The sequence below is a fragment of the Populus alba genome, chromosome 11, assembly GCF_005239225.2.
Source record: "Populus alba chromosome 11, ASM523922v2, whole genome shotgun sequence".
Classification (NCBI taxonomy): Eukaryota; Viridiplantae; Streptophyta; class Magnoliopsida; order Malpighiales; family Salicaceae; genus Populus; species Populus alba.
Genome location: NC_133294.1, coordinates 17938238 through 18010326, shown reverse-complemented (window position 1 = coordinate 18010326; position 72089 = coordinate 17938238). Strand labels below are relative to the sequence as shown.

Genomic DNA, 72089 nt, shown 5'->3' with positions numbered 1-72089 from the left:
CGAGAAAACCGACAAAACCGAAGAAAAATTAACCGAAAAAACCGAACCGAAAGTAAAAACCGATTAAACCGATTTAAAAAACCATAAATGTTAACAGGTCCGGTTCGGTTTCGGTTTTGACCCAGAAACCGAGCCAAACCGAACCGGACCCATTAAACCATTAAAAAAAAAAGTACTATAAATAGTTAAGTTAACCTAATTGGCCTCTCTCTCTAACCCTAACATATTCTCATCTCAGTTCTTTTACAATCATAAAGCCGTCTTCATCTTCCTTTCCATTTTCAACAAAAACCCAATCTTCTTCAATAATTAATTTACAATCTTCCTTTTCCAGAAACCTTCTTCATTGAAGCAACGACAGTAAGGTAAATGATTAAATTCCATCTTCTTTGATTCTTTGTTTCATGGGTTTGAATTTTAAAAATATTTTCTAAATTTCCAATTCTATTCCATTCTTTACAGATCAAAACTCGACCATTAAAGCAAACGTGCACTAGCTTTTGATCATTTGCCAGAGGTAAAATGAGCTACTGGTGATCAGTTTATTCTTGTTTTGAGGAGAAACACGGGATCTTGTTGTTAGCTTAAGATGGGGTGTCGAGTAATAGCGAGAGCTAGCTTGCCTTGTTCATTTTGTTGTGCAAGACTTGCTATTGCTTCTGTATTCTTGTTTCTCAAGTGCTTTTGTCATATTATTGGAAGACACTATAATTATTCTCTAGTCTTCCTGATTTTGTGGTGTTGATATGTTACTGTATTACTAATTTGTAATGAAATGATTCACTTTATGAGTTCATACTACCAGTAATCACATCTTAATTAATTTGTATTTTATAATATCATTTATTTACATATATTTAATCTAACATTTTAATTTTTGTTTTTGTAGAATTTGGTGAAAGTTTAAAAATCTCAACTGATTATTTGTAAGTTATATTGATGATATTGGTGCACTCTTGGAATATATTTGTTTTGGGTAATTAATTTACTTTGCCTTATTAATTCCTTTTAAAATTTTGCATTCCTAATTTTTTTAATTGTCAAACTATGATATGTTGCTAATTTGCTAGTGTTTTTTTTATAGCATTATCCTTGCTGGATCTTTTGGCTTTTGCTGTTGCTGGAAGTTTTGGATGCTGCTGTAGTGCTGGTGTCGGATATTTTCTTCAACTTATGCCGAATGTTTATGATAATTTATTACCAGTTGCTATTTGCTAATGTATCTATTTGCTAATGTAAATTTTTTTTAGTGTGAACACCTCTTTTAATTTGAGGTGTTCAAATTTGATCATGCATCTTGCATATTGCATTGAATTGAATTTTCATAGCATATTTCTTTGTATATTAAAAACAGTAAGATAAAACATATCAGATTTATTGTTACTATAAGCAATTAAGCATTTCAAAAAAAATTTCAATATTTTAATTTCATTAGAAAGCTTATAACAAAATTAATCAAATTATAACATTTTAAAGAGTTTTGATTAAAAAGCCTATAAATTTAGCCCAACAAGAAAATTTAACAGCCCAATTTAATTTAAGCCCATTAAAAAATAGTAAAAAAGCCCATTAATTTAATGATTAGATTTCCCGGTTTTTTAGCTGCAAAACCGGATTCAACCAAACCGAACCAGTTCAGTTTGAACTGGAATTCGGTTCGGTTCGGTTTGAAATTTTAAAAATATGAGGTACTCGGTTCGGTTGGTTTTTATGGTTGAAACCGAACCGAACCGAACCGTGAACACCCCTACTTCTACCTATTTAAGGAATTATTTTATTTTCTGAAGAGGGTTGGATAACGAATTAGTTAAAGGAGCTATTTGTCAATAATAATAATAATAATTTAACTTAAAATTTTAAGTTATTAGATAATATTTTAAAATATAATTATTTTATTTTTTTAATACATTTCTTCAAGTAAAAATCATTTAGATTTGAAATTTAGATAGACTTATACTATTTTATACTTAATTTTATATTATTTGATGAGATTTAAACTTATAATTATCTGATCATTAAAATTTAATATTAAAATAAAAAAACTTAAATTGTTAGATAAAATTTTAAAAATAATTTTATATTATTTTTTAATAAGTACAATGAGATTGTTTATATATAGAAAATAAAATACGAGAGCTAAAATAAAACACATAATGGAAATCTTACGAAGAAAACTAAAGGTAAATAAGAAATTGATATTATTCTACAAATAAAAAAATAACTAACACTTCATTTGTAACAATTAATCATTATCTCTCACATGGTATGCAATCTTTTGACCATATGATATATGTAAATTACAATATTAGCCATCTATATAAAATTTGATTGCAATATAAAAACCCATAAAAGAGTACGTGACAAGAAAAAAGAAAAACAAAAAAGATAAAGCCTTAAAACTAAAAATATATATATATTAGATAAACCGGAGAAGTATAAGAAATAAACTTTGGCTCTAGTATAAAGAAAAATATTAGATATGGAATTATTAAAAAAAAAAACCAAGAAGAAGAAGTGCTATCGCCGGTGATATCTCCACCGGCAACATATATAAATATAATAGTATAATACTCTTTTTTCGTGGCTGTTTCACTTTGGAGCAGGAATTCATAAATAAACACACAATAATTTATTAGCACTTGCAATTTGAAAGTACTAGATTTAATTCAATTATATGATAGAAAAAAAATTTATATTAAATGAATCAAAATTTTATTAAAAAAAAGTGATAATGATAACAAAAAAAAACACTTGTAAAAAAATAAAATAACAAAGCTGAATTTCAAGATAATTTAATTTTAAAAAATAAAAAAAAAATAACAAGATAAAGCATTTTATGTCAACCTGAGCTACCATATTAAATTCACAGCCTTGATCATGAAACCGGACCAATCTTATGAAAAAACAAATTGAAAAAAAAAAAAGAATGGTCAATTCCTAACTATCCAAATCTACAAGGCTAAAATAAAAAAAAATAAAAACAATAAAAAAACACTAACAAAAATAAATACTTGTAAAACTAAAAAAAGCTGCCAAACCTAGCAAATGAATGGGGTTTTTTTGGGTTGTTGTTAAATTTGTGGTATGACATTTATGATGAAAATAACTTTTTAATAATGGATATTAATTAATCAGTCATTGTAGTATTAAAAACAATTACATAGGATTTTTAAGTAGTATTCATCATCTTCAATTGAATAACTGTGAATAGTAGTTTATCCAATTCTCCTTACTGTTTCTATTTTCAAAGAGAGAAAAAATAAAAAAATATAGAATAAAGAGAAAAATCAAATATACATTTCTGAAATCAACAGAGATAATTAAATAATTTCGTTAAACAATAAATAGTAAGGTATAATAAAGTGTTTTCTTAAAAACAATTTAAGCAAATATCAGCAGAAGTCTTCTATTTATATGTTTCATGGAAATTAGTATCTGAAAATTAATTTCTAACTTTTTTCATGTTTTTTGAACTTTTAAAAAGTTAGACAATAAAAAATAGTTTTGAATCAACTTAAAAAATAAGAATGGTATAATAAAGTGTTTTTTTTTTTTTTAATTTAAGAAAATATCAATCAAAGTCTTCTATTTATATGTTTAGTGAAGGAAAATGATTTACTGAAAACTATTTTTAAAATGTTAAAAAATTAATCAATGAAAAATAATTTTAAATAAACTTAAAAAATAAACCTTTTTATTAGTAAGATTTTTTTTCTATTTTTAGTAAATATATATAATTTTTTTATAAAAATAATAATTTTTTTTTAAAAATATTTTCTAACAAACAACCAAGCATCAAACTACATCGTTGAATACTTGAGTTTAAATAATTATCTGGGAACACAATATAAACCATGTTCCATAAAAATTTAAATTTATTTTATTAAAAATTAAATTTTTTTATATATTTTGGATCGTTTTGATGCTCTAATCTTAAAAATAATTTTTTTAAAATAAAAAAATATATTATTTTAACGCATTTCAACATAAAAAATATTTTAAAAAATAACTACATCTACACTCCCAAACATACACTAAAAAATATCATGTTGTCTTGGAAAACCCAAAATGCTTAATTTACATAATATGCCAATGCCATGAAAAATTATGGAATGCACGCATGACTTTCTTTCCTGTTTTTTATATCCCACCGTCAAATATGTAGTCTAGATGCAAATAATTGTAAAAACTATTTTTTTTATAGGATATGAAAAATATATTATAAATTTGGAATATTTTAATGTAAGAATTAATGTAAATTTTTACATGATCACTTTGTACATCCGAAAATAATTTTTATATGAATATTTTAATATAAGTGTGGATATTTTGTTTAAAATTTAATTATAAAATTTTTAATTAAAGTTAATTAAAAATTATATAAAAAAACAGATATAAAATTCGTATGGTAATGTGGCTGCGAGTGAGGTTCATCCACATCCACAAATATAAACATTTGGTTAAGGAAAAAACGTAGTTTGATGCTGGTAGGACCTACCAAAAATTCAGGGTTTTGAAGAAGTAGAATTTTGCTACTTCTCGTGGAGAAGAACCACTGAACATTGGAGCATGGCTCCACTATTGCATTGTTCATTAATGTGAGCAGTATGAGTAAATTTTAATTCACTCGCACTATTCATGTGAACTTTTTTTTTTTTTTTCTAAAAAAACCAGTACAACTAATTGTTTTTTTTCTTTTAAAAAAACTAGTGCAGTGAATTTTAATTCACTCGCACTGTTGATGTGAACATTTTTTTCTCTCGAAAAACCAGTGTGGTTAATTGATTTTACTCACACTGTTCACGTGAACACGAACAATATATATATATATATATAATATATATATATATATATATATATTTTAAATTAGTTTAAGATGAATTAAATCTACTTGAATTGTAATCTCAATTTTATTCCTGATAATATTTTACCTAATTTTATTGTACGCTCAAAAAATCATGAAAACTATAATTCTTGTCGGATGAATTTTGTACATAATGGAATTGTAGATAGTTTAATGGAACAATATAATTTTTTTATATAAAGTATGATTTATTTCATGATGTAATAGCAATAGTTAAATCTACAATATTTAAATTAAAAATCATAAATATTAATATATATTTTTAAATATTATTTTATAACTTTAATTTCAAAAATATTCTTAACCAAACACACTAAACTATTTTTTATTCAATTTTAATTTTAATTATAGTTTTAACTAAATATATATTTTTCAAATCCAATCTTAATTAAAAATATTTTTTTAAAATTATAATGATAATAATTACACAATACCAAATACAAATATAGCATACAGCGTATCTGAAGCGATTAGACGTAAAAAAAGTCAAGAGAGACGTGGAACGGTGGAAGCAGTTTTTAACATTTTGAACTCTTCATATTTGTTTTTATTAACATTTTCTGTTTTTGAGAGACGTGGAAGCATGCCAACCATAATTTTTCCTTCCTTTATCGTACGACTCTCTCCTTTTTTAAACATAACAATGATGAATTTCCAGTCGTATAAGCTTAGGTTTAATTTTTTTTTTAACGATTTTATATTTGAATTCTGTAATTATTAATATAATAATTATTAAAAACTTATATCATCATTAATTTTAAAATTTATAAAATTAATTAAAATATATCTAAGCTGACTTAACATCTATATTAATAAAAAAATTCCAACAAATAAAATAAAAATATGTAAAATGTTATTGTATGTAATATCATGACCTTGTATAGTTGTAATAGGATAAAATTTAATTTTATTAGTTTTTTAATTTTTATTTTAAAATTAAATATCAAATATATATATTGACTCGTTATATTATATAATTTTATAATTTAATATGAGATTTTAACAACAATAATTATAGGATAAATTGGAGATTAACTAAAAAAAAGTTGAGTATAAATTATTTTTATTAAAACAACAACATTAGTTTTCTAGCTTAGATTGAGATTACTTGACTGAAATTCTGACCAAGTTTAATAAATTTGGTCAGATTAATATCTCATGTAATTTAACTAAATATTCGATGATAGGCTCTCAAACTTGGAGATTTTCAAATCAATTAGCAAGATAGAGCCGAGTTTAAAGATATAATTTAGAGTGCACGAAAGCACATAAAAAATCATTGCCGACTCATTTGTACATAATTAATTTTATATATAGCGACGGCAATTATCCTTTGTCTTGATAAATAAACCATCGAGCACCATCTTTATCTGGACATATAAAGAAAGGAAACCATGGCGTATACTTCTTCTTCATCATTCTCCCCAACCTCTTCTAGGAGCTCCTTCCTCCGCCCCTTCTCCCCTAAAGTACTCGAACATATTTCAACGCCTAGCACTGTTTCATGCAAAGCTACTAATGATCTCGATCCCAAAAAGCCCACCACCAGAAGAGATGTCCTCCTTGGTTTAGGAGGTCTTTATTATGCAAGCAGCACTCTTTCTGATGCATACGCCAATGATGCCAAGGCAGTCTCAGCTGTAGACAGAACCGGAAGAGGGAGAGGGGATCTTGGCCCTGGCAAGGCGGCGCCGGCAGCTGAAACAAAGAACATGGTATTGACAGCAATCAGCGCATTCCCTCTAGATTTAGATAAAGTGGTGAGTACTGAGGTTTCGAGGCCAAAGAAATCAAGAAGTAAAAAGGAGAAAGAAAATGAAGAGGAGGTTTTAGTGATAGAAGGGATTGATTTTGAGAGAGGTGAGTTTGTGAAGTTTGATGTGTATGTTAATGACGAGGGCGATCCATCACCCAGAGGACCGAACAAGGCTGGGTTTGCTGGGAGCTTCGTGAATGTGCCTCATACGAGCAGGACGAAAGGGAATAAGGCTAGTTTGACACTAGCCATTAATGAATTGTTGAACAATTTGGAGGCTGAAGATGATGATAGCGTGGTGGTGACTCTGGTCCCTAGGTCCGGCAAGAGCCCTGTTATTGGTGGCGTCAAAATTGAATATGTAAAAGAATGATCATCATCAAGATTGAGAATGTCCGTTTGTGTGTAAATATATGCTATGCATTTTATTTTTATTTTTTTTCCTTTTTTGGCTTCTTGAGTTTAGCAAGAAATGTTGTCTTTCTTATATAATGTGCTTTAATTTCATTTCTGCGTGTAGTAATCTTATGTTTAGCAAAGAAATGTTGTCTTCAAGATCTAAAAATATTTTGAAGGAAAGGGATTCTCTCTTCTTTCCTTTCTTCTTTTTTGGTGCAAATTCATTGCAATTCTGTGCAAAGAAGCTTATGACTTTGAATCTGTTCATCTTTTATGTAAAAAGCTTGAGATGCCTCGTATCAAACATGGGTTTAAAAAATAGATTCTGATCGAACTTTCACAATTTCCAACGGGTGTTTGAGAATACTGCGGTTATTTTTAAAGTATATTTTTTAAATATTTTAAATATTAATACATAAAAAATCAAATTTATTGGAGGTAGTCCAACTTCATAAATTAACATGAAAGCGACATTGATATTTTCCATATAAAGCTTCGGCAGCACCTCAACCACATCAAATCAAAAATAAGGAGATTGAACACGAGGCTTGTAGCCCAGCGGTAAGGGCTTCCTTGCCTCTGCATCTTGGGTTCAAGACTCAGCGTGTACGTCTATTACTCTAGAAGTGCCTTACATGTTCACTGGGTTTGTAGGATGTTCAGTGGATCGTGAGATTCACTGGGTTTGTAGGATGTTCAGTGGATCGTGGGATTAATCGTGGTGCACGCAAGCTGACCCGGACACCAATGTAAATAAATAAAAAAAAAGAGAGATTGAAACCGACTGAAAACAGGATTTTCCAGCAATAGCTCGAGCTTACCATTCAACTGTTAGGATTGTTGCAATTACTTACCAGCAATCATATAACAACTTTTCAGCCTATCCTAGAATAAAAGGATGTTATTGTTAAAATACTATAATGATAATTGCATCAATAATTAACAAATATATCAATCCATGTGACATTTAACAACCATCATTAATGAAGATGAGCCGGAGCTGATAGCACTATTAATACTTATAAATAGAGATATAAGTTAAAGGGCAAAAAAAGAGAGTTAAGAAAGTATATGAAGAGAATAAAAGAGAAGAGCTATAATGGCAGCAGCTGCAAGGACATCAATGTGAGTCGCGAGTAGATTTTGAGTGAAGTAATTAATTTTTTTTTTCATGTATTTGTATTGTATCTTTTTTTTATTTTCTAATAATATAAATCTTTTCCGTGAATGTAGGTGGTTTGTCGAACCATGTTAAATATTATATCAATATACTTAACTTTTAATGAGCAATTATCAATAGTACATTACCAGTTGAATTCCCAACATCAACACCATCAAATCTGCATAGCCAGGCGACCCTTTACATGCCTAGGCCCGAAGGCATCTTCAGAGCCAGGCGAGATCTGGTTCGGTAGATAATTTTCAGGGACTAAATCCTTTCAACTATTCCCATCAGGCTAAGCTATGTTGCTTGGATCCTGCAATTGACCTAATTGAGCTCACACCTGTACTCGTCTCATTGCTCATTCGGGCTTAAATTTGTTAAAATCACGCTTTGAGTCAATGATATTTATGGACTCTAATTTGAAGTGCAGAATTAGGCCCTCATATGGTAAAATTTCTTAGGCACTAGCAAGGGCTGTTTGCAGTCATCTGCCGATGGAAACTAGTACTCCAACCTTGAAATCCGAAGAACACCAAGATAATCAACCTCATATATATTTGAATTCCTAAATTATTTCTTACATTTATCTGATAGGATTATAGTACGGGGAGCCGATCTACTTGTCGACAAATAAGCTAAACGTCCGAGGGTCACCTAGATATATAATCACAATCAATTCATCTAAACAGAGTGGTTAGTTGAACTAGTGAAACTATTTTTTGGGGAAAAAAAGGGCATGTACTTTACTCAAAGAAACCAAAATGGTGAAACATGTATGTTTACTCTGCTTGTCTACAAGTTTTTTTTTTTTTTTTTTTTATCTTGGTATCTTTATATCTTTTTAAAAGGTTAAACAAGTTTTGCTTATGGTTCGTAGTTGCCTCTCCCAACAAGTATATTTTTTGGGGATCGAACTTGTATTCTCATCCTTATAAAAATATAGTAGTACCTTAACTATTAAACCAACACTTTATTAGTTCGCCCACCTATAAGTTAACTTGACAAATTTCTAACCTAAGTTTTAATTTAAAGTAATTTTAATATTGCTTTATTTAAATTCAAGTTATTTAATAGGTTGATGTATAATTAGATTGACTTTAAAAGGATTAAAAATAATATTTTTTTTTAAAATAAATTAATTAAACAATCTGTAAAATTGAGTTATCAATCCAATTACTTTGACTATTTATCCTGTTTAAACAAGATCCAACAACTATATGTGTATCCAAGGATTAATAGCAGCAGCGCCTATGGTGAGAAATCGGTCAGAAACACCCCGCCCCCCCAAGCAAAAGTGGGGAAAATGAAAGCATATAAATTTTATGAAATCAGTATGTCTATATGAGAAATACATGCTTTGTACACCCGGTCACTGGATGGATCATCTGCTACACATTTAAAACACCAAGTTCTACTGTACGCCTGACTGAGTGATTTGCAGGGACAGAGTTACGAATTTATGTTTTGGTTTCCCAGCGACACATGTGTAGAGGAGGTGTCTCCTACACCTCCCTCGAATTTACGAGTTAAAATTACAAGTTTATGCTACCGTTAGCCACCGTCCAAGGCCAGAAAACTGCAGATACCACAGACGATGACCATTGATCAATGGTTTACTAGCAGAATCAATGATGCAGGAGCAATATATCCCTGAAACGCTTCATGTGTCTCGTTTTGGACGCATTAAACGGTGAATGATTTGGTGTTTCTTACCAATAGTTACGGTGATTTTACTGGCAAGAGTAGAGGCCGGTAAACCAAGAAATCAGTAGAACTGAAGATTTTTCAACCATATTTTACAACCTGCAAGATTTCCCCTCTTCGTCAACATATATATATTTAGTGGAGCTTTGACAATATGTCTTCACTCCAACGCACTTGTATGGAGATAGCCTTATCAGTCAATATAAACAGCAACCTAGGCTAACTAGACTAGAAGGAGGTGCACATAATGACATATATTTTGTCTAAAAGTCTGCCAACTTGAAGAATTTATCACCCATTAGCAGCTAGCTAGTCTGAATTTCGTATTATTTTCCTGACGTGGAAGATAGTGAATTGTCGAGAGAGTTAGGATAGATTTTTATTTGAGAATAAGTAAAAAAATTTAATTTTTTATAAAAATATTTTCCATACATGAAAACATAACATCAAGTTAAGCATTTTCTTATTCTTCGGTTTGTACTCTTTGGTGGATTCAACAGAGTGACGAGTTATCTAAATTTCAATCTCTTTAAGGGTATGTATCACTAAGATTTATGAGTTTTCTATTTCTCTAAAATGTTGAACATCATCTATCCTTACACTTATCTATCCTCCACACTGTCATTCACATGAGCCTAATTTCATCGGCACCAGCTTCTTGGAATTTTCCGGTATCAATCAAAATATAATTGTTAGACAAGAGAGTCATTGATATTGTGTTTAAATTTGAGCATTTGGATGTATAAGATGAAAAGACAGTGATGTCTGAGATGGCGCTTCTTACATTTCTTGTCGGAAGTCGGGAAGCCAAAAAAACAATTGACAGAATTAAACAATGTTTGTTTGCTGCTGGAAAATAGTATTTTTTTTAAAATATAAATTTCAGGAAAATAAATTATTTTTTAATGTTTGGTAGTGTAATAAAAAATAAATAGAAAAATATTTTTTAGTATTTGGTTATATAATGAAAAATGAGTTAGAAAATAACTTATTAATATATTTTTTTTAAGTTTATTAAAATAATGAGGAGCAAATTTTACAAATAAAAAAGTTGAATGAGAATGAAATTGAAAAAAAAAAATAATTTCATAAATTATCTCAAATAAAATAAATAATAATCAAAATAATAGAGATCAAATCTAAAAAATAAAAAAAATAAAAGATGAAGAAATTAAAATAATAATAATTAAAATTTTATAAATTATTTTAAATAAAATAAGTAACAATTAAAAGAATGAGGATCAAATTTGATAGATAAAAAATTTTAATTAAAAAATTGATAAGGAAAAAGCAAATAACAATTATAAAAATAAAAACCAAAATTAATATAAAAATTAAATTCTAAGGGATGAAATTGAAAAACAAATATTCAAAACAAAATAAATATAACAATCAAAAGTTTGAGGACCAAATTTGAAATAAATCAGGAAATAATATGATATTTTTAAATTTTTCACAACTTTCAAAAAATGTTTTCCCCCCAAAATAAAAGAAAAACACTTTCCTGAAAACCAAGCTAAATTTTTCTTTAACTAGAAAGTGTTTTTTTGTTGACCGAAAAATATTTTTTGTTGACCAATTTTTTTAATAATAAATAAATATGTAAAAATTTAAAAATTAATTTCCTGAAGATCAATTTACAGACAATAAACACAGCCTTAACAATCAACTACATGGCCAAGATATAGCATGATCGGTAGCCAAGTTTTTCCAAAAATGAGGCTCTAAGTCCAAATTCCCTCAATCATCAATTGACTTATTATTTTTTTTTTTTCTGAAAAAAGAAGGAATCAATCGCTTAATAATATGAACTCCAAAATTACTTGTTACAAATGGGAGTAGCATAGCTATTTAGTGGGGTTTTTCTTTTCCTTTTCTATTTTTTTTTCTCTTTATATGAGTTTTAATTACTCATTGATCATGAGAATCAGTCTCTATTTCATGGGCCAATTCTCTTGTCAGCTTGTCAGCACGGTCATCATGTCCACCAGCAAAGCTATAAACCCGGAATGCGAATTGGAAAGCCCTCCAAAGCATTTTAGCACAGGCCTTTTTAGGTTCAGTTTTGGTTCTAGTTACTGCTTTCCCTGCTGCTTTTGCTTGCCTCCTCTCCTGAAGCAGAAGAAAATTATAAGAAAAATCTTCTTTTAAAGTGGAATAACCTTCTGAGATGATCATCAAGTTGTTTAAATTTAGCATCTAGTTTTGCATCAAGATGTTGATTCATAAGTGAACCTACCTTGAGTGCCAATTCCATGCAGTTTGAAGAAACATCCACCATTGACTCTTTGATTTGTACAAGGATATGGAAGTCGAAGTCGATGTTGTGACTACGAAATTTCTTGGATTCTTCATCTTTGGTCCTCTCCAAGGCATCCAGGTCTCCTTTGATCTGTATGTTATCAGTTCTTTTAGCTGTTTACCAAAATATTGCAATGAAGGTAGTTTTACAATGAGGTTCAGGACGCTGGCAAAGTTACCTTGTTGAAGTAGCATTCGGCCTTGTCAAGGAGTTGGCCTAGTGGAGGCTGTATCTTCCAATTTTGCAGTTCAGAGACAACTCCATTCAACTTCGAGCCTAGGGCAGCTGCAGTCCTTAATGCTTCCAGTTTCTTCTGAGGGAAACCTTCAAATCTTGCAAGCACCTGCGATGCGAGGAAATACAGGTCATGATGACATAGATATAGATAGGACAGGACATGCGGACATTGAAGAATAGTGAAAATAGCAAACTTTTTCTGCTATGTTTACCTGTGTTTCATCAGTTAAATTCTCAAGAATGGATTCAACATGCTTGTGGAACTTGATCAACTCAGTCAAGTCTTTTGTTTTGAAACTACTGATGGTAGCCTTCAGCGCTGTGACTGCCTTCGAATGCTTTTGAACATCTTCTTCAATTTGTTGGAAGTATGCTGATCTGATGCACAGAGAAAGAAACGCATTTGGTTCTCTTCATGACTTCTTCCTTGCCCTTCAAATAAAGTTCAAACCAAACAGATTGTTTTTCAATGTTAAGTTCTTCGTAAAGCATACCTCTTCGTAATCTCTGCTAGTGCATCAGCCATTCCCTGCTTTCCACCAGCACTGCTTGAAGCTGGACCCTTTCTTCCACTAGATGATTTAGTAACTTGATTTCCTCCTTCCACCTTCCCCTTAAGAGCCCGATACAGAGTACCCATCTGACTTGATCTCTTCAGTTTAGTCTGAGTTTTCTTGGGACGTAAGGATCTTGCTGCACCAGGTGGAGGAGGTGGCGGAGCAGCTCCATTTCCGAGTGGCATCGGTGGCGGCGGCGGCAATGGCATGGATCCTTTTGAAGACATCATGGGTGGTGGGGGAGGAGGTGGTGCAGTTCTTGCAGTTGATGTTTGAGGAGGTGGTGGCGGAGGCGGCGTCGGTGATGCTGTTCCGCTTCCTGATAACATAGTTGGTGGTGGGAGTGCCACTGCTGCGGTTCCAAATGCCATAGGTGGTGGCGGTGGAGGTGCTGCTGCTGCTGTTACGGTTTTTGACATAGTAGGAGGCGGCGGCGGCGGCGGAAGTGGTACACTTCCCACTGTAACAGTCGTTGGCTGCAGCACAATTGGTGGTAGTGGCGGTGGAGGTGGTGGCTGTGGGATTGCTACATCTGGTTGCAACTTCAGTGGTTGCGGAGTAGATGGTGGTTGTGGTGGTGTTGCTACCACGTCTACCATCATCGGTGAGGATATGGGTGGCTGTGCTGGTGGAACTGGTGATGCATTTTGTGACAATGCTGCTGATGGCTTTAACAATCCTGTGGCTTTAGTTGTCACTATAGTAATCTCAGATGCTGCAATCTGTGGCATTCGTGTTTTGGAGATGTAATCTCTGGGATCCTCAATGCCAGCAGCTTTTTTCACTTCAGAATTGCTGCTTGCTTCCATTTCAAACATCAGTTCCTCATCTGAATTGCTCGTTTGGTACAGAGGTTTGCTCTTTGCTTCCATTTCTGCCATTGTTTCATCATCCACGTAGTCTTTTCTGTTCAAACTGCTGCCGTCTTGAGTTTCCAGGTTTGAAGGCAAGTGGAACGAGAGGCGTTTTTTGTCCATGGGGTTCAATTTCCCAAGTGCCTGAGCTCTCAGAGACCGGAGACGAGGAGAAGAGCAATAAAAATTTACAAATTCTACAGTGGCAGGAGAACCCATAAACTGAGGAAGAACTGATGTAGGAGTCTCTGGAGAAGCACCACATGGGCTGTAGCTGTTGATGTCTGAATAGGACCTCGTCAAGATTTTGCTGAATGCGTTGGATTTTGAACAATCTTTATTTGGCTCATATTCATCCATGACATCAAACATTTCTCTTGGTATCTTAATCAGGCAGGTGAGTGTTGCCAAAGCAATTTCCACTACGAAATCAGGAAAAAAAATTGAACAGAAGTCATCACCTTAAGTTGTACAAGAGAAATTTAATGGAAACAATCAAGCTTCTCACACTGACTCTTTCTAAACCTCTTTCAATCTAGTTTCTGTTCCATTTTTCCTCACAAGATCCGAAAACATGGATAAAAAAACACGGATGACATACCTATTTGTTCTGAATTGATCCTGTGATCATTGTTATTGTACATGTTGTATGTAGCTTTGTCCATCCATTCTTGATTCATCATCCATGAATCCCCAATTGATTTCAAAGCCTCACAGAAGTAGATGAGAACCTGTTTGAGCATACATTTGGATGATCAGCTTTGAAATCTTATAAGAAGAGCATCCAACAACTGTCTAGGCCTAGCCATGATGAAACTAATTAGTAAACCTTATCGATAGATGCTCCTTTAACTTCCGACAGTTGACTACTGGGTATGATTTCAGGGTAAAACTTGTGCAGATCTTTCATTGTTCCCGTCACCAGCTGCAACAAGACAAATGATCTGAGATTCAAGGCATGTTTCTCAAATCCATCCTAACTGGTTTCAACAGATGATCCTGTGTTAAATATGATAGATACCTCGTTTATGCTCAGAGAGCCATCGAAAGTTGGGAGGTCAATGATGTCTCTGAAGGTAATTATTTTTTTCCTGAGCTCCATCATCAAAATGAAGTTTCCTGGAGATCCACGAGAACGTGAACGCTCCATCTTTGGTTCTTGTGATTCCTTCTTCTGACCCTTGACTAGGTGAGCGCTTTTCACCACCTGCAATATCACTCCTTTTCATGTCAATATTGCTAAGCCAATGCTGTTTCCAGATGTTCATTGTGTATATATCAATCATGTATCATATATATATATATATATATATATATATATATATATATATATATATATATATTGCAGCCTTTCCTATCTCATGAGAATTCATTAAAATCAAGTTGACATGAGCAAATAACTTGAAGAACTGCACAGCAGACAGTATGATTGAAAACCATTTAATATATATAATCATTAATTACGAAGGAAATCAACTACCATATCAAAGAATTTTAAATATAATTGTTTGATTGTATTTTTATATATACTTTTTAATTGGTTAATAGACAAGAATTCTCTTATTCGTAAGTTCTCAAACAATTTTTTACTTTCTAGCTAGTAGATTGTTTTTCATTGCTGCCTGCCTAACATTAGTTTCTTTAAATCTTTATTTATTTTCTCTTGTTATCATTTTTTTGTTTGTTCTTGGCATTTTTTTTCTATCATCACCGTACATCCCTTACAAAAAAGCTCTAATTCTATAATTTACTAGTCTTGTTTTTTGTTGTTCTATATATATATATATATATATATATATATATATATATATATATATTTCTGAGCTGGTTAATTGAATCATACATTCTATAAATGAAGTTTCTTATTTTTAGCAGTTCAAGCATTTGTATTGTGAAATGGAAAATGAATCAAGTTTTGAGGAACAGATTTATTGATCGGAAAAGTCATGGAATTTTGTTTCTGCTTTAATTTCTTTATTTGCTTTACAATCAAGCAGTTTCAGAAAGATGTGGCAGGAAATTTAGATGAATTTGAAGAAAAAGAAACCAGAGGAAACATAAGGCAGTGCCATGAAATGGCTTTCAGAGGAACATGAATCTCTCCGCCATGAAAGCATAAAACTGCGCAGAGTATAGTATTTTGACAGGATGAACATAAATTTAGCAGAGAACTCATTGTATTAGCTTGTGCCTAAAACGTTGTCTCACTTTGGGACAATTCCTTCTCTAAAACAAGAATCATATCTTCAAGATAACAAGTGAAAAACGTTAAAAAAAGGAAAAAATGAGGAAAACTCATGTACCTCAAATCTAGAAGTCTTGCCTCCAAAAAGCAAAGGCTTTAAACCACAGAAGATACCAGTTGACATAACTCTTAAGCTAGAACCAGAATTAACAGAAAGAAACCTATGCAGAATGAAAATGATGGTAAACCATAGATATTTGCTCAAACAAGAGATTGACAGCGGGGATATTTCAAGTTTCTGTCGTGAAGAACAGCAGAAACATTCAAAGTACAGGGGGAGCAATTCGAACATGAAACATTAACGTGCAGCCCATAAGAGTTAGACGGTAGGAGGGGATGAAAAAAACGAGAAAAACGAGAAAAATCCTTGCTTTGGAACTATTCTCAGAGAGAAAGCCAGGGCAAAATGGATCGAGTGGGTGACCCTTATATCATCAGCTACCCTCCCTCCTCCTCCTAAAATCTCTGTGCCACTCTTTTAGGTTACTGTCTGAGGATAATGGGGGATACGTTACTAAGACTAACTAGGAGAGGCCTAATTTTGGAGTTTGCCAACTAAGATTGTATATTCCTGTCTAAGTTTGTGATTTGTGTTAATCTCTTTGCAATTAATCATAATTATTTCTTCCTTCCAGACTTAGACTGTTTTAATAGAGTTTACTGGAAATAGAGAGGGGAAAAAGGAAAAACAAAACTCTAATTATTCTCCCTTGTAGCTCTTTCTAAACCCTCTGTGTACTTGTCTAACTATAGTAGTTTTATAGTATTTTATAAAATGTAAGAAAAAAATCATATAATTTTATTTTTTTATATGGCATTCCTAATATAATATTTCTGATTTTTCCCACTTAGTAGTCGAAAATCAAAACCGTGTGCCCAACATAGTGTTTGTTTAGGACAACATTTCAATTGGGATTTTTAAAAATCTTTATTTTTTTTAAATGTTTTAGGATCATTCTAATATACTAATTCTAAAAATATTTTTTTAAAAAATTATATATATTATTTTGATATATTTTCAAATAAAAAACACTTTAAAAATAAATTACAATTACTATTTCAGACACTATCTTAATATTAATTAATTAGAGGTCATTAGAACTAGTTTAAATTAATATTGAATAATTCCTAAATTAACATTTTGTTGGATTGATTTAGATAAATTTAAAGCAACACAAATTAATAAAAATAATAATAATAAAAGATTTCCAAACATTTTTAAACTATAAGATTAAGCTATAACAATTACATAATCTATTGTTGGCCCACAAACCCATTAATTTTGAATTTTTAGTATATCGATCCTCATACCATTTTATTTTTATTTTTTAATAGAGTGATTATGTAGCTAGCTTAATTTGAGCAATCTCATTACTTTCACTTTTACAAACCTCAAACCTGAGAAAGTGAGATTGCATAATGATAATACAAAAAAAAAAAAAAAAAAAAAAATTATAACACAAAAATTTCCAAGCAATTTCCAAGCATTTTCCGACCTCACCTTGATATTTATGTTGACATAAATTTCTATGTATTTTTACTGGGTTTTCAGAAGTCAACGCTAGACATTCCATGCACAAAATATTATTTTATGCACACAACTTTACCTATCTTTTATGTCAAGACACTTGCCATCATCAAATTATATTATTTTAGCAACCCTTGGTTGGGCTGCCTTAGTTTTCATAGCCCTCGAATGGGCTATAACTAGCCTAACTAGGGTTGGCTATTTTGGGCCTCTCCCCTACCAACCCTCTCTAGTCTTGGCCCAACTAACCCTTAATTTATACCCATTCGAAAGGAAAAAAAAAAAAAGATTTGACCCAACAAGACTCACCACCCTCTCTCGCCAAAAGACATCGTTTAAACTGTTTCAGGATAATCTTTTCATCAATAGTCATCCTTAAGCTTGACTCTGCTCTCCAGCCTTGACCACCATTTCCCTTAGTTCTTGTTCTTAAGCTTGATTTTTCACTAATTTTTCTAGTTTGATCATTTTTTCTATTAATGACTTACTCTAAACATCAACCTATCTACAAATAACAAGCATAATACACCAATCAATAACTATATTTTTTTAAAAATAGATATACCCATAATTGTTTCCTCCCCTGTGAGGTACGCTTATGTAAGTTTTGGTTTCAATAAATACCACAAGTCACAAAGAAAAAAGAAGAGGACTCGAGTTCACTTGACTTATAGTACTCACCTATTCAATATGTACTCATTTTCTTCTTTCATACACTTTCTCTTCACACATATTTCACTTACTAAGTTAACTATCGGTGGTCCCATGAATCCAATTAAAGAAAAAGACTCTTCATTTATTGATGGAAGCAGACAATTCTAACATGAGACTTGTTTTTCATATGAAAATTAATTGGACAAGGTCAAGACCAACCACCTCAGTCCGTGAAAAATCCAAATCTTGTGGAAGTTTTTTTTGCGAATTCATCTCTAATAAAGTCTATTTGAGGATTAATTTAAAGTTGCAGAGAACTGTTTGTAAGGGTCTGACAGGACCTGCAAACACCCTACTACTTGTATGTAACACACTCACACGTATGTATGTATGACTAGTTATGGGAGTAAGGGACTCGTGTTATTTGAATTAGTTATTTGTATTTGATTTTGCATGTGATATTATTTTATTTATTTATCTATGGTAATGCTATGTGAAACGGACCTCCATCTATATGTAATTTGCTTCCCGGACTAATTTCACAATGGTGCTTACCCATGTCTTGTTTTATCCTATAGAGATGGTGGTGGTGGTCGGTTCAGAAAATGCAGAGATGGTTGATGACAGTAATTATGGACATAATGATAATAATGCACAGGGTGATATAAGTGGCTGTAGAGGTGGAGGTGGGAGTGGTGGAACTGGAGATGTTGAGGACAATGGAGGCATTGAAATAAGGTGGAAATGGAGGTGGAGGTGGTGGGACTGGGGTGGCTCATGCAATAGCATATTTATGGAATTTCTACCTCCATATTTCACGTTATCTGGAACCTTAAGGGTTGTGCCTTAAAATAGATGGAAAAGTTCTTGAAGGCACAGTCAAAGGCATGCTGCACCCATATTTGGCAGTACCAACATTTGAGGACATGATTATCGCAATTTTGGCAGAAAACAGTTCTGGATTGTTACAATACTGGATAGTGACTGCAGGTTTCATGTCAGTAGTGAAGTTATTTTAGTACAGGAAGCATTGCTGGTGTGCTCATTCCTTTCATTTTGCCTGCCACTTTTAGGATGAGATTTGTGTTCTTGCGTATTTCTCAGTCCTCCCACAATGCTGGAAGCCTTGAGCTTGGATTGAATGGGACCAAATACAATTTGCGACAAATTAAACGCAAGTGTTACAGAAAATAGAAGTGCTACAGTAGATACCATGAAACCTGTTTGGCAATAATGATGCCTTACATTGCAAGATACAAATCACATACCTGTGACGTCGAAGACACAAGCTGGAGATTATTTCCATGCACAATAATGTGAAAGAATTTAAATAGGCGAAGTCTCAAGAATAGCACATGAGAACTATACATCATCGCTCATTATATGAATCTTAAAACTATATAAGCAACCCGAGGAGTTATTGCTTGCAAAGGAAAATCTCGAGAACATGGCAGAGTATCTGATTAAGTGGGACTGAGGCACTTTATGGCACATGTCTTGGGATCATTTCTTGTAGTTAGTAACCTATCTTGCATACTGTTAATCCCATCGAACTCAAGACCCAGTGAATCATTGATTTCAGTAACTGAGGATCTACACATTCACCATCTGAGCCTTCTTTCTTGAGTTGTCCTGATTTTGATGGTAACCTATCTTGTTTGTCTCTCGGGGGTCTAGGAATGATTTCTTTTGTCAGACTTGGGAGAACCTTTCACTGTTTTGCTCTCCAATGATACTCTCTTGGTTGCTGCCAGAGCACCGGCAGCTGCTGCAGTTCTTTCAGCAATCCTTTTTTGGCGTTGAATCACTAACTCTTCCATTTTCTTCCTAGTCTCTTCTTCCTGTTCACAAGCATGTTTTGTAAGTAGTTGAAAAGTTTGTGAAACATATTAAAGAACAGCTTGAATAAGCAACCTAATCAATACCTTCTCTTGCTTGCTCTTCTGAATTGCGGGCTTACTGGCAAGTGATGATTTCTTGCCTTTAGACGTCATCTCAGTTTTGCTCTTACCGAGGTATCCTTGCACAATTTTAGACCTCACTTCTGGAACTTTTCTCCCAATAATTCCATTTTTCTTGATGGCGGTCTTGTCACTGTTTGAAGGAAGCTTCTTCTCAATTTGATCTCCAGATTCAACATTCGGGCTTCTCTGAGCTTCCATGAATGATATGTCAATTCCCCGGTCTGTATCCCAGGACTCTCTTGTAGATTCAAATCCAGAATGCCGTTCAAGGACCGCACAAAGGTCATTCTGTTCATAGGCATCCAGTACTTCATGATTATGATCTGCAGTTCCATTTTCTGGCTGGGAAGATAAAGTTAGATCTGCGGCCATTCTTATGTCAGTTTTCCACTGTGAATCGTATGGGTCATCTGCAGTTGATCGAGCGTGAACCATGAAAGAATCATCAACAAGTATGTCTTTTCTTCTTGGCTTGGCATTTGAAGAATCACCCTCTAGTGACAGCATGCAATTGGCTGCATCCTGGCTTTCTGGTTTCCCTGAATGATTGATAACAAACCAATCATCTCCTTTTCCAGGCTTGATTATGGATGTCTCACTAGTACGAGATAAGATACTTCCAAGTCCACTAGATTCTTCAAATCTTCGTGAAATTAGCAGATCTTCATCTGTCGAGTCCCTTCTCTTCATGATTGGTCGAAAACCCTCTGCATTTTCAATATCTTCCGGCCTAACTCTATCCTCATGTTCCCCATCCCTCTGAGTCACAACAAATGAATCACCCGCAGCCATCCTTTTGTTCAGTACTTTCTCTGGTCCCAATTCCATAGCAGGATTGATCCCTGATGAAGTTCCATCTCCAGCACTTCTGATTATGAAATGCTCTTCCCGAACATCCACTGGCTGCAACTTTTCTACTCCATTAACCGTGCAAGCATCTTTAATCAGAAGGCTCTGGAAAGTATCCCAATTCTCGTTTGTACTTCCTACCTTGGATGTATTTGAAACAAGGCCATCATCAAAAACCTGGTTGGGAGAATCACTTGATTCATTTGACTTGTGGTTACTCTTGTTTGAACCTTTTCTTCTATGTGTACTGGAATTTGACTTGTGCAATTTCTCCAACGATCCAACTGCATCATCTACCTTCTGTTTGATGGTATCTTCATCAATGAAATCATCCTCATCCATAGAAGTTTCATCAGAAAAACTACCACTTCCTCCATTTCTTCTCTTGGGGGTGATGTAGTTAATGTTGCGGATAACCACGGTCTTAGAGGACTTCTTCCTGTGTTTTTTCTTGTAATGAACATCTGTAGAAGAGCGCTTTTTTTCCTGATCTGTATGGGAATCTGAATCATTCACATCAGAGTCACTGGACTCTGTTTCTCTCTCTTCTCCTGAATATTCATATCCTTTTTTGTTCATGGATTTATCCTTCTTTCCTGGACTAAGTTCTTTCACACTAGAAGGCCACTGCATATTTCTTGGATAATGAGGAGGAATAGGCTGCATGGTAGGGAAAGGATATCCTTGATATGGAGGAAATTGAGGAACAGGGCCTTGGAAATTGTACATATATGGCCACTGCATTGGCACTTGAACTTTGGCATTAGTTGATGGTATCTGGTCAGATGTCGCCATGCTTCCATCTGCAAATTAATGTATTTGACATCAGAGAACAGAAAATTGTTTATTGGAAAGTAGTATGGAGACTTTGTGCCTTATGCACAAGCAAGAAATAACAACAGAATAACCTAGCAAACACCAAGAAACAAGGGCAACAGAGACTATTTTGACTACATTTCCTGTAGTTAATGTACTGTGAAACTATCTACTTCAAATTAAGAGAAGGAATCAGATCATACTAATCTCAACTTTATTATTCCAAGATTAAAGTTTTTCAAAAATTTATAATCAGCGAGTACTAGTTGGAGCAATCTTTTGTTGCTTGGGCATCAACACAGGGGTCATGGGTGGTGCTTTTTACATCATACATGAATGGCATTAACTATACAATGAGTACTGCTAATTTCACCATACTCAGAAAGAGAAAACGCTTTACATTTTTGCCAAAAAAAGTGCAGGACCTCAGGTTCATGAAAGATTTGCACAGCAAGTAACAGGAGATTAACAACAATATTGAAAACTACACTAATGTGATGAATTGAACGTGTCCCTAGATATGCTTCGAGACAATGCATGATGAAGAAAGGAGTGAGCAAGGAAAGAATACACAATACCCTTTTTGCTGTCTGCTGTTGAATCAGATCTTGATGCATCTGAAGATCCTTTGGGCACAGAATCACCAGTGGATACCCCATTGTTTGCCAAGTTTAGCATGACATTCTGATTAAGGGAACTAATTTCATTTGCAAGTACAATCCCTGAAGTTCCCAAAAATGACAGTTCTGATGGAGGGCATGCCTCCATTGCTGCTAATTCTTCCATCCAAAGACCATCCCCATGCTTCTTTATACATAACTCCTTGAAATTGTTGCATGCTTCCCTGCATACAAACACCACTAGATTTCAAGGCTGCAGGATCTAATTCAGATAAATCTGCAATGGAGTTTATTACTCTAATGGAATGTAGATATTTGGCCGCAACAAAGGAAGAAATGGCCGCTTCAGCTGCCATCCCAAAGCTCAAATGGATTCATTTTTACTGTAAAAAATCTGGCCTTTTTTTTTTGTACTTAAATTAGCCAAATTAGAAACACAAGATGCAAATCCACTAATTAAAAAAGAACACACAGTAACTAAAGAAAGGATTTTGGCTTTATTTTCCATCAATTCTGGTCAGCAAATTCGTTCTCAAAACAATGAATAACAGTTATTGAATCTCCAAGTCATACCTTAACCGTGAAGCTCCAAAAACATCTGCAAAGGAGATGAGATCATTTATGTTGTCCACTTCAAATCCAGCAACAAGACCACGGGCATAAGCCATAGCTTGCTCTTTGCGAAGCAATGTTTTCCGGGCTTCCAGAAGCCGTTGAAATTGGATCCTTGATATCAAAACAAACGATCAATGAGTGACATTTCCAGAAAGAAAACACATACATAAACACAAAGTTTGCTGAAAAACGAAAAGAAGGATTACTTGGAGTTTTCCTCAGGCACAGCATGATCACTTTTCTCGAGTTCACCTTTTAGCTGAGAACAATTACCGGTGAACATAATTAAAGAATTGATGTGATTTTCTGCTAAGTATCTCAATTAATCAACAAATTTCATGGAAAAGTGATATACCTTGGAGGAATCACTTGACTTCCGCGTGATAGTATTGGCAGCTGGTCCAGTCCCTGATAAAACAAAGCTATTCAGTACAGAGTTGAAAAGTGATACAAATGATTAAAGTAAATCAATCCCAACACAGATCGAAACTATTTCCAATAATGATTTAGATCCTGACGATGATACCTTCCTCCAGTTGTCCAGCTACATTTGTGTTTGACAATTCATTGGCCTGAACGGAACTCTCCTCAATCTGCAGAATTTCTCTTTCTAGACTGACAAATCTCTCGAGCACTGCTGGTGTACTAACAAAGCGAACAAATCTAGACAAAAGAAAAGATAAATCGTCTTTCAGTGCACCACCATAAAACAGAAAAACAAAATAGCAATTGAACTCCTCGGTTCTCTGGTAATATCCTGGGTTTAGAGCTGGTAAAGTTTCAAATTTACACAAACATCATATAGCTCACACACAATCACATAGGCTAAATTCAGTGCCAAAATCAAATTTCAGTTTGTTTCAACTTTGAACATGGCCAACAAATGGCAAAGACCAAACCAAATCCATGGAAAAGCAATTTATTTGTTAGGAAGATTAACAAGAGATTAGGATTTGGGGATTCGTATGGAATCAGAACCGATAGTAAATTTAAAAACTTTGAGCACAATTCAAGAGTAACTCTGTATTTGTGTAGATAATAAATTCCAGTTCCATTCATTCAATGAAGAATCCACAACCTTTCACACTATTTACAGAAGTGGAAACAATAATATGCAACAACTATGATGAGATGAACAAATTTCACCCCTTGTTCAAATTCAAAAAAAAATCCATGATATCCAGCAATTCAATCAAATAGCTCAATAGAATTAAAGCCCGACATCCAAATTTCCCAGCAAGAAAAAACAGAGTAACACGTTAGATTCATTACCTCTCAAAAGTGCCTTTGGTGAACCAAGGAGCATTTTTGGTTGGTGGGCAAAGTTTGATGGAATACCCTCCTTTGGAAATCTGATCTTTAATAAATTCAAGGTGTGAAATGAATGGTTCAAATAACCCAGAAGCCAGCTTCTCATTCTTGCCTCCATAGAAGAGAACCAGATCACACCTGCACACACAACAACAACATCATACGAATAAAAAGAAGAAGAGATCTTTAGCCTCAAGGACAAAAACCTCGAAGTGAATTGAGATTAAAGAGAGTGAAAGTAAGTGTGATATTGATGTCGTACCTGGTTCGAGTTGGAGTGAGTTGAAAGAGGGCATAGTCAAGAAGAGTTGAAGAATTCATTGTGACCATGTGAGAAGCAAAGAGGGAAGTCAAAAGGACTCAAACATAATGCAGGTCTTGGATCAAAAGAAAGGTATTAGGGTAGAGAGGTTGCTTTCTTTGAATGAAATCTTGGTATAATATTCAGTCATGCATGTTGAGGCTAAGGAATAGTAATGTTGGTGAACGTGGGCATCACCCCTTGAAGATGCTTAGGTGAAGCTGAACTGGACATGATCATGTAAGAAGCGACAGCAAGAGATGATGAAGCTTTGCACATGCAGGAGCAAGGAGTAATTTTGGCTGTCTTTAGAAGGGACGACCCCACAAATAATGGGCATCCAGATTTGGTAAACGTCATTTGTTATGAGATTGGATTTGAGTGAAGGTATCATCAACAGGTTACAAATTGATTGATTTGTGATATTTTTTGCAGTGAACAATTACATGGATCATTATCGTCTCTTCAATTTATCTTTTTCTTTTTTTAATGGATAAGATTAATATTAATGTTAGTTCTTTGTGTTGCATTGTCATGGTCTTCTTGGCACACAAAGCTATAACGTTAAAAAATAAATATTTTTAGTTTTTAATATCTTTAGAGGATTTTTGAATAATTGAAAAATCTAATTAATGGCTGCTATTACAAAATCAATGTTCTATTTTTGTATGATTGAATTATTTAAGGTTTTTTTTTATTATTATTAATATGGTATCCGGATCAGCTTGCGCGTATCTCAATTAATCCTATAGGTTTGAAGTTAACGACTATGTAAGCCCTGAAATATTTAAGGTATTTTGATATAATTTGTTATGTATGTTTCTTTTTTAATTAATATGAAAATGGAAGATTACATAATTGGAATATTTTTTTCTGTACATTGATCATGAAGTTATTTTATTTTCTTTACTTTGACTCAATTCTTTTAAAAATAGAAGTTTATAAAGTGACAGCAATTTATATCCAATGAGAAAATCAACAAGAAAATCAAATTATTTATAGAATTGCTATTATATTCCAATTAATAGCTAAAATGCTTTCATTGCGTCAAATTAAATTATCATGATTACCATTTTATTTTAGACTTTTATCAAATACCTTATTGCCTAAAAACTTTCACAAATCATAAAACATAATGTAATAGCTATCCTCCTTCACAGCTGATAACGACTAGAAACGCGGTGTAAACAACATTCTATAAAAAATAATAATTTTTTTTTTATTTTGGATTATTTTAATGCACTAATTTTAAAAATAATTTTTAAAAAATAAAAAAAATATATTTTAATACATTTTAACATAAAAAACATTTTAAAAAATAACCATAACCATCATTCCAAAAAATTTCTTAGTATTCCTTTTATGTAAAAAGTGTTGGATGTAAAAGTAAATCAACATGGTTGAGATTGAATGGGTTCAGAAAGGAGGAGCATTGTTTTTAAAGTTTGCCATCCACTATCGATTTGCTTTCATTTCCTTAGAAAATGAACCTAATTCAGTCAAACCGAGCACCACTTATTTTATGCCTCCGGGCTCAGATCTGAAAGGTGAATAAGTTTTTAGAGAGAGAGATAGAGAGATATATATTATTTGAGTTTATGATATATTTACGTGTGAGAGTAGTTTAGTCTTTTTATTCAATAGCTTCTAATTAGGGTAATAAAGAATGCGAGAGCCCCTGTGGTCATTTGAAAATTTGTGGTGGCCTAGGAGGCAAACTTTGATTTTGATAAAAAATATGGAAACAAAGTGAAAAGTAGTCTAGCTATAGAATAGTTAGGGTAGTTTTCCTTAATTTTTTCCTCTTAAAAGATTGTCCTCTACATATGAATGAGAATAAATCAAAACTACTATAATATAGAAACACACTGAATGAATAATCATGAGTATTATATGTATTTTCCTATAATTAGTATGAAAATTATAGTCAAGAATCATAGTTATTAAATCCGGACCGGCCTGAACAAGTCGATCCGATGATTGAACCGATCCGTATAAGGTAAAAAGAATCGGAATAAAGCAAAAACTTGATAAAACCAGGTTGAACCTGTAACCTGGACAACCCTGCACAACCGATTGAGAGTTTTTTTTTTTTTTTTTTTTTCAAATGTGTTTTTCTCCTAGCTATAAACCTCTTTTTTATATATTTTTTAATTAGTTATTAGCTTATTTTCAAAGTTTATTGTATAAATACTAGAAGAATATTTTATTTTTTCAATGTGAGATTTGAAGCCTCTTAGTATATATATTTTATGTTCACAAGAAAAAAAAATTATTTTTTCAATATGGAATTTGAAGTCCTTTAGTATATATATTTTATGTTCACAAAGAAAAAAAAATTATGTTTTTTTAATATGAGATAATAAATATTTTTTATTTAAATACTTTAATTTACAAGGATAACATGCTATTATAGTATTTTTTTAATGTAGGATAAAAAATCTTTTGAAATAATTCTCTTAAACTTTATTATTTATAACATTATAACATATATTCACATGAATTGTTTTTTAATTTTTTCCTATGAAATATTAAAACTTCAAATATTTTTTTTAAAATTTTTCCGGGTTGATTTAGGTTGATCCCAGTCAACATGTGTAACCTAGAATTCGCTCCTTGACTAGGTCAACCCTTGAGTTGGATTGATAAATATGATTATAAAACAATTTTTATCCATGATAAGAGTATCCTTTAAATATACATTAATGAGAGGTAATTGAAATTACTATGATATAGATGCACACTAAATGAGAAAATCTAAGTATTTATGAATATGTTTTTCTTCAATTAGTATGAAAATTGAAGATTACATCATTGAATATATTTTCCCCTTGAAAGATCGATTATCCTCTAAATTTGAATGAGTAATTGAAATTACTTTAACGTAGATACACATTGGAAGAGCAATCCTAATTATTGTATATGTTTTTCTTCAATTAGTATAAAAATTAAAGACAACATAATGAATATATCTCATTTTTAAGTTGGGATTTAGTTTCCATCGAAGAAAAACTAATTCCTAAAAATCACTACATCAATCTTGAAAAAAGAAAGAAAAGCATGGCTATCCTCACATAATATTTTAATGGTAATTAAAGTTATAAAAAAGGTGAATAATTTTGAATTTCAAAGATTTTAAATTAAAAAACGTCACGAATAATTGATCTTAGTTGAAAATTTTAAAATTCATAAATTGTTATTAGAATATATTACAATATTCAATCACACACCATCAACTAGCAAATATAACCAAAATCTATTAAAAAAGTGCTATAAAGACACTAAATCATGGGCTGTACAATGTTATTGGACCCCATCTATCGCTACCTAATATTGTTTTATATATATATCTTGAGGCCAAAAACGTTGGGGTTATTCTGCGATTCCGTTTAAGACAAGAACGTTAAAACATTCAAATGTTTAACAATAATATATATATATATATATAAGATAGAGTTCTATCAACACATCAACGATGTCCGTGGCTGAAGAGATGCGAGAGAGAGTCTCATTCATTATATTGCACGTGAAATGGTGTAGATAAGAGGGATATTTTATCGATATACAAATAAATAATAATATTGCTTTGTCCTTTAACGGTGAAGAACGGCGGTCCAGTGAATTTAATGATTATAGCCTTGTTAAACAACGACCTTCATTAAGTTAAAAGATGCTAGGGAGGTTATATGTTATTAATATGATATTAAAATTTTGATAAATAAATGATTATAAAATTTAAATTTTATTATTTTTATTTTTATTAATAAAAATAAAACATAAAATAATATAAATATATGTAATTTTAAGTTTAAAGAGTTTTTATTTATGATGATGTATTATAGATAATATAATTATATTTTAAAGTCTCATTAAATATTTTAAATTATTAAGTTGTCATAGTTATTTGATAGTGTATCATAACCTTGTTGATCAAACAGTTACGAGTTTAATTCTCACTATTCTTATTTTTATTTGATAAAATTAAATATAAACAGTATGCGAGCTCGTGTAATTTTTTAAGCTCGAAAAAACTTTTATTCAAGAGCATGTATTATAAAATTATATAAATCATATTTTTAAATCTCATATAATAACTTAGGTTTTTTGATAAAATAATTCTTTTACAGGATAAATTCATAATGAAGTTTTATTTTTGTATTCAAGAGAAGGAAAACAAAACATTAATTTACATTTACCTCTTATATTCGTTCTAGATTATCGATCAGGTGAACCCTTTAGATTTTTTTTAGGAAACTTAAATTATAATTTGAATTATCTTTTTTTTTCCTCTTCTTTCGGGAGAATTATCAGAATCTCAACATCAATAATTTGTAGTAGTTGGATTCAAGCCAACCAAGAGACAGCTATTCTCACCTTAGCTGGAAATAGACCGCTGGTGGGGTTAGCCGACATTTTATTATGCTCAACCAAGCAAGCAAGCAAAGTATCGGCAGCTCACGTTTCAAGCAAAAAACCCTTGTTAAATGAGAAGAACCTTACCAAGCTGTCCGAATCAACTCAATATATTATTTTATTATTATTATTATTATTATTCATTTGAGTTGTTTGGGTTAGCTTAAACACATATCAACTAATCCCCATAAATTCTAAAATTAATAATTATATAAGTTTTCAACAGCCATTAATATTTATAACTATAAGATTTGAACTTGAGATTATAAAAAAAGTTAATCCTTTAATCTTAAACTCTTATTATTGGATCATTATTAAATAATTACTTTTTTTTAAAAAAAGGAAAAAGACACTACTTAATTGAATTGAGATGGGCACATCAAAATTAAATTATGTTGTCTTTCCATGGGATGAAGCGAGCATTTGCTCTAACAGTTATATTTACCTTATTATTATTATTGTAACTTTTTTAGAAAATAAATTCTTATTTAAAATATTTATTTAGTTATTGTTTCAAAATAAAAAAAAATAACGACAATAAACATGTCTTATTGTACTTTTTTTAAAGTATAAAAAATAACTTTATTTTTATATCTTCATCCTTATTTTTTTAATTAAATATATATATTTTTTATTATCTTTTGTATCCATTTATTTTATTATAAAACATTATCTGAACACATATTCTTGAGACACGGAGGCATATCAGTGATATTTCTGAGACATCCACTTTTTTTTGAGAGCATGAAAAGGCCCATAAAACATGGTCAAATTCTTATGATAACAAAGCTTGAAGCCGATTGGGACGTTAACCTTTAGTATAGGCCCAATTACAAACATAGCAAGCTTGCTCAGGGCAGAAAAATTAAAAATAAAATAAAATAAAAGGAAAGCACCGTTGCCTTCCATGGCTCCCTGCCTCCCTCCCATGTGTTTACTTGCATGTTCTTGTAAACTTGTAGTTTACGTGCAAATTACATGTATAATTTCCGCTAATGTAGAGTCTAATTGTCATCGGAAGAACTTTCGAAGATTTTACTACGAATGATGGATATAATAGAAGTAATTAAATACGTATAAACATCCCCATGCTTCTTTATACATAACTCCTTGAAATTGTTGCATGCTTCCCTGCATACAAACACCACTAGATTTCAAGGCTGCAGGATCTAATTCAGATAAATCTGCAATGGAGTTTATTACTCTAATGGAATGTAGATATTTGGCCGTAACAAAGGAAGAAATGGCCGCTTCAGCTGCCATCCCAAAGCTCAAATGGATTCATTTTTACTGTTAAAAATCTGGCCTTTTTTTTTTTTTGTACTTAAATTAGCCAAATTAGAAACACAAGATGCAAATCCACTAATTAAAAAAGAACACACAGTAACTAAAGAAAGGATTTTGGCTTTATTTTCCATCAATTCTGGTCAGCAAATTCGTTCTCAAAACAATGAATAACAGTTATTGAATCTCCAAGTCATACCTTAACCGTGAAGCTCCAAAAACATCTGCAAAGGAGATGAGATCATTTATGTTGTCCACTTCAATCCAGCAACAAGACCACGGGCATAAGCCATAGCTTGCTCTTTGCGAAGCAATGTTTTCCGGGCTTCCAGAAGCCGTTGAAATTGGATCCTTGATATCAAAACAAACGATCAATGAGTGACATTTCCAGAAAGAAAACACATACATAAACACAAAGTTTGCTGAAAAACGAAAAGAAGGATTACTTGGAGTTTTCTCTCAGGCACAGCATGATCACTTTTCTCGAGTTCACCTTTTTAGCTGAGAACAATTACCGGTGAACATAATTAAAGAATTGATGTGATTTTCTGCTAAGTATCTCAATTAATCAACAAATTTCATGGAAAAGTGATATACCTTGGAGGAATCACTTGACTTCCGCGTGATAGTATTGGCAGCTGGTCCAGTCCCTGATAAAACAAAGCTATTCAGTACAGAGTTGAAAAGTGATACAAATGATTAAAGTAAATCAATCCCAACACAGATCGAAACTATTTCCAATAATGATTTAGATCCTGACGATGATACCTTCCTCCAGTTGTCCAGCTACATTTGTGTTTGACAATTCATTGGCCTGAACGGAACTCTCCTCAATCTGCAGAATTTCTCTTTCTAGACTGACAAATCTCTCGAGCACTGCTGGTGTGCTAACAAAGCGAACAAATCTAGACAAAAGAAAAGATAAATCGTCTTTCAGTGCACCACCATAAAACAGAAAAATAAAATAGCAATTGAACTCCTCGGTTCTCTGGTAATATCCTGGGTTTAGAGCTGGTAAAGTTTCAAATTTACACAAACATCATATAGCTCACACACAATCACATAGGCTAAATTCAGTGCCAAAATCAAATTTCAGTTTGTTTCAACTTTGAACATGGCCAACAAATGGCAAAGACCAAACCAAATCCATGGAAAAGCAATTTATTTGTTAGGAAGATTAACAAGAGATTAGGATTTGGGATTCGTATGGAATCAGAACCGATAGTAAATTTAAAAACTTTGAGCACAATTCAAGAGTAACTCTGTATTTGTGTAGATAATAAATTCCAGTTCCATTCATTCAATGAAGAATCCACAACCTTTCACACTATTTACAGAAGTGGAAACAATAATATGCAACAACTATGATGAGATGAACAAATTTCACCCCTTGTTCAAATTCAAAAAAAAATCCATGATATCCAGCAATTCAATCAAATAGCTCAATAGAATTAAAGCCCGACATTCAAATTTCCCAGCAAGAAAAAACAGAGTAACACGTTAGATTCATTACCTCTCAAAAGTGCCTTTGGTGAACCAAGGAGCATTTTTGGTTGGTGGGCAAAGTTTGATGGAATACCCTCCTTTGGAAATCTGATCTTTAATAAATTCAAGGTGTGAAATGAATGGTTCAAATAACCCAGAAGCCAGCTTCTCATTCTTGCCTCCATAGAAGAGAACCAGATCACACCTGCACACACAACAACAACATCATACGAATAAAAAGAAGAAGAGATCTTTAGCCTCAAGGACAAAAAACCTCGAAGTGAATTGAGATTAAAGAGAGTGAAAGTAAGTGTGATATTGATGTCGTACCTGGTTCGAGTTGGAGTGAGTTGAAAGAGGGCATAGTCAAGAAGAGTTGAAGAATTCATTGTGACCATGTGAGAAGCAAAGAGGGAAGTCAAAAGGACTCAAACATAATGCAGGTCTTGGATCAAAAGAAAGGTATTAGGGTAGAGAGGTTGCTTTCTTTGAATGAAATCTTGGTATAATATTCAGTCATGCATGTTGAGGCTAAGGAATAGTAATGTTGGTGAACGTGGGCATCACCCTTTGAAGATGCTTAGGTGAAGCTGAACTGGACATGATCATGTAAGAAGCGACAGCAAGAGATGATGAAGCTTTGCACATGCAGGAGCAAGGAGTAATTTTGGCTGTCTTTAGAAGGGACGACCCCACAAATAATGGGCATCCAGATTTGGTAAACGTCATTTGTTATGAGATTGGATTTGAGTGAAGGTATCATCAACAGGTTACAAATTGATTGATTTGTGATATTTTTTGCAGTGAACAATTACATGGATCATTATCGTCTCTTCAATTTATCTTTTTCTTTTTTTAATGGATAAGATTAATATTAATGTTAGTTCTTTGTGTTGCATTGTCATGGTCTTCTTGGCACACAAAGCTATAACGTTAAAAAATAAATATTTTTAGTTTTTAATATCTTTAGAGGATTTTTGAATAATTGAAAAATCTAATTAATGGCTGCTATTACAAAATCAATGTTCTATTTTTGTATGATTGAATTATTTAAGGTTTTTTTTATTATTATTAACGTGGGTATCCGGATCAGCTTGCGCGTATCTCAATTAATCCTATAGGTTTTGAAGTTAACGACTATGTAAGCCCTGAAATATTTAAGGTATTTTGATATAATTTGTTATGTATGTTTCTTTTTTAATTAATATGAAAATGGAAGATTACATAATTGGAATATTGTTTTCTGTACATTGATCATGAAGTTATTTTATTTTCTTTACTTTGACTCAATTCTTTTAAAAATAGAAGTTTATAAAGTGACAGCAATTTATATCCAATGAGAAAATCAACAAGAAAATCAAATTATTTATAGAATTGCTATTATATTCCAATTAATAGCTAAAATGCTTTCATTGCGTCAAATTAAATTATCATGATTACCATTTTATTTTAGACTTTTATCAAATACCTTATTGCCTAAAAACTTTCACAAATCATAAAACATAATGTAATAGCTATCCTCCTTCACAGCTGATAACGACTGGAAACGCGGTGTAAACAACATTTTATAAAAAAATAATAATTTTTTTTTATTTTGATTATTTTGAATGCACTAATTTTAAAAATAATTTTTAAAAAAATAAAAAAAATATTATTTTAATACATTTTAACATGAAAAACATTTTAAAAAATAACCATAACCATCATTCCAAAAAGATTTCTTAGTATTCCTTTTATGTAAAAAGTGTTGGATGTAAAAGTAAATCACATGGTTGAGATTGAATGGGTTCAGAAAGGAGGAGCATTGTTTTTAAAGTTTGCCATCCACTATCGATTTGCTTTCATTTCCTTAGAAAATGAACCTAATTCAGTCAAACCGAGCACCACTATTTTATGCTACGGGCTCAGATCTGAAAGGTGATAAGTTTTTAGAGAGAGAGATAGAGAGATATATATTATTTGAGTTTATGATATATTTACGTGTGAGAGTAGTTTAGTCTTTTTATTCAATAGCTTCTAATTAGGGTAATAAAGAATGCGAGCCCCTGTGGTCATTTGAAAATTTGTGGTGGCCTAGGAGGCAAACTTTGATTTTGAAAAAAATATGGAAACAAAGTGAAAAAGTAGTCTAGCTATAGAATAGTTAGGGTAGTTTTCCTTAATTTTTTCCTCTTAAAAGATTGTCCTCTACATATGAATGAGAATAAATCAAAACTACTATAATATAGAAACACACTGAATGAATAATCATGAGTATTTATATGTATTTTCCTATAATTAGTATGAAAATTATAGTTAGAATCATAGTTATTAAATGTGGACCGGCCTGACAAGTCGAATCCGATGATTGAAACCAATCCGCATAAGGTAAAAAGATCGGAAATAAACAAAAACTTGATAAAACCCAGGTGACCTGTAACCTGGACAACCCTGCACAACTCGATTGAGAGCTTTTTTTTTTTTTTTTTTTTCAAATGTGTTTTTCTCCTAGGCTATAAACCCCTCTTTTTTATATTTTTTTAATTAGTTATTAGCTATTTTCAAAGTTTATTGTATAAATACTAGAAGAATATTTTATTTTTTCAATGTGAGATTTGAAGCCTCTTAGTATATATACTTTATGTTCACAAGAAAAAAAAATTATTTTTTCAATATGGATTTGAAGTCCTTTAGTATATATATTTATGTTCACAAGAAAAAAAAATTATGTTTTTTAATATGAGATAATAAATATTTTTTATTTAAATACTTTAATTTACAAGGATAACATGCTATTATAGTATTTTTTTTAATGTAGGATAAAAAATCTTTTGAAATAATCTCTTTTAAACTTTATTATTTATAACATGTATAACATATATTCACATGAATTGTTTTTTAATTTTTTCTATGAAATATTAAAACTTCAAATATTTTTTTAAAATTTTTCCGGTTGATTTAGGTGATCCGAGTCAACATGTGTAATCTAGAATTCGGCTCCTTGACTAGTCAACCCTTGAGTTGGATTTGATAAATATGATTATAAAACAATTTTATCCATGATAAGAGTATCCTTTAAATATACATTAATGAGAGTTAATTGAAATTACTATGATATAGATGCACACTAAATGAGAAAATCTAAGTATTTATGAATATGTTTTTCTTCAATTAGTATGAAAATTGAAGATTACATCATTGGAATATATTTTTCCCCTTGAAAGATCGATTATCCTCTAAATTTGAATGAGTTAATTGAAATTACTTTAACGTAGATACACATTGGAAGAGCAATCCTAATTATTGTATATGTTTTTCTTCAATTAGTATAAAAATTAAAGACAACATAATTGGAATATATCTCATTTTTAATTGGGATTTAGTTCCATGAAGAAAAACTAATCCAAAAAATACTTCAATCTTGAAAAGAAAAAAGCATGGCTAATCCTCAATTTATATTTAATGGTAATTAAAGTTATAAAAAGTGAATTTTGAATTTCAAAGATTTAATATTAAAAAACTCACATAATTGATTAGTTGAAAATTTTAAAATTCAAAATTGTTAGATTATTACAATATTCAATCACCATCAACTAGCAATAACAAATCTATTAAAAAGTGCTATAAAGACACTAAAATCATGGCTGTACAATGTTATTGGACCCCATCTATCGCTACCTAATATTGTTTATATATATATATCTTGAGCCAAAAACGTTGGGGTTATTCTGCGATTCCGTTTAAGACAAGAACGTTAAAACATTTCAAATGTTTAACAATAATATATATATATATATATATATAAGATAGAGTTCTATCAACAACATCAACGGATGTCCGTGGCTGAAGAGATGCGAGAGAGAGGTCTCATTCATTATATTGCACGTGAAATGGTGTAGATAAGAGGGATATTTTATCGATAATACAAATAAATAATAATATTGCTTTGTCTTTTAACGGTGAAGAACAGGCGGTCCAGTGAATTTATGATTATAGGCCTGTTAAACAACGACCTCATAAGTAAAAGATGCTAGGGAGGTTATATGTTATTTAATATGATATTAAAATTTTGATAAATAAATGATTATAAATTTAAATTTTATTATTATTTTTATTTTTATTAATAAAATTAAACATAAAATAATATAAATATATGTAAATTTTAAGTTTAAAGAGTTTTTATTTATGATGATGTATTATAGAATAATATAAAATTATATTTTAAAGTCTCATTAAATATTTTAAATTATTAAGTTGTCATAGTTATTTGATAGTGTATCATAACCTTGTTGATCAAACAGTTACGAGTTTAATTCTCACTATTCTTATTTTATTTGATAAAAATTAAATATAAAACAGTATGCGAGCTCGTGTAATTTTAAGCTCGAAAAACTTTTATTCAAGAGCATGTATTATAAAATTATATAAATCATATTTTTAAATCTCATATAATAACTTAGGTTTTTTGATAAAATAATTCTTTTACAGGATAAATTCATAATGAAGTTTTATTTTTGTATTCAAGAGAAGGAAAACAAAACATTAATTTACATTTACCTCTTATATTCGTTCTAGATTATCGATCAGGTGAACCCTTTAGATTTTGTTTAGGAAACTTAAATTATAATTTGAATTATCTTTTTTTTTCCTCTTCTTTCGGGAGAATTATCAGAATCTCAACATCAATAATTTGTAGTAGTTGGATTCAAGCCAACCAAGAGACAGCTATTCTCACCTTAGCTGGAAATAGACCGCTGGTGGGGTTAGCCGACATTTTATTATGCTCAACCAAGCAAGCAAGCAAAGTATCGGCAGCTCACGTTTCAAGCAAAAACCCTTGTTAAATGAGAAGAACCTTACCAAGCTGTCCGAATCAACTCAATATATTATTTTATTATTATTATTATTATTATTCATTTGAGTTGTTTGGGTTAGCTTAAACACATATCAACTAATCCCCATAAATTCTAAAATTAATAATTATATAAGTTTTTAACGACCATTAATATTTACAACTATAAGATTTGAACTTGAGATTATAAAAAAAATTAATCCTGTAATCTTAAACTCTTATTATTGGATCACCTATTAAATAATTAATTTTTTTTTTTAAAAAAGGAAAAAGACACTACTTAATTGAATTGAGATGGGCACATCAAAATTAAATTATGTTGTCTTTCCATTGGATGAAGCGAGCATTTGCTCTACAGTTATATTTACCTTATTATTATTATTGTAAACTTTTTTAGAAAATAAATTCTTATTTAAAATATTATTTAGTTATTGTTTCAAAAATAAAAAAAAAATAACGACAATAAACATGTCTTATTGTACTTTTTTTTAAAGTATAAAAAATAACTTTATTTTATATCTTCATCCTTATTTTTTTAATTAAATATATATATTTTTTTTATTATCTTTTGTATCCATTTATTTTATTATAAAACATTATCTGAACACATATTCTTGAGACACGGAGGCATATCAGTGATATTTCTGAGACATCCACTTTTTTTTTGAGAGCATGAAAAGGCCCATAAAACATGGTCAAATTCTTATGATAACAAAGCTTGAAGCCGATTGGGACATTAACCTTTAGTATAGGCCCAATTACAAACATAGCAAGCTTGCTCAGGGCAGAAAAATTAAAAATAAAATAAAATAAAATAAAAGGAAAGCACCGTTGCCTTCCATGGCTCCCTGCCTCCCTCCCATGTGTTTACTTGCATGTTCTTGTAAACTTGTAGTTTACGTGCAAATTACATGTATAATTTCCGCTAATGTAGAGTCTAATTGTCATCGGAAGAACTTTCGAAGATTTTACTACGAATGATGGATGTAATAGAAGTAATTAAATACCTATAAACATATAATGGAAATAGCTTGTAATGTAAAATAACACATGGTTGTTGACCGTGGCGGAGGGGAAAGAAGGGGCAATTAAAATCTTTAATTTTTTTTTAAATAAATTTTTTTATTAAAATATTAATATAATTATTTTACAGGTATATTTTTTCTTATTAGCTACTAATTAATCCCAGCTCTTCTTTTTTTTTTTTCACTATTTTTCTTGTCTCTCTCCCTTTTATAAAATCTCTTTAAATCTTATACTATTAATTAGTTAAGTAAGTTCTTATACTTTATGCTTTAGAGAAGTTTTCTTTATCTTTTCTATTTGTTTCATTATCTAATTTTAGTTTTATTTTTTTATAATTAGTTATTAAATGTTAGGGTTTATAATAATTTATGAGTTTGTTTAATTAATATGTGTATGGGTGATATTATATGATAATGGATATGAATTGAAATGAGTTTTGATGAATTAATAAGTATTTTGCTATGAATTTCACATAAAAAATAATGATGATGAATTTACTAGTAATTAAAATTAAAGGACATGGCAACTCAAAAAATCAGAGACATAATAGATAAATTAAAAAGAAAACATTTAATCCACTTGTATAAAACAACAAATCAGCAAGACCAACATCAATTTGTGACAACCCTTTTAAACTATGATTTTAGATGCTATGTACCATATATCAGCATAGAATTATTGCCAAGAACTTTCCTAGTCCTTAAAAGATTTAGAAATAGATAAATAAAAGTTTATTGTATATATTGAGAAATATATTTTTAATGAGATTAAAAATAAAATCATTATGAAGTAGTTTTAAAATATAAAATCTCGAAACGAACAATTATAATATAAGTTTTTTCATTTAAAAAGTATTCTTGAATTAATTTTACTTAACTTGAGTTGGTGCATATATTTTAAATTGATTTCTCTATATAACACATGTTTGTATAGTATATAATATTAGATATTTGTTAATAATTTTCTCCAACATTAAAAAAATTCTAGCTTTGTCACTTGTTATTGATTGGTTTGGATTATGTGTAATTTTTTTAAAGCATATTGAAGCAACATGCCAAAAATAAATATATATTTACATTAATTGATTTTTTTTAAAAAAGCTACCATCACCAAAAAAAAAAAAAAAAGACAATATACATTTCTTTTTAGATAAAAAAAGAAGAAGGAGAAAAAACATGCATATATGAGGAGAAAGTTCCATTAGCAAGTGGATTTGAAGCATGGATCAGCATCCATGTACCCAATTAGTGCCTCATGCTCAGTTTTTTAAACTCAAATTCATGCAAATTCTTGAATGTTTATCATCTTAGAGAGCAGAAGCCTTGATGATTAATTAAACGAGCACTTCTAAGATTTCTTCGAAAACAAGAATTATGGACCGGTTTGATTCGCCCCGCAAAGTTTTAATATTCTTCTTCTCGAGATTCAAGCCTTAATACTAATTCTTACTTGAAAAACGAACAAGAATACTATTCAAGATTGTCCCTAATGGTTACAGCAGTGGAAATTCATAATTACTTCGGTGACGACATTTATTGCCCTCGAAGGAAGAGAACAGGTCCCCCCCCTCCACACTGTTTGGATCTTAACTGAGTCAAGACCCGCGTTGTCAATTCCACGAGTCAAGCAGTCATACAAACTAAACTAAAATAATTACTTTTCTTTGGTCGATAAACGAAGAACTAGCCAGAGGGGGAAGGCGAGCCTTGAACTCCTCCATTACAGCGTGCATATTAATTTGGATGGACACATTTAATACTGTGTCCAATATACACATGCCATCAAGTTCCGGGCGTGCTCCTCAAATATAGGAAATTTCCTTTCCTTTCCGGATATATATATATATATATATATATATATATATATATATATATATATATCAAGTAACTAAATTGAAAATATATTTAGAATTACTTTTAGTATTTTCTTCCGTAAAAAATCTTGTCGGTAAATCTAAAAGTTTTATGAAACCCCACTCTCCCCTTTTCTTCTTCTTGAGCTGCAAATCAAAATAGGAGCTCCTGCCATCCATTTTACTATAAATCTAGCCCCATCATCATAAATTTGATCATCCAACACTTTGTAGTGCGAGCATATTTTTTGGTACCATTTTTTTCTTAAATATTTCCTATATCAAGGAAGTAAATCTATCCACTTATGTTTTAAGATAATGTATTAATTTGAGATGGAGTGTTTGTAGTGTAGTTTGCTTGTATATATTTAAGGGTTCAACAACCTTTTCATTTTACTATGTTAGGGTTTGTTTGTGAATTGGAAATTTTTTTTTTTTTTGTAATTTGAGGAAATTGATTTTGAAACTTAATTAGGTGTATTATAATGAAAGAAATGATGTAAACTTTAATGGGTAATAAAAATATTTTGTTAGTTTTATTGTTATGTTGTAAATTTTGGGGCAATTGATTTTTTTTTTGTTGAATTGATAACAATTAAATGGTATTAATTTAGATTAAATAAGTTTGAATTGAATAAATAATAGATATTAGTTAGATATCGATTAAATATTGTTAATTGGATTTAATTGGTTAATATTTTGATGCATCGATTCATTGCATTTTTGTAAAAAAAATTATTATTATCGGTTATTAGATTGTGATTTCATTTTTAATTATCAAAGTTGAATTTTAAATTAATTATTATATTATTAAGAAATGTTGTCATCATTATTCTATATATATTTTCTAAGTAATGGATAATCGTTATTGGATGTATCGAGATTTACCACAAGAATTGTAAAGGGAAGGTTATTGTAAATGGATTGAGAGTTTTGTTAATTTTGTAGTTTAAATCCAAAAAATATTAGTGGAGGTGGAATTAGATATTTGTGTGAAGTGTAAAAATAAAAAAGTTCCACCAATCATATGTTATGATTATGCATCTTTTAAAAATATAGATTACGAGGTGTCAAGAAGTTGGTCGAACAACAAATTAGTGATTCGAGGGCCAAAATAGATTTAAAATGTGAACAACACGAAAGGAAGTAATTGAAGAAGATGATTGCATACATGGCCAAGTCATTATTCTTCTCATCCTGAATATTTTTCTCCCCCCTTCAGCTCCACCTGCAACCTCTTTTTAATATTCTTAAACATTTATAATTGATTTTTACTATTAAATTAATGTTAAAAAATATAAAGATTTACTCTCAATATATATTAAATGTATTATTCAAGTTAAATTTTTGGTATGATATTTTTTAATGTTGTTTAATATCAAATTATTTTGTGATAGCATTAAAAAAAATTATTTATTCCATCAATGAAATTACCGGCACAAATAAAAACTTTGCTGGTTACATGTATTAATTTTCATCAAAAAATTACATGAATTATTAAATATTTTAATTTATACCAAAATAATCAACAACAAATATTTATTGTCAATGATTTTGATTATCCTTGGGAATATGAGATTTATTGCTGATAAGTAATCTGTTGGCAACATGTCGGTGATATTTACCGAGAAATAAATCAACAAAAATTAGTCATTACGTATTATTTTTTCACTGATTAGTGATTAAATAAACAATGAAAATACCAATAGATAATTAATCACCATCACAACACCAGCCAACAAAATAGTTCGGTAATTTTTCTAGTGATATATGTTGCATGCCATCGGCCGACTTTTAGGGGTTGCAGGATTATAAATCATTTAGATGGTTATACGTACCGCATTTTCCACAAAAATAAAAACCAGCTGTCAGCTTAAATAGAATGCATGCACAATCATCACCACGAACGACAATCAAACTGATCGCTAATCTTGTTTGCAACTGCATGCTGTCTGAACAGATTAAATATTGTCGTGTATATATATATATATATAACAGATTAAATATTATCGTGTGTTAATGTCGAATATTATCGTCTGTATTGTCGAATATTGTCGTGTGTTATATATATATCCACGACAATATTCAACAATATTCGACAATACATATGATAATATTCGACATTAACACACGACAATATTTAATCTGTTATATATATATATATATATATATATATATATATATATATATATATATATATATATATATAAGCAACAGCATGCTGTATGCACAGATTAACATACAGCAGGCTGTATATATACACACTGCAATACTTATAAATTAAATATGGGCGCATCGACCTCACTTTATTAATGACTTTAATATGGTTTGGTACGGTAGTAATTTTTGTTTTTTTTGTACAATCATAAAAAAAAAAAATTTGTTTAATTAAATAATTTTTATTTTTTTACTGGGTCTCACACATAATTGCATTTTAAACCATAATTTTATAAAAGTTAAACAAAATATTTTTTATTCTTGGAGACATACTTTTTATTTGTTGAATTTTCTATTAAAAATCTATTTTATGATAATCTTAATCAAACAAGTATTTTTTAATTTATTTTTTTAAACTACAACAATTATAAAGAAACTTCATTTTCAAAATGAAAACTTGAGTGTCTTACGGCGTGTACCAGCATTCTATTTTCAGCCAGAAAGACAAAAAATATGTTATAGAAAATTTTACAAGTAATTATCGCAACCTCAACAAATTAATTAATTAACGAAAATCCAAAATGGGGAAAAGTGAAAAATATTGTCCGGGAGATGTCATTCCAACCAAGAAAAACAAAGATAAATTTTTAGACACTACGGAATTTGTGTAAAACTCAAAGATAAAAATTTAAGTTTTAGATTAGGAATGAATATTAGTCAATTTAATCCGAATTTAAACTTAGATAGATACAAGTTGGAAATTTAAGTTTTAGATTAGCTAGTTCTTAAGAAAAGTGTCATTTTCTTAATATTTCGAACGACAAGAGTATCAAGGTTGGTAAAAAGATCTTGGAGAGCCGCATTAATTGTAGAACCTTGGGAAAATGTTGGTGGGCAATCAGAAATTAAAAAAAAAAAAAAAGTCATGATCAGGGACCACAACGAAGGACTGTGATGGGGCCAAAAGAATTCACGCTTTGATAGATAATCCTTTTTTTATAAAAAAAAAGGGGAAAAAGAAAGTTGAATTTTGAAAAATAGCAGAGAACCAATTAGAGTGACCATGTCAGCGGACTTAAAAAAAAAAAAAAAACATTATAATAAACGTGTTTGAAGGTTTATGCACGTAAACCTAGAGAGTCAAATAATTCAAACCTCTTTACTTCCTCTTTTTTTTTTTTGGCAGCGTTTTGCCTGATCAAATACCTGGTATTTTCTCCTGATCGGTCCAATTTTAGAATTCTCTACCTTGAAATCAAACTCGCTAGCAATAAAATTCAGTCTTTCTATCAATTTCACGTTGTAATCTATAAATACTAACGCGTCGAACCCAGTTGAAGGACTTATAAAAATCACAAATAACACGACCAAGTTCTTTACATCGGTGTCCACAGATTTTTGTTATTGTTGTTTGCCCATCTTCTTCATCAAGCCATGCAGCAGCGTTCAGCATCGACAGCCAAGAACTTGGTTAGTAAAATCTTGAACCACCGCAACCATATCCAATCCCTCAAACGACCACCCTGTGATGTCTTCATTAATCATCGTTGCATCGATACCAAGAGGACCATTTCCGGGTTGCTCTTCGATCATCTTTCTAGACTCAGGCTCCATCCATTTTTGGACAGCAAGAACATGAGACCTGGTGACAAATTATTTGACAACATTGATCGAGCTATCCATGAATGTAAAGTCGGGATTGCTGTGTTTTCGCCGCGTTATTGCGAGTCATACTTTTGCCTCCATGAACTGGCTCTCTTAATGGAGACAAAGAAAAGAGTTATACCTATATTTTGTGATGTCAAGCCATCTCAGCTTCATGTTAAGGATAACGGGCGTTGTCCTCCCAAAGAGCTGCAAAGGTTTGCCTATGCTCTTGAAGAGGCAAAGTACACCGTCGGACTTACATTTGACACCCTCGAAGGGTATGTGTACCATTTTTAATTACTTTGGAGCACAAAAAGTTGAACAAAAAATACTAACTAGCTACTTCTACTAGTATTATTATCTATTATTTCATTCTACTATAGTGTTTTAATGTCTGATTAATTTATGCATGGTTAAATGTTTCTAATCTTGAATTAATTTTTTTTAATGCAGGGATTGGTCTCAATTCTTGACAACCGCTGCGGAGGCCGTCGTCCATAATTTGATCGAGGTGGATGGAGAAGAAACACACAAGGATCGTAAATATTTTATGAAGACTTATTTCTGAGAAATCAAGATGAAGCACACATAAATGCATCCAAAACCACATGCATCGTGACTTGATTAAATAAGCATGAAATTTTTTTCATTTTTTAATTTTTGTAACGATCAATTGTTCATTCGGAGATTTTTTTGTTGTTTCTAATTGTAAACAATAGAAAAAACAAAATACAAAGAGACCAGAGACTATAGAGCTAGCGAGGTAAAAATTTAACAATGTTCATATGTTCAAATAATTTTTTTTTGTTGGTATGTGTGTGTTTGTATTCCATTTCTTTTGTTCTTATGAATGCATTCTCTCTCCCCCAAGAACAACGAAATTGGCGATGTTTTGCTGCGAAAATACCTCAGCAATATGTCTCCTTTAATTTAACTAGTTAGAGCGTGTTTGGTTGTGTCTTATGACGGAAAGGCCGGCTAAAAGAAAAGCACGATTCTGCATGCGTGCATTGAAGACAAAAAACCTCAATTAATAAATAATCATTCGACACCTAAGAGAGGAGAGAGATAGCCACCATTACTAAATTTCCGGGAAGCTTTTGTGAAGGTGGCCGGTACTGGTGAGGTTCAAGAAAGCCATAAAATTCTTACTGGGCTTTTCTAGAAACCCAAAATATGCACGAGTAAAAGATTAATTGATGTGAAATTAGATGAATTAGTCTGTATATATATCGATTTAATTCACTTATAATAATATAGCTGCGAGGGATTAAAATAATAATTATTTAACAAAAAAACAAATCCTATGTTGAATAATCCAAAATTTAAACAATAAACAATTAGATGGTGTCTCAAGAAATATTTTAATTTCTTGCATTTACTGAGCGTATTGAATAGGACATTAATATGTAATATATAAATGAAAGTGGATCATGCATCTACATTAAGAGTTTAGATTATTTTGGATAAATATTCATAAACCAATAAATTAGACATATAGTAATGGAGCTAGACTAAGGAGGAACAAAAGGCTAGGTAAAATCTTGGAGTCCATAACTGTGACCTCTAAATGAAACGGCAATGCACCTCTCCTTCAGTTGAAAAGTTTGTAGAAATTATTATTATTATTTTATTAACGTTGCTGTCTAGGTCAGCTTGTGTGCATCTCGACTGATCCTACGGACCCTGAAGTTAACGATCATGTAAGCTTCCAGTAACTCTAAAGTTTGTGAAACTCAAACTAATAACTTTTAAAAAATAAATCTAAAACTTGACTAGTTAAGTTATACCTCTTAATATTAGTTTGTAGAAATTATTACATGACCTGGTTCATGTTATTGATGGATCCACTAGAGAGTTGCTAATAATTATTCTCCAAATAATTTCTGTTTTTTTTTAAAAAAAGAATGAGCAACCTAAATCAAATCTCTATTGTCGACAATTATTTAACAAATAAATTATGAACAGAAGCTATAAAAGGAATGCGCGTGTGTGTAGAAAGGGTAGCGTGTATAAAATGGAAAAATAATCAAGATTCAATGGATCTTGGACATCGGTAAAAATAGAGCCGAAATGGAATATACCTTGAATGTTTGAACTTGTCATCATCGATCTTCTCGTTATTTAGCTAGGGTAGTTGTATTATTCTAGCAGGCATAAATTCCCGCGCACAAACATCCTCCATGCATGACGACAATCAAGTTCTCGTCCCTGTTATTGACTATATATATATATATATATATATATATATATATATATATTTTCGTTTTATAATATTCTCTCAAGTTGTCCAATACACACACACACACACACATTCATCATTCTTGCACTGGATTCTCGTGTTGCTCTAACTTCTAAGCATTCAAGCTATATAAAACTAAAGAGGACGTTCAATTTCCAGGCAAAACAAAGAAATGAAATTATCGAGAAACTATAATGCATATGTTATGTGTTTTCACCATTACGTCCATACAATCTTGCCTGTCCATACCGCTTAGTCATGTGAATATTTTATCTGGAGAGTTTCTTATCAAAGTCAAATCTAAAATGATAATAATAATAAAAAAAACTAAATTTATTTGTTGCTACAGTTGTCATTCTCAAATAGAGTTTGACCCGGTAAAGATTCCAAGAACCAAGCTAATATTTTTATTCAATAAAAAACTGACAAAAAAAAAAGCAATAATTTGTTTTTTTAGATCTTATAATTAATCTATTATATTATATTATATCAGGTTGATTAAATTATTAAAAACCTAGTTAAATCATGGAGGTTTAGAAAAGTTAATGAACTATTAATTTAGTATCAAACACAATCATGCAGGATTGAATTTCAAATTAACAGTAGTTAGAATTAGGATACATAGGAATAATCAAGAAAAAAAAAGTGGTTTGAGGTTTGAGTTTTTTTTTATTGTTAATATGATGGTCACTGTTGATTTATTTAGTTATTAATTTTAAAATTTATAAAATTAATTAAAATATACATAAAATAATTTAGATGCTCATATAAATAAATAAATAAAAATAACAGATAATCCACCGAAAAGCGTAGGCACGGTGGAGGCAATTGCCCCCTAGAAATGGGGCAAAGTTTTGTGTGCTGTGAATTGACTTCTTTTTGTTTATGTTGATGCTGAGGGAGTTTCTTTCTTGATTGTGTGTTTTGGAGGGTTTTAAGGGCTGTAAATTGACTTGACATTGACTGGTACGATCATCGATTGGTGCTTGATTTGATGATTTTCAACTTTCTGGGCTCTGTAGCATTGAGAGAACACGTGTTTTGGAAAATCACGTGTGTGGCAGCGGCGGAGACAAAGACTTTCCATGAATGAGACAGCCTCTTTCTGCTAGAGGTTGGTGACGAGTTCCAGCGTCTATCTCTCTCTTCTCTCTTCACAACCAACCTCTGTGTCTTTGTTTTATTAGGCCCTCTTCTTGTCCTTCTGTTCTTCGTTGCAGCCATGCGCATGAGTTGCATGTTATTATCTAACTTGAAATTTCACGACCTTTCAACTTAACTTTCACGTACGGCAATTTCAACTTCTAGAAAATCAAACTTTAAAGCGTAATTATACATGGAGTTCGGTGTAAGAGAGCAAAAAGTATTTATCTAACTTTTTCCATGCTATTAAATAAAAAATCAAATATTCTTTAAAAGCTTTGTAAATATGATGTTTATTCGTAAGACTTTTTCTCTTTAGAATTTTTTTTAAGAAACATTACAAGGTATGGAATTCTCATTTAAGGCTTACATATCTTCTATAACCTTAAACAGATTCTCATGAACATTAATAGGAATGTATGTATATGTGTAGATGTGCATGCATGTATGTACAAATTTCTTATAAATTATTGCAACTACAAATTTTCGTTCGAGTTCAAGTGTAAAAACAAAGATTCCAATAATAGCAAACCACAAGGTATTTTTTTTTAAGAACCATGTAATTATAATATATGTCGCATCTGACATCGTGACGGTCTTAAAAGTTTTAATAAAAAGAAATGAATTTCTGATATCCTATTTTAAGGATGGAGGAGCTAATGTCCTCCATATAAGTAACTACTTGGTTCTGAGAGATGAAAAATAAAAAAAACATAATTAGAAAATTACTCTTGATTGAACGTATAGTTTGAGGAATTCATGTTTAAAACAAGAGACAAAAAGAAAGCTTATACCTGTAATTTGTTTTTTCTAAAACTAAAACCTTGTTGTTCTAGGATTATTATACCCCAACCAAAACTCGAAGTAATCTCTTGTTTTATAGTTAACCATCGAGTAATTCTTAGCGATGATATTGAGGCCCCGTGGCTCTATTATAGAGTTAACGATTCGAGATTACATTAGCAAGTGAGAGACCTAATGTCTTTCTAATGATAGCATGAGGCCTAAAAGCACCACTTAAGAGTTATACTGATTTAAAATCACATTGATGAATGAGAGATCAAATGTCTTCTTAGAGATAACGTGAAGTTTGGAAGCTCCACTAAAGAGTTATGACGATTTGAGATTGTCAAAATTGGTCTGAATGCCCTTTTCCTAAAAGGTTTCCCTTTATTATATAGAGAAGATTTACATAATTAATGGTAGATTTCCAACACCTAAATGCTATACAAGGTAAGTAAACATCCCTAAAATAGTACAAATCAAATCCCTTAATTATCTCCGTAACACCCCCCTCTCAAATTGATGCTGGTAGAGTAAGAAACATCAATTTGTCAATAAGAACTGATGTTAGTGTCGAGAAAGAGCTTTAGTAAAGATGTCTGCAATTTGATGTTTAGTGGAAATGTGAGGAAGAGTAATCACATGTCGGTCAAATGATTCAAGTATGGAATGACAATCGAATTTGATATGTTTCGTACGCTCATGTAAGACATGATTAACGATGATCTGAATAGCACTGGTATTATCAACTTAAAAAGGAGTGGAATGTTGTTGAGGAAAACCAAGTTCACCCAATAACCCATGAAGCCAAGTGATCTTGGAGCAGGTAGAAGACATAACGCGATATTTAAACTTACTGGGGGACTTGAAAACTCTGTCTTGCTTTTTACTTTTCTAAGAAATGAGTGCATTGTTTAAAAACATGCACTAGCTAGTAACAGAGCGACTAGCATTTACATAGCCAGCCCAGTCAGCGTCACTATACCCCACCAACTATAAGGAAGATTCCTTAGGAAAAAATAACCCACATGTAGAGATGCCCTTCAAATATCGGATAATACAACAAACAATAACTAGGTGAAGATTTCGAGGGGTCTGTATAAATTGATTGATCTGTTACATAACAAAAGAAATGTCAGGACGAGTAATCATCAAATAGTTCAAACTCTCAACAAGTTGCCAATACAAGGATGGATCTAATAAGAGGTCATCTTTCTCTTGATGAATCTTAAGATTTAGCTCTAAAAAAGTAAAAACAAAATTACACAATTGAAGGTCAGCTAATAAAATTACTTCCTTTGTGTATTTGTGCTGGTGTAACAAAGTACCAGTTAGAGTAAACTACAACTCAAGGCTAAGAAAGTACTGCAAGGGACCATGATTTTTCATGTGAAAAGAGGCTTTGAGATGTTGTTGCAATTGCGTTAGTAACAAAATATTAGAGCCAGTAATCAAAATGTCATTAACATATATTAGAAACAACACAATTCCTGCAAAAGTCTTGCAAAGAAGCAAAAAGGAATCAAACTGACTCTGAGTAAAGTGAAAACCAAGCAGAGTAAAGCAAAATTTATCAAACCACACATGCGAAGCTTATTTCAACCCATACAAATATTGGCACAGTCGACAAACCTATGAGGAAGGTGTAGCAACCATATCGGGAGGTAGAGATATATAGATTTCTTCCTTCAAATCCTCATGTAGAAAAGGATTCTTCACATCCATTTGTTCGAGAGACCACCCTTGTGATGTAGTAAGTGCCAAGATAGTCCGTACAATAGTCATTTTAGCAACAGATGCAAATATCTTCTCATAATCAATACCATACTCCTATCAATTCCCAAGGGCTATGATACGGGTCTTATATCGGTCGAGTGACCCGTCATACCAAAACTTGACTAAGTATACCCATTTACAACCAATAGGTTTGACACCTGAGAGACAAGTCATAAGATCCCAAATGTGATTTTATTGGAGAGCTTAGATTTCTTCTTACATGGCTTGTTGCTAATATGCTTAAGTTGTTGCTTGAGTATAACAGTGAGGTATAGAAACAATGTCTAGAGTGGCAGTAAGCAAGGTATAAGAAAAACCATACCTATCTGGTGGATGTGTAACCTAAATGGGGTGTTGAAGTGTAGGAAACATATAATCAGATGACATATTAATATCTGGAAGAGGCGTAGAAGAATGACGTCTATAATACACCACATCTGGTTTAAATTGTTTAATAGAAGAAGGTACATCATCAAAAGTAGGTAAAAGAGTAATAGGAGGATCAGAAATACCTGAAATTGAAAGAAATATTGATTTTCAAAGAAAATCACATTCCGAGAGATCCAAAATTTGTTTGCATGATCATCATAACAAACAAATCCTTTCTAAGTAAGGTTACATCCCATAAAAGCACATGTCGCAGATTGAGCATCAAGCTTGTGACAATCAACAAGTGGCAAATGAACAAAACAAACACACCTAAAAGTATGGAAGGATTGATACTCAAAAGACATGCCAAATAATCAAAAATAGGAAGAATCATAATTTAGAGTGGTAATAAGCAAACTATTGATCAAATAAATAGTAATAGATAAAACTTCTACCCAGAACTTAGAAGGTACAAACAAATCAATCAGTGAGCGACATCTAAGAGATGACGATTCTTACTCTTAACGTCACCATTTTGTTAAGGGATACAATGACAAAAATGCTGGGAAATAATCCTTTTTTACTCATGATAAGCCTAAAAGGAATGAGACATGTATTCCCCTCTGGGTCAAAGTATAAGGTTTTGATACAAGTACAAAACTGTATCTCAACAAACACAACAATTTTTTTAAGAAACAAAGAACATGTTAGCTTTAGAATAAAGAAAGTAGATCCAAGTAACTCGACTATAGTCATCGATAAACATCACAAAATAACGATATTGACCATGAGAAATAATAAGACTGATATTGATTGAGTTCATGGTCCGGGTTCACCCTAATAAACTAAGACATGTGAGGTGAACACTGTGCAGATGCATTGTTCACCCTCTCATGTTTTACTATGAACGGCATTGGTCATTGCTTTTTTAAAAGGTTTTGCTATAAATTTAAAGGAAAAATATGTAAGGTGAACACTGTGCAGCCGCACTATTCACCCCTTCATGTTTTACCATGGATGACATTGTTTACTGTTTTTAGGTTTGTTATAAATTTAAAAGGAAAAAAAAATATTAAACCCGGTTAAGTTCATGATCCGGGTTCACCCCACAAGTTTTACTATGGATGACACTATTCACTTTTTTTGTTTAAGAAAAAAAAAAATTCCCCTTGTTTGTTTCAACTTTTTAAATTAATCTTAATCTTATTTTTATTTATATTTGTACTAATATCCCTTCTCTCTTTTAAGTTATTTAGAAAGTCTATTTAAAATAAAAATTATTTTTAATTACGCTTTTAATTTTGAGGAGATTTTTCTGATTAATCTATATATTTTTTTAATATTTTGTATAGATGAACTTTATTTTTGAAAATAAAAAGAAATTTATTTTCAAATAATATTTCTAATATTTGCAGCCTTACATATTTTTTTTTCTTTTATTTTATTCAATCAATTTAATATGTGTTTCTATTTTATTATTATTTGATTGACTTAAAAATTATTTTAATTAATAAATTTAACAAACATAACTGTATAAATGTCATGTCTTGTGAAATTAAATATCTTGATCTACACATGTGTCTTGATTTTTCTAATTTTTATTTTTAGTCATCGTTTATGGTTTTTTTTACTTATTAACACATATAGTTCTCAATTTAATTGATTACATATATGTATAATTTTTTAAAATACAAAAACATGTTAAAAAAGTTTATATATAATTTTTTTTTTTAAAAAAAAACATCCAACCTGCGGTAAAACACAGGTCAAACATCTTCTATCTTCTATTTTGTGTCTCGTTTTCTACTTTGAAATGGAAAACCATTAACAAAATACCGAAATTGCAATAACAAAATAATTCCAAGAAAAAGTCATGCTCATAGATACCCTGTATGTTTTGACTTGAAAAGAGAAGAACGATTGCTCAGCTTTTATGTTAACAACAAAGGAAAGACATGCATGGCTGTCAAGTCCCTCCCTGTCTTTGAAGTTCAGTTCGTATAATGGAAGTTATTAAATTAGAGTTTTTCAAGTTTTAAGTGTAGAGAAAATCTATTTTATCAGTTCAGAAATTCAATAATTTATAAAACTATCTTGAAAATAATATACAAGACTGTTTAATAAATAGTAGCTAAATCGACCTAAACTGAAAGGGAAAAAAATTGCTTAACAGTTAAGAAAAATAAAAGAAATATATGAAAATAACAAGAAAATAATAGAAAAGAAGCTCGTTTCACACGTTAAAACTTCTTGAACTTGTCAATACTCGTACCATGTTGAACAGTGCATATGCCCCTTCTTGACGGAGAGATCCTTTTGGTAACATTTTCTTTTTGTTCCACATTAAGACCATAAAAGATATATTGACTTACAGTTCGAAATTGACAGATTAAGGCATAGAAACAACCATATGTAAACCTTCCAATTAGTTCATAAGATGTCATTAGTCATAGTCGGTGCTCAATTTAGACAGTGTCAACTGATGGTACAAGAAAAAATCAGAAAAAAAAAAGTATTTTTTTGTTTTTTCCGCCCCTGTTTTGTACTTGAAAAATTCATAGCTATTGGCATAAGACACCTTAATGTATGTTTTTTAAGAGATTGTTTGATATTATGGTAGTGGTTTTTTTTCAAACTATTTTTTACTTAAAAATATATTGAAATAATATTTTTTTAATTTTTTTAAATTAATTTTTTATACCAACATATCAAAACAATATGAGAAGATCATAAAAATATTAATTTGAAATAAAAAAAAAAAAATAATTTTTTTCTAAAACACTTTTGAAACACAAAAACAAATAAGATTTAGGTTACGAAGAAGAAAGTAGTGTCATGTACCATGCACACACAAACTTTTTATACTTTTGTTTAACATTCTTTGCAAATATAAACTTTTATACATGGTTAACGCCATATATTCTAGTCAATGGTGGACAATGTAATTATACACCACATTCCATGTAATTAGATACCTCATTTCTTGATCAATGATTATTTCTTACCAATTCATAACTGATAGTCACCAATTTCTCCATCAATGGAAGGCCAAATACTACAATTGATAATGAGCACCAATATTTCTAACAATTAATTATCATGCAACTCTCAATGTTTCGAGATGAGCTGATGTTACCAAGGTTTATAAATATCTTGGGTTACCATATAAACACAACAAGTCATGAATTTCTCAAACTCAATAATTCTCTACATTTTTCATTTTCTCTCAACTTTCTCTTACACCTATTGATTTAAATATCAAAGAATCCCTTGTTTTATGAAGGACTTATTTTTCTTAAGAACAATCAAGCCCATAACCAAGTCCAGACATTAGGCTCATTGTCAAGCTCACATATCCTGACCTAGGATCGTGGCTCATGAAAAAACTATTTTTTATGTGAAATTTTTCTAGGATTTCTTCATCAATCATTTTTGTATTTCAAACAACTTTGTGTAACAACCTATATGAATAGCAAGGTCGATTGTAAACATTTGGTACTACGAGAAGCATGGAATGGTTGGCAAGGGATTTAGGGGTCAAAAGCTCAAAGATGTAAATATTAGTGTGTATTCTATGTAGCCAATTGGCTGGTTGCATGTGACATTAACTTTGTTTATATGAATATATTTAATTTATTAATAAAAATTTATTTATTTTTAATATTCATCAAATATTTGATTAATGAATCTAGAATAAAAATAAAGTCCTTAAGACAAAAATGTTTTACAAAGAAAATATAACTTTATAATTATGGGATTCATGTTGCATCAAAATATTATTCCTAAATATTCTTAGTCAATACTCTATTAAGACCATTTATTATTTAGAACTATTGAGATTGAAACATATTATGTTCTTTCCTTTATGAAATGAAGCAGTCATAACACACTAGTTATGAACACACACTATATCGTAGGCCTGATTTTTGTTCCTTTTTTTTTGCACAAAAATGATGTTCATGTGCTGCAAACACCTTTTAAAGAAAAGAAAAAAAATCCATAACTTGGGTCATAGACCCGACTGGGTCAATTAAGTTTTTTTAATCATGATAACCTATATAAAAAATATTTTTCCCAAATGAAACAAATAATAAAGCTTAATTCTCAGCCTATTAAATATGGAAGGATGAGATTTGATAAAAAAAAAAAAGACCTAAAAAAACTAGCTCAAAACAACTCGAGTTAGCATGACAAACTTGTAATTATGGTAATTAAAATAAAAAAAAGTCTTTTTAAAAAAAAAAAAACAAATATCAACATTTCAAACCTGTGACCAAGGTTATTAAGATAGAAGCACTCTATTTGAAAAAAAAAAAAAAACATGAAACATGATTACTAATCAATTAAATATTGAAAAATAAAATTGAAAAAATATTTTTAATTATACAAAAGGAATTAAAAAAAATAGTAATTAAAGGAATAGGGGTCAAAATTGAAGTACAAAATAAATTTTATATTTGATTGAATGGTGAAATTGAAAAGAAAAATAAATTTAATTTAAGGACCCCAAAAAATTCTAAAGAATGAGGATCAAAGTTGAAATAAAAAATAAAAACAAAGCTTTTATTTAAAGGAGAAATTGAAAAAAAAATCAAAACAATGAGGACCAAATTGAAAAAATAATATATGATAAACTTAGATTGAAGGATGAAATTGAAAAATAAAACCTTATACAAAAGAGTCAAGAAAAAAAATTTAAACCAAAAGAATAAAGATTGAATTTGCAATACCAACAAAAAAAAAAAAACCAAGGTATAATTTTCAAGGGAAAAGACAGAACATAAGGGAAAGAAAAAAGCTCATTAGCAACAAACCACCACACCAGCTTCAACACCCGCAACACCAAAAGGAAGAGTACGCGGTGGTGCTTCATGATAGAAAGATATTTTTTGCTGCTTGAAGGCGTTGCATGTGCCACTCGATGTGCACGAGTGCCTCCCACGCATCGGCGCATCGATCATATACCTTTTGGTTTTTTTGTTGTTATTTATATTTAGTTAAATACCAAATTACCTTTAAGTTAACTTGATAATAACAAAAAAAAAAAAAACCATTGTGGAAAGATGAAAAAAACCCCTTGACACTAGTTTCAAAATTTTCACTTGTAAGGGCATTATGGTCATATCAAGATGCTTTTTTATTTCTTTAATGTTTTTATATTTAGTCAAATAACAAATTGTCTCTTATCTAACTTGATAATAACAAAAAAAAATCCATTTGAAAATACAAAAATGTCCATTAACACCAGTTTTAATTTGTTTTTGTTTTGAATTATATTTTAGTCATTTTACTATGCTTTTAAAATGAAAAAAAAAACATATATTCTCCGGCCAATTTAATATTAACTAATAGGCCTTGTAAATAGATTTTCAATGCTCCCAATAATCAATGTTAAAGTTTTTCATAGAAATTGCAAAACTACACACACACACACACACACACTATTCAAGTTAGCAATGTCTTCACTCACTTGCTATAATATTTTTCAATGTCTAATTAGCTTTTGTTTATAAGATTTCACTAGTTAAAAACAAATACTTATAAATGTGTGTGTTTGGGGTTATATCAAGGAATTTCTTAGGTTTTTTCATTCATCAAAAAGGTATTAAAGTAGACTCGAGTTGGACATCAATTTAATATAAGAAAACTATTAAATTTTATGTATAAAATAAATAAAAAATTATAGATAAAAAATGAAGTTGTAAAATAAAGAAAAATAGATTACATAAAGAGGCTAACAATATATTAACTTATAATCAAAATAAAGTTGAATACAAAACTAAACTAATTAGAATATAAATCTTACTTATGGATTGTTAGTGAACATAACAAAATCTTTTAAAATGCCTTTTCCTAGTTTGGTGGAGACTCGGTCTAAATTTATAATCATTAGTCTTTCTGTAGTGCAATATATGTAATGCATGCTTTTAGTTTGGCACTAGACCATTTTAAGGTTTGCATGAGACTAGTGGAAAATTATGTCAATCGATGAGCAATGTTAGGATGCATAATGTTTTTACTATTAAAAGTTATGTAGTGAATTACACACCATTTATTATGAGTAAGGTGTTATAAATCATAAAAAGTGATGGATTATAATTAGTATCTAATAAATTGAATTATCTATAAATCATTAATTAATTATAAAGTGCCATATTAATTGATTAAAAAAATTGAGTATTCCTAATATTACTCTAACCTAATAGACTACATGTTCATCAAATTGTGGTCATTAAGAAAATTGGAAATTGATGGTGTAAAAAACAATTAATCCAATTAAGATCGTTAAAGAAGTAAGCCTAATCGAGCTAGCAGCAGGTCTAACCAAGGCTCAAGAAGGTCTAATAAAAACTATTAGCTAACAAGCACAATCAAGGTTGGTTGGTTAACTGCAAGCCTAACTGAGGTTAGCTTAAGTACAATCTAACATAACCTTTTATTTACCAACTAAACTCTTTCTCCCTAACCTAACCTAACCTTTTCATCTCCCATCCAAAATTCCTCTCATTGGCCCAACCTAACCCTCTCTCTCATCAAACCATAAATGATGGCGTTGTCTATGAAAAATTGAACAAAAAGCTAGTTCATTCTTATCAATCACAAAAAATTATTTACATGATAAATGATTTGAAAATTATTGGACGTGAAAGGTGACTTATCTCTCCACCATAAGAACTCCAACTTCCATATATATCCACCAACTCTCTCATCAAATACAAGTGCTCAATAATGTTGTTTTACATATATAAAAATAGCTTCATACTCTTCCATTTCATCAATAAAAGATACAATATACAACTCCATTACATACACCAAATGCATAGAGATAACTCTATTTTCATGAAAAAATAATATGCAAAGTTGGTCTAATGCTTTGACTTTATAAAAAGTCATTTCTATTATGAAAAGCAGTCCTCAATAAGTCCTACTCAAATAAATGGTTACCACCATCAATTTTCTTCAAGTCTCGCTTGCAAGCTCCTTGTCAAAAAAGACTTAAACATGAGACTATATGAGCCTTTAAGAATGAACACCATTTCCACCAGGTAAGAGATTCTCTATTGTTTCATTTAGTGTTACACATTCATCTTTCTAAAGATTGTGTCTCCGCAAAAGTTAACTTGGATAATTATGATGACTTTATAGATACCATAAAGCATATATAAATGCTAGAAGCATCATAGATCTTGTAATACAAAACAATGATGTTATGTGTAAAAATATCTTGACAGCAGTCCATAGATTTTTCTCATGTGTGGTATCATAGCTTTGAGCCTAATACCATCCTTAGCCTTTACAATCTTTTCATTAAGCTAATCTCTCATTTAAGCACTAACATAACAACTAAAAAAAGCATGATTAAACTATAGCGCAAAAATATTTCTTCATGTCTCCAAAGTTTCCAATGAAAAATCTTTATAATAAGATCTTTATGTCTCTATTGAATTCTCTATATATCTAAACTTATCTTTAAAAGGATCAGGGATTCTTTTCTTGATTTTCATGATCACTTTTCTCTAAGTTGTTGTGATTATTTATTTCCAGAAGGATCAAGATTCTTTTCTAGATTTTTGTGACCGATCAAAGAGCAATTTAGTTGAAGGTAACAATAACTATCAAAGACATCGTGCTATAAAGAAAAGTGAAAAATCATTGAACTATATTTATCCTATTAGAAAAGGAAATATGTCCACAAGCCAGCCAATAAAACTATACCTAAATTTTTGTGTCTGCTGTTTTTTCAAGTTTAAATAATCTATTATAGAACTTATAGATCCATATTCATATACAATAAGAACCAGAAGGAATTTCTTTTTCTACCAAATATTATTTGTTTTTATGATGAAGAATTTGGACCATACTCTTTAGGTATAGTTTAGATATATCTTAGATAGATGTGTAACCACCTAGACAAGATTTTCAGTTAAATTGAAACCTGCGAACCTTATACTAATGATCCACAAAGATGGGGAAGAGAATACGTTTAAGAAATTTCAAAAATCCCCTTGTTATCCAAAATGTAGTTATTGTTTTTGAAATCAAACCAGTCGCTAGTTGTCAAGAAAATTAAATTATTACTCTGTTTTCAAAACATTCCCATGCTTTAAGTTTGATTTTTAATAACAGGATCTAGAGAAATATTTTTCTCTAAATACATATATAAATAATATAAAATTTATATTTTAAAATTATTTTAAAAAAAAATCAATTGACACATAAATTAACCGGAGCATAACTTCGTATGGTGAAATGAAAAAAAAAAAATCAGCACATGAATTCAGGCATATTTAAGAGTATATGATAGATATTGCTTTTTGTTTTGAAATGCATTAAAAATAATATATATATTTTTTTATTTTTTAAAATTTATTTTTAACATCAGTACATCAAAATGATCTAAAAATATAATTTAAAATAAAAAAATATAAATTCAAAATTTAATAAAAAAAATCAATTCAACAACAACTCTAAACAGACGGAATAGCCTACCAAAACTGCCGAACATCTTTTAGACATTTATCTCTCTCTCAAAACAAAAAGTTGTTTTTTGGACAGAAGTGTGGGCTATTACATAAGAAAAGCATGACATGAAAAGCGTCCAAGGCAGTTCCAAACTGCAGGCTCTCAAAACCCGGCCTGCCCCTCCCCCCTGATCCCCTCCCCATTTTTTTCCTCTTTGTTTCCTTGTGGTCCCAACATCCCTCTCCTTGACACGTGTATCCCTGGCCCTCATCTTATGATTTCCACGTGTCACCTGATGACTTGCCCTCTCCACTTGGCACTTCTATCAAATGGTGCCTAACATCCGCCCCTCTGCCCCCACACCTAATGTCAACATTCAAGGATATATAGCCTATGCTCCTCTTCTCTGTTCTCTGTCTCTTGCATCAACCCACCATCTATTTACTTGTTCAATCTACAGGCTGCTAACTTTCACTGAATTTAGCTCAAAAAAACCTTAATCAAGACTTATCAAATTAATGGAGAGCACCGATTCATCGTCTGGGTCGCAGCACCCACGGCTGCCACCGGGGTTCAGGTTCCACCCTACTGATGAAGAGCTACTGGTCCACTACCTAAAAAAGAAGGCTGCATCGGTTCCATTACCTGTTACAATTATAGCTGAGATTGATCTATACAAATTTGATCCATGGGAGCTACCAAGTAAGTCATCAAGATCTTCAGAATATATGGATGCTTGTTCTTGATTAATATATGTATATGCTAATGTTTTGGGATGGGGAACTTTCTGTGTGTAGGTAAGGCTACGTTTGGAGAGCAAGAGTGGTATTTTTTCAGTCCTAGAGACAGGAAATACCCCAACGGTGCTAGGCCTAATAGAGCTGCAACTTCAGGGTATTGGAAAGCTACTGGAACTGATAAGCCTATATTAACATCTAATGGAGCTCAAAAGGTTGGTGTCAAGAAGGCCCTGGTTTTTTATGGTGGTAAGCCACCAAAAGGGATTAAAACCAATTGGATTATGCATGAATATCGCCTTATCAATAGCAATCCTAGCTCAAAACCTCCTGGTGATTCTGCCAACAAGAAAGGTGGCTCTTTAAGGGTATGTTCATCATCTTTTAATTAGGTACTTTCATGTTATGATCACTGGAAGATTGGTCCATTAATGATGTGTATTATCTATTATTTTTGTTTGTTGTTTGTTTTTTATAGCTTGATGACTGGGTTCTATGTCGGATTTACAAGAAAAACAACCCTCAAAGACAGATGGATCAAATGGAGAAGGAGGATTCAATGGAGGGAATGTTTGCTACACCGCCATGTACTTCTAGCAACAAAAATCCAAAACACCCTTCGGTTTCAAAGCCTACAGGTTATGCTTCATTACTTGAGAATGAAGATACCTTCTTTGAAGGGATACTAACAGGAGATGGCATGCAAAACAGTTCCATTTCTCAATTACCATCTTCAAGCTCGAAGCCAAATACGTCCATGGCCGCAGTCTCTACAAATACCCTTTCGGATCAAAAACGTTCCCTCCCGTATCATCATCAGTATTGGAATGAGACTACAGGATTACCACTGGGGTTGGCTAATTCATCAGCGAAGCGTTTTCATGGTGATCTTAATAGTGGCATCACTGGCACTCAAGAGGATAACAACTCCTTTGTTTCTTTGCTTGACCAGTTTCCACAGAGCACGCCATTGATTCACCCAAGCACTCTTCTTGGCTCTCTGGGCGATGGTGTTTTGAGACAAACCTTTCAACTTTCTAGCTTGAATTGGAACTCATAATTTCATCAAGAGTTAATGGGCTTGACTATGCATACATATTATGCACATATGCATGTGCAAATTAAGGTAAGTTGAATGAAGATAGAGGAGGTCGAGTTGTCATTACAAGAGAAAGTTCGAAAAAATCTGCAAGAACAATTTCTTCAACTTTTTAGGCCAAATGGACTCGTGAGAAGACTTTTGAGCTTCTTTGATTAGCAACCATAACATCTAGGATTTAGTTCACAGAGGTTGCTGTGTCAATTTTAGCGTATTAATTATGCCATACTTCGTTGTCATTCTCAAGATCATCAACATTTCCAAAACATTGTCTTTATTCAACTAGAAATTAAATAAATGGTAATTAATGAATCTAAACGTTCATGAAATCCCTTATTGTGTAATTGATTTCTTCTTTGTTTTGAAAAGAATATGACGACATGGCTCTCATAAGACAAGTGTTAAGTGTTAAAGAATCTAAGGTTGGTAATCTGGGAAAAAAGAAGAAGAAAAAGGGTGTTTGAAAGTGTAGTAACAATTGCTTTTTAAATAGTTTTTCGTGTTGAAAAGCATGCCAATAATATTTTATTAATAGTGTGCAGTGTTACTTGCTAAACAACAACCTTGCAAAAAAGATGGTAAAAACCATATGCTGTGTTGATTAATTCAAGGAGAACGAATCCGGTACCTGATTTTTTTGTTTCCATCAACAATACATGTCGTTCCTTTCCCTTTTGACTTTTTTGCCTTCACTTGCTCTATCCATATATAGCCTTTTTAAGCTTTTAATATCTCCTAGTTTCTTGCTTTTTCTAAAGATCAGAGTACCTACAGCGAGTAACTGTATGTAGCATTAGCATCATTAACGTACATACAAGCATGATACATACATATAATAATTTTATTCATTTTTCTTTTGGAGTACGTTATGCTATAGAGAATTAATTTTGTTTATTTGTTTGGTAATATATCATGAGCATATGACAAATATATTACTTGATTATTTTTTTATTAAATTAGAATTACTGTTTTTATAGAATTCAGAACAATCATTTCTCTCTGAATATGATGACGAGGTTGAAATATCGACATAACTAATATAATTTTAATCACACAATCAAAAAGTCTTTCACAATCCATAGAAAATAACTAGATCTTGCATGTGTTATGCTGCAAGTTGTATCAGTTTTTATATATAAAAAACAAAACATAAAAATATAAAAACATGGTTATTATATTTTTTTTAGTAAATATATTAAACTATAAACTCAAAATCTAATGTATAATGAACAAGATATCTTTAAAAATATTGAGATTATGACATATTGAATATTATATTATAAAAAGATATCTTGTCAATGTTTTGAAAACATCTCTATAGGTTTACTTGATAACAAACCAAAAATTAAATGGAATTTAATAAAATAAAATCTAAAATATATTTTTAATTCATATGGGAATTAAGAAAGCTGACAAACTACTAAAACTTTGGAGGGCAGGAATAAATTTTTTTTTTAAAAAGAACAAAAAAACTATTTAAGTCAGCTAAAGTTAAATCGCCAAGTACGTAACTTGGTATATGGGAACACAATAACCTTATGGAAAATAACATGAAAAAGAAATCTAAAGCTTAATTTTTAGCCAATCAAATGTTAAAAGATGAAATAAAAAAACAAATTCAATCTAAAAAGGAATAAAAAAACCAAACCGAGTCAACCCGAATAAGTATGTTAAACTCACAACCCATGTCACGAGACTAGAATAACCCTATAGAAAGCAAATTGAAAAAGTTGAAATCCTAACAAACCCAGTGTAGAAGGATAAAAACAATAATTGATAAAACAAAAAAAGTCCTAAAATAACCCATCAAACTCGGGTAAGCCCACCAACTCCCATAATCTTAATCATGCAAATGAGATAAAGTAATAAAAGGCAAAACAAAAATAACTAAGAAGCTCAATTCGCAAAACAAACTTATATTAAAAAATAAAATTGAAAAAAATAACAAAAAAAAACTGAGCCAACTTGGATTCACTCGATCGATAAACTAATTATCTATTTCATGAAACTAAGATAAACCCATATAAAGGGAGAAAAAAAAAATTAGGAATCCCTATTCCTAATCAACCTCATATTGAATGATAAAATTAAAAAATAAATAATTTAAAAAGGACATAAAAAAATCAAATGAAGTTGACCAGAGTTTATCTTCCAAACTTGTGATTTGAGACATAAGACCAGTATTATCCCTATAGAAGGCAAAAAAATAAAAATCATGAAGCTCAATTTTCCAATAAATCTAAATATTGAAGAATAAAATTAAAAAAAAAAATCATTCCAAAAAAGAATAAAAAACAAAACAAATAGATATCAAAAGAATATAGATCAAATTTGATCTAAAAACAGAAAAAATAAGGCACCTTGTAATGTTTTTATAGATTAGCATGAAATCCGAGGAAAGAAGAGAGAAAAGAAAATGGAGCCTCGCTGCAACTTGTCTGTTGACATACATCACCTCCCCTGAAATCTCTCACACGCTAGCTTACGACATGCATTCTCTCACTACTTGTTTAATCTCGTCCTTGCTCTTGTTTTGGGTTTAAATTTGGTCTCTCAAGCCTTAATTATTTTAGATTAATAAATTTAAATTTTATTTTACAAAACCGAGCATCAACTATGTGCTGGAGTTGTTTCTTAGCATTGTGCGATCCTTATATCAAGGCAATTAAAAAAAATCATTAAGTTCAATCTCAAATAAACTTAATGTAAAAGGATCGAATTGAAAAAAAAAAATTGAGCAACCAAAAAAAAGGTTGAACCTTTCCTCTTCCCATGCAATTCAATCCTTGATTCAAGTAAGAAAAAAATGTTGAATATTTATCTATTATTCAAATCTGGTCCCATAACTTTAATTATTTTAAATCAATTAAATTAAATTAAATTAAATTTTTCCAAGCTAAGCGTCAATCAATCTATTAATTTTTTTCTTGACACCTTGAGATTCCCTAAACTATACTTCCAGAACAAACCATCAAGTCCAATCCCGAATGAATTAAAGGTCAAAGGAACAAATTAAAAAAAATTGAGGGACCAAAAATGAAAAAACCAAATGACCATAAAAAAAAAGAAGAGAACATTATAGAACACTATAATATTATATCATAAGTATATGAAAAATATATTACTTGTTTAATTTTTTTTTATATTAAAATTACTGATTTTACATGATTCGAAACAGCCATTTCTCTTTGAATATTGGATTATGAGGTTGAAATATGGACATAACTAATATAATTTCAATCACACAATTGGAACAGCTAGCCTTTGACATCGCATAGAAAGAAATTTTTTCTTTAAAAAAAAAATGAAATCATTTCATTGAATCTTAAAGAAAATGACACCATTAGTTAGGAGGATTGGCAGAACATCCATCACTGTCCATCTTTTAAATCATGAAAAAAATACTAAACAAAACTAATATGATACTCATATTTTATGGGCCGAGCATACGAAATATATAATCATCTGGACAATATTTTCCACTAATGACACCTGATTATTTCATGTCGTAATCATCTGCTCATTACAATATTAATCATGGGATTCAAATGTCATCATGGTGAAAATGATGGAAATTATTACAAAATGCATGAAATTCTGTGGCATGCATGCTCTCTATTGTCTCGTTGTGACGTTGGCTCACTACTATACCTAGTTGTCGCATTAAAGGATTGCTTTTCAAATCAAAGCTTATCGTGTCGACCAAGAATTGAAACGAAGCACCAAGGTTTCAAATCTAGTATTGCATTTAGAGCTTATTCACGCCTTTAATTTCCTTTCTTATGGAAAAATAAATCAAATGTTTCTGTTAAAAAAATAAAGTCAAGATAATTTGAAATCATCAAAGAAGAAAGAAAACTCATTACTGAGTTGGAATTGTTGAAATAATTAAAAAAAAAACTAAAATTCTAAATGATCTATATATTATCAACACTTAGACTTAACCTAAATACATATAGATTATATATAAATTAAACTAAACATATTATTCTACTCTTCTCATTACTTCATTTTCCTTGGTTATAAAAAGTAAGTAAAGCACAAGTGAGTTGGAAGAACTCATTAATTAATTTTAATCGGCTTCATGGTAGAAAATCCCTTTTGACTATAAATCTTAGGATCATAAATTGTTGGGGTTCTCACTTATCAACATGATCTGTCTAGACATGACAAGACCTTACAATATTGAAAGGATATTTTGTAACCAATCTACGTATTATGACTAGAAGAAAAGGTAGCTATGTCGGAAACTAATGGTGTGTCTAGGGATCGATTTGGGAACCTTTATCCAACCGACAATGGGCGAATCACATCTTGATAGAGCATATTAACTAAGCCCGCTAATCAGTTTCTCTTTCGGGTGAAGAGAACAAAATAACTTTCCAAGGATGCCTATCAATAGTGCTTATATTGGAATTTGGAAATTGATAATAAGACAAATTGAAATCAATTCGTAATCTTGTATGATGATGCTGTTTGTCATTGTTATACCCTTGTTTTTTATGTGATTTTTATTAAAAATTTATTAAAATAATTTATATTTTTTTTTTTTAAAATTTATTTTTTAACATTGAAACGATTCAAAAATAAAATATATATATATATATAATATATATATATATATATATAATATGCTAGGAAGTACATAAATATAAGTCAAATGTGAGTCTTTTTCAAGTTAATTATGTATTTGGAAGAATTAATATTTAGTTGTCATGTATATTTCTGTTTTTTTTTAAATTAAATTATTTTTTGTAAATGATGTAATTAAAAAAGTTGTCCTTATTAATTATTATATAGTTGTGTTGTCAGACTGAACTAGCTCTAATTGATAGCTAAAGATTTGTATGGGAATGGCACAACTATCATTACATTTCAATAAACAGTGCTCGTGAGTTTGGTTAAGTAGTGTTTTTACAATGGGTTTTAGCTTTTGTTAATAGTAAAGACATTTTAAGAGATGGATTAAGAGGGTAAATTATATGAATTATTGCAGCATTTTTAACTATTATAATCACCAATAATACACGAAATAAATAAATAAATAATTGAAGAATAATATATAATGTTTAGAATGAATCATTCACCATAAAACTTGACGTTTTTAGATGGAATCCAAATTTAACTAATGAATTCAATATGATAACATGAGAGCTATCAAGGAAGAAACAATAAAAATAATTTAGTGAAAATTCCTATAAAATCATGAACCAAGTTGTATATATTGGAAGAAACAATACAAAATAATTAATTTAGGAGATGGATCGAGAGGGTAAATTACATGAATTGTTGTTGTGTTTTATAATTATTATAACCATCAATACCACATAGAATAAGTAAATAATAGAAGAATAATATATAATGGATCATTCATCATAATACTTAAATATTTTAAATAAAAAATCAAACTCAGCTGTTGAATTTAATATAATTGCAAAGCTATCAAGGTTCAACGATCAAATGAAGATTTTAGAGCCATTCTATTTGATAGATCCAAAAACAAAATTGTAAGCGAAGAAAGAGGGTTTTAAAACCTCCAATTGTGTATATAATAAATAAATGGTGAGTAATACATAAAGATGAGAATGGATCACCCACCTTAGTACTTACTATCAAAAGGATTATCAATCCCATATGAAATAAATAGACAATAGATAAATAATATATAAAGTTGAGAATAGACCGTCCACCACAAGACTTACATTTTTAATTTGGTTGATATTTAAAATTAATTATCAAATTTAATATAGTATATAGTGGAGCTATTTAGGTTCAATGAACTAATGAAGATTCCAATACACTTGACAAGCCTAAAAAAATTGTTTAATTAGAAAAGAAGTTAAAACTACCAATCATGCATGGAATAAATAAAATTAATATATAAAATTGAAAATGAACCGTACACCACAAGACTTAATTGTTTTTTTTTTGGATAAATCCAAATTCAATTACAGCTTATTAATTAATTAATTATAGTATTTTTAGAGCAATTAAGTCAGTCAATTATGAATCCAATAATGCACTCGTGTGAGTGGTATGGGTACGTGCATAACACATACGGTTTGATAGGTAATTGTCAGTCGCTATAGCATTCCTTCATTTATAAAAGAATTTCATGAATATTTTGGATGGCAAATTAAGCAAATATTTTATAAAGAATGGATTATAATTAGCAATGGCTCTCCTATTGGATTTAGGTAATTCCATGTACGATTTTGAGTAATCCAAGCCCAAAAGCTGCCTCTATGGGTGTGGGCTGGCATAGAATAGGTTTTCTTAGACTCTCCTGCCTTCTCTTGGGGTGCAATGTATTATTTCTTCACATCCATTAATTAAAAGAATGTTTATAGAATATAATAAATCCAATAATTAATAAAAAAATTATACAAATAAGTAATAATTTATGAAGCTTTTTTTTTTTAATTCTTGGCATTTGTAATAAAATTTTTTTTTATTACGAGATTAAGAGCTAAATTTTCAAAAAGAATGACAATCTTAAAAAAAAATAATGCGGAGTAGATTTCTGAGCATGCTTATCCCATAAGCTGAAATATTTATTTTATAGTATAAAATCAATACACACACAAGCATGTTATAAAAAAAGTGTGTGTGTGTGTAAAAGATGATTTGGGGAATAGATTCGACTGAGCAACAAATGCTAGTATAATTAATTTGATGATAAAAAAAAAAAAAAGTTAATGACAGGAAATTGGACCAACTCAAACAAAAAAAAAAAATCATGATAACCAAAAAAAAGAATGGTTAAAGAAATGAAAAGGATGATTGAACTAAGATTCAAGCCAATCAAATATAAAAAAAATAAAAAAAAAAAAAATTGAGTTGAATAAACTTGAGCAGTATACCAAATATACAAGTTCAGAACATGAAATCAAGATAAACTAAAAAAAAAAAAAAAAAAAATTCAATTCCAAACAAATTTAACATAGAATGATGAGATTTAAAAGAAGGTCAATAAAAAAAAAGGATTAAAAAAACACAAAGCAAACCAAACAAGCCAACCAAACTTTATGAACGTGAATCATGTGAATGAAATGACTAAAATAGAAGAAAAAATAGAAAACATTATGAAACTCAATTTTAAAATAAAATTTAATGTATAAGGAAAACACATAAAAGATGTTATTTTTTTATAATAAAAAAAACGATCGTAAAAATTAACTAAGCCAGCCTGCCAAACGATCTAAGTGATGAACAGGATAAATGAAATATAGAGAAAACTTTAGAAATCATAAAACCAAATATTAAAAAAAAAAACCTCAACTTTGAAGGATGAAACTAAAAAAGAAAATTAATTCCCAACCGATATACAATATAATGTTGAAAAATAAAATTGAATAAAAAAATTGAATTAGAAAATTTTATTAAGCAAATTCAACCAAAAAAAAAAAAAAAGACCATAGATAATACAGGTCAATTTTAAAAATTCACAAAAAATCCTACAGAATGTAGATAAAAAAAAACAATGTAGTATAATTCGCTAATAATATAGGTGCTAAAACGGTGAAACTTAAAAAATATGAGCTTAGAAAAAGGAAATACAAATCAAGCAAACTCAAGAGAACTTTTTAAATCTAGGCTAATTTCTCAAACTCGCAACCCATGAAATCTTAGACTCGGGCTGAATAAAGAAATTAAGTTCTCAACTAATTTAATATTAAAGGATAGAATAAAAAATAAAATATCAATTTAGAAATTTCAGAAAAGACCTGAAAACTCAAGTCATTTTTAAAATCACTAATAAATATAGAAAGTACATAAATAAAAATAAGCAGAGCCCAAACTATAATTGAATAAATATTGAAAGATGAAATTGAAAAAAAAATACAAGTAAACCCAAGCGAATCTCCTGAACTTAGGATTAACCTTAAAAACTTGAAACCATTGGAATCCTATACCAATTTAATATTGATGATGAAATAACAATTTAAAGTTGAGGATAAAACCATAAAACAATAACAATTTAAAAAAAAAATCTAGAGTAAAAAAAAAAAAAGCAATAAAAAAATGAAAATTAAAAATTTTTAAAAAAATAAGGATAAAATTGAAAAAAAAAAATAATTTAAATAAAACAAATAGCAATTAAAATAATGAAAACCAAATTTGAAATATTAAAAAATTAAAAGGGATGAAATTGAAAAGAAATTTTAATTTTATAAATTATTCAAAAACATCATTCTAAATATTGAAGGATAAAATAAAATAAAATAATTTAAAAAATTGGACAAAAAAACTCAACAAATAAAAAAAACAAAGAAAAAGACCAAGATAACCGGGTCTTTTAAAAGATAAGTAAAATGTTCTACAAAAAATGAATAAAAATGATAGATCCTAGTCTGTAATTGGATAAATGTTAAATGATGAAACTAAAAAACATGAATTAAAAGAAAGGGAAAAAAATCAAGCAAACCTTCTAAACTTAGACTAATATCTAAAATTCTGCAACTCATATAATCCTAGACCCAAACTCATTCAAGAAGTTTAATTCCTAACTAATTTAATGTTGAAAAATGAAATTGGAAAAAAAATACCAATTTAAAAAAATTACCAAAGTAAAAAGAAAAAAACTATCAATCAAAAAAATAAACATTAAATTTGACAGGAAAAATAAACTTAAAAGGGATGAAATTGTAAGGAAAAAAAACAATTGAGAAAATGATCCCAAACAAAATAAAAATAACAATAAAAAAATTGAGACCAAATTTGAAAGTTAAAAAAATAATAGAAGGGGTCGGGGGGAATTGAAAAAAACAATTACCAGTGAGGATCAAATTTGATTAAAAAAAAAACTTAAGTAGGATGAAATTGTAAAAACAAAACAATTTAAAAAATGTTATCAAACAAAACTAATAACAAAAAAAAATAACAACCAAATTTGAAAGATAAAAAATAGAAGAGGGGTGAAATTGAAAAGGAATATTAATTTTATAGAATGTTCAAAATAAGATAAATAATAATAGAAAGGACATGTACCAAATGTTAAGGAAAAATATTTGAAAGGGCTAGTTTAGCATTTTGAAGGGTCTGGCTCTGGAGAGAGAGAAGAAGGGGGTGAAGAAATGATTGTCGACAAAATCGGAGGTGAGTTGATGCACACACATCCCATCACAGAAGGGACGCTGAGACCTTTCAAATACCGCTGCTATGAAGGTGTTGAGACAATCAAATCAATGACGGACAACCTTACATACGCTGCACAAAAGGCAAAGGGGTTGTCAACCTACCACCATGCATCATCAATTTTTTTTTTCAATAATAATTAATAAATACAAAAATTACCTTTGAGTCTCATTGATATTAACCAAAAAAAAAAATCGTAAAATAACTAAAGAGTCCTGGAAGAGAGTTTACTGGAATTTTTCCTTAGATGTAATAAAATCATTCAACTATTTTAAAAAAATTAAAAAGACTAAAATGTTCCTAAATGTAAGGTAAGTTATTTTCTTATTTGAGGGACAATCATGTAATTTTATTATGTATAAAAAATAAAAAGATTAATTTACCCTGTATAATTTAAAAAAAAAGATAATTGTACCATAGTGAGCTAATTCAATTTTTTTTATGCAAGAACAATTTTATAATTATAATATTACAATAAATAGCTAGCATTATAAGTTTTGGTTAACAATAATGTTCTTTGGATATTCAATTTTTTAATTAACCATTAGATGATTCTGGATTCCTCGTTAAAAACTCACTTTTACTACCAACATGTTCCAATTTATGGTTTCTACAAATATAACCTCCACATGAAAATTAAGCAAGTATTTGTCAGCCAAAATATACTTATCTCGCATGTTAATGATAACAAGAATATGAATTGTTTCATCCCCATCTTCACTAACATTATGAACCCTAATTTGTTCATGAACACCTTTCATTTCACCAATGGATATGCTTCGTAGATGGCCTCCCATCAATCTTCTTCTTCTTTTTCTGGCTTTCCAATAATTTTTTTATACTTCTCTCTAGCTTTAATAACATTTTCATGATCATTAATCAATTCAATTTCATTTAACCCTAATTTATTTTCATAGTTACTGTCGAGAGTATTTAGAAATACAGTAATAATTATTTTTTTAAAATATTTTTTTACTTGGAATATATCAAAATAATATTATTTTTTTTTAAAAAAAAATTATTTTTAATATTAACATATTAAAATGATCTAAATATAATAAAAAAAAATTAAAAAAAACTTTTTTAAAAACAAAAACAAAAAATTTTACTCGCACCATCGTTTTCCTCGAAAACTTCAACTTTATTAACACAAGAACGACGTCCAATCATTCTTCTGCCATTTATAGAAACCTAGTTTTAATATCACACTTACTAGGTTCCCATTTTTCCTAAAATTACCCCACATCTCCTCATATTTCGATTTCTACCATCTTAACGATCCACATCAACATTATCCTTAGACATTAAGATTATTCATATATACGAGGATGAAGGTTTCCCTCATCCAACTTAACATTACCCTAGTCTACTTCATCATTTTCCACGTACATCAAACAAATTTACAACGTTCTCTCCCTCTTTCTCTTCTCCTTTGTTTCTTTCACCACCACTCAACTAGACCCTAGTAATATCGAGGCCACTTTGTAAATAATACTATATATTAATTACCTTGTGCAAACTCACATTTTTATCTTATAGCTTAATGATGGAGGAATTTTCATTAAAAACTCACTTATAGTTTAGGATTTCTAACAAATTTAACCTCCATATGAAAAATAAGCAAGCATTTGGGAGACAAGTAAAATAGTCTCGCATGTTAATGATATCAATGTCTTCTTTCAGAATTTTTCCAAACCTTATGCCAAGAACAAACGCCACTTGGATCGATCAATGATCTCATGCTCCATGAAAAAACTTCCATAAAAGAGATGAAGAAAGAAACCTTCATGACTTTTGAAGGAATCTTGATCTCGAATGTGTTTGTCAAAGAACGTCACCTTCAAAACTCCATGTCGTTGTCCATATTTCATCTCTGTCTTTGTCCTTCAAAATCTCAATCTTTCACTAACACACTTAACACACAAATTCTTCCTCTTTCTCTTTCTAGTATCTCATGTTCTCTCACTTCTTGTCTCTCTTTATCGTACCATATCTCTTTAGTTCTTCATGCCATTTTTAATTTGTTTTACAGACATTCATTAGTACTTAAACTAGAGTTCTAGTTTAATTGGTTAGCAATTGGACGGTGGTTGTTCAAATATGAATTATTTATTAATTATTTGATTTTTTAAAATTGATTTTTATGCTTAACAGGAAAAAAGAAAAAAAAAAAAAATTTATGTGGTTGAAAATTGGATTACCATTTGAAGTGTTGCGTACGAGGAGTTTATTCTTTTTAAATAGAGAAAACATTCTCAAAATTGATCTCCTCAATCCACGGCTCCACCATCAACAAAATGGAACCAAAGAGGAAAGAGTCAGATTATGTTCTATGTCTAGTTCTCCCAAAACACTTGCTGACAGGCATCTTGCTCTCTTATTTATATATGTATATTGACACTCTAATGCAGTATGATGAGAAAAAACTTTGAGGAACAAGATGGCTGGTTCTTAACACAGCTGATTTATCTCACAGAAGGCAGGGATTCTCCTAGAAGAAAGGCTGAGAAAAATGCAAGCGAGTCGCTTGGTTTGAAGAGTGGCACAGCATGTCCAGCTCCTCTAAATGTTGCAAATGTTAGCCCCTCGTATTCCTGGAACCAACCACTGACCTGAATATCCAAGAATTATTCCCCTTTGTTAGTGATACCTAGATGATACTGTCAATAATTCTTTTCTTGAAAAATATAGATTGAGTCATTGATCTACTTCAGGAATAACTGAATAAGGTTTGATTTAGTTTAGTTCAGGTTTTTGCGTGTTTGTAGATAGTAAATACCTCCTTCTTGTGGTACCAGGGTCTCCATGCCTTGGTGATTGGCAGGCCCAGAGAACTTAAGCTGTATCTTGTAGATAGTACAGGAACTCTTCCATCTGTATCACCACTGAACCATCCAAAAAGG

General features: G+C 30.5%; 7 protein-coding genes and 1 long non-coding RNA gene across 9 annotated transcripts in view; 3 read left to right on the top strand and 5 right to left on the bottom strand.

Moving 5' to 3' along the window:
* The first annotated feature begins 6141 nt into the window (after window positions 1–6141).
* LOC118031687 (polyphenol oxidase, chloroplastic) lies at window positions 6142–7228 on the top strand. The gene has a single exon (XM_035036191.2). It carries the CDS (start codon window positions 6259–6261, stop codon window positions 6991–6993), a length of 735 nt encoding a protein of 244 aa, XP_034892082.1. The 5' UTR covers window positions 6142–6258; the 3' UTR covers window positions 6994–7228.
* Window positions 7229–11528: 4300 nt separating this feature from the next.
* LOC118031685 (uncharacterized protein At4g04980) lies at window positions 11529–15041 on the bottom strand. Its single transcript, XM_035036188.2, has 8 exons — window positions 14860–15041; window positions 14668–14763; window positions 14440–14569; window positions 12922–14260; window positions 12640–12805; window positions 12369–12533; window positions 12128–12280; window positions 11529–12000 (listed from the first exon to the last, which is right to left on the bottom strand). The coding sequence occupies exons 1-8, from the start codon at window positions 14986–14988 to the stop codon at window positions 11800–11802; spliced, it is 2379 nt and encodes a 792-aa protein (XP_034892079.1). The 5' UTR covers window positions 14989–15041; the 3' UTR covers window positions 11529–11799.
* Window positions 15042–19446: 4405 nt separating this feature from the next.
* Window positions 19447–24960, bottom strand: LOC118031682 (COP1-interacting protein 7-like). Its single transcript, XM_035036186.2, has 9 exons — window positions 24703–24960; window positions 24402–24578; window positions 23656–23792; window positions 23485–23537; window positions 23336–23388; window positions 23088–23240; window positions 22473–22738; window positions 20191–21881; window positions 19447–20106 (listed from the first exon to the last, which is right to left on the bottom strand). Exons 1-9 carry the CDS (start codon window positions 24768–24770, stop codon window positions 19939–19941), a joined length of 2766 nt encoding a protein of 921 aa, XP_034892077.1. The 5' UTR covers window positions 24771–24960; the 3' UTR covers window positions 19447–19938.
* A 4941-nt stretch (window positions 24961–29901) lies between these two features.
* Window positions 29902–30888, bottom strand: LOC140956108 (uncharacterized). The gene is made up of 2 exons (XR_012171132.1): window positions 30638–30888; window positions 29902–30285 (listed from the first exon to the last, which is right to left on the bottom strand). It is a non-coding gene; the product is annotated as an uncharacterized lncRNA (long non-coding RNA).
* Window positions 30889–30939: 51 nt separating this feature from the next.
* Window positions 30940–32713, bottom strand: LOC118031684 (COP1-interacting protein 7-like). The gene is made up of 4 exons (XM_035036187.2): window positions 32254–32713; window positions 31952–32128; window positions 31207–31343; window positions 30940–31088 (listed from the first exon to the last, which is right to left on the bottom strand). Exons 1-4 carry the CDS (start codon window positions 32319–32321, stop codon window positions 31003–31005), a joined length of 468 nt encoding a protein of 155 aa, XP_034892078.1. The 5' UTR covers window positions 32322–32713; the 3' UTR covers window positions 30940–31002.
* Window positions 32714–43223: 10510 nt separating this feature from the next.
* LOC118031476 (probable 2' cyclic ADP-D-ribose synthase BdTIR) lies at window positions 43224–44004 on the top strand. Its single transcript, XM_035035913.2, has 2 exons — window positions 43224–43714; window positions 43890–44004. Exons 1-2 carry the CDS (start codon window positions 43224–43226, stop codon window positions 44002–44004), a joined length of 606 nt encoding a protein of 201 aa, XP_034891804.1.
* A 14603-nt stretch (window positions 44005–58607) lies between these two features.
* Window positions 58608–60309, top strand: LOC118031681 (NAC transcription factor 25-like). Its single transcript, XM_035036185.2, has 3 exons — window positions 58608–58914; window positions 59010–59317; window positions 59428–60309. Exons 1-3 carry the CDS (start codon window positions 58731–58733, stop codon window positions 60007–60009), a joined length of 1074 nt encoding a protein of 357 aa, XP_034892076.1. The 5' UTR covers window positions 58608–58730; the 3' UTR covers window positions 60010–60309.
* An 11087-nt stretch (window positions 60310–71396) lies between these two features.
* Window positions 71397–72089, bottom strand: part of LOC118031680 (serine carboxypeptidase-like 31) — a 3600-nt gene continuing 2907 nt past the window's right edge. For both annotated transcript variants that reach the window (XM_035036183.2, XM_035036184.2), the window contains 2 exons: window positions 71966–72071; window positions 71397–71798 (listed from right to left, as the gene is read on the bottom strand). In XM_035036183.2, the coding sequence (XP_034892074.1) occupies window positions 71652–71798; window positions 71966–72071 (253 nt within the window). In that variant the 3' untranslated portion in view covers window positions 71397–71651. The remainder of the gene's footprint in view (window positions 71799–71965; window positions 72072–72089) is intronic.

Bases quoted from the DNA above. Each gene is read 5' to 3' on its own strand.
- LOC118031687 (XM_035036191.2), top strand. From the start codon at position 6,259: ATGGCGTATACTTCTTCTTCATCATTCTCCCCAACCTCTTCTAGGAGC.
- LOC118031682 (XM_035036186.2), bottom strand. From the start codon at position 24,770: ATGGTCACAATGAATTCTTCAACTCTTCTTGACTATGCCCTCTTTCAA. The intron at 24,579-24,702 runs GTACGACATCAA...TTGTGTGTGCAG, and splicing joins CTCACTCCAACTCGAACCAG to GTGTGATCTGGTTCTCTTCT. The intron at 23,793-24,401 runs GTAATGAATCTA...TCTTTTGTCTAG, and splicing joins ACCAAAGGCACTTTTGAGAG to ATTTGTTCGCTTTGTTAGTA.
- LOC118031684 (XM_035036187.2), bottom strand. From the start codon at position 32,321: ATGGTCACAATGAATTCTTCAACTCTTCTTGACTATGCCCTCTTTCAA. The intron at 32,129-32,253 runs GTACGACATCAA...TTGTGTGTGCAG, and splicing joins CTCACTCCAACTCGAACCAG to GTGTGATCTGGTTCTCTTCT. The intron at 31,344-31,951 runs GTAATGAATCTA...TCTTTTGTCTAG, and splicing joins ACCAAAGGCACTTTTGAGAG to ATTTGTTCGCTTTGTTAGCA.
- LOC118031685 (XM_035036188.2), bottom strand. From the start codon at position 14,988: ATGGAGCGTTCACGTTCTCGTGGATCTCCAGGAAACTTCATTTTGATG. The intron at 14,570-14,667 runs GTTTACTAATTA...ATGCTCAAACAG, and splicing joins AAGGAGCATCTATCGATAAG to GTTCTCATCTACTTCTGTGA. The intron at 12,806-12,921 runs GTATGCTTTACG...TCTGTGCATCAG, and splicing joins CTAGCAGAGATTACGAAGAG to ATCAGCATACTTCCAACAAA.
- LOC118031681 (XM_035036185.2), top strand. From the start codon at position 58,731: ATGGAGAGCACCGATTCATCGTCTGGGTCGCAGCACCCACGGCTGCCA. The intron at 58,915-59,009 runs GTAAGTCATCAA...TTCTGTGTGTAG, and splicing joins TGATCCATGGGAGCTACCAA to GTAAGGCTACGTTTGGAGAG. The intron at 59,318-59,427 runs GTATGTTCATCA...TGTTTTTTATAG, and splicing joins AGAAAGGTGGCTCTTTAAGG to CTTGATGACTGGGTTCTATG.
- LOC118031476 (XM_035035913.2), top strand. From the start codon at position 43,224: ATGCAGCAGCGTTCAGCATCGACAGCCAAGAACTTGGTTAGTAAAATC. The intron at 43,715-43,889 runs GTATGTGTACCA...TTTTTAATGCAG, and splicing joins ACATTTGACACCCTCGAAGG to GGATTGGTCTCAATTCTTGA.